The 71657-nt window shown below is 39.3% G+C and overlaps 4 protein-coding genes across 8 annotated transcripts; 2 read left to right on the top strand and 2 right to left on the bottom strand.

Moving 5' to 3' along the window:
* Positions 1-1866: 1866 nt before the first annotated feature.
* On the bottom strand, positions 1867-19971 carry wdr43 (WD repeat domain 43). Its single transcript, XM_084914895.1, has 18 exons — positions 19720-19971; positions 18680-18814; positions 18362-18483; positions 15914-16034; positions 15612-15730; positions 15399-15501; positions 15042-15106; positions 13205-13364; positions 11447-11533; positions 11170-11295; positions 9460-9606; positions 9108-9194; positions 8696-8727; positions 8006-8069; positions 7424-7537; positions 5563-5632; positions 3149-3207; positions 1867-2886 (listed from the first exon to the last, which is right to left on the bottom strand). Exons 1-18 carry the CDS (start codon positions 19924-19926, stop codon positions 2752-2754), a joined length of 1953 nt encoding a protein of 650 aa, XP_084771021.1. The 5' UTR covers positions 19927-19971; the 3' UTR covers positions 1867-2751.
* A 2491-nt stretch (positions 19972-22462) lies between these two features.
* trmt61b (tRNA methyltransferase 61B) lies at positions 22463-26184 on the top strand. Of its 4 annotated transcripts, none has more exons than XM_084915178.1 (8): positions 22463-22540; positions 22652-23475; positions 23571-23673; positions 24629-24819; positions 24946-25037; positions 25603-25805; positions 25881-25970; positions 26063-26184. In XM_084915178.1, the coding sequence occupies exons 2-8, from the start codon at positions 22723-22725 to the stop codon at positions 26095-26097; spliced, it is 1467 nt and encodes a 488-aa protein (XP_084771304.1). In that variant the 5' UTR covers positions 22463-22540; positions 22652-22722; the 3' UTR covers positions 26098-26184. The 4 variants fall into 4 exon arrangements, with proteins under 4 accessions (XP_084771304.1, XP_084771303.1, XP_084771306.1 ...); XM_084915177.1 differs by having other exon boundaries at positions 22469-22566; XM_084915180.1 differs by having other exon boundaries at positions 22469-22566; positions 25884-25970.
* spdya (speedy/RINGO cell cycle regulator family member A) lies at positions 26175-43112 on the bottom strand. Of its 2 annotated transcripts, XM_084915181.1 has the most exons (9): positions 40099-43112; positions 39278-39350; positions 39062-39194; positions 28496-28757; positions 28344-28402; positions 28181-28266; positions 27866-28037; positions 27431-27641; positions 26175-26822 (listed from the first exon to the last, which is right to left on the bottom strand). In XM_084915181.1, the coding sequence occupies exons 4-9, from the start codon at positions 28707-28709 to the stop codon at positions 26764-26766; spliced, it is 801 nt and encodes a 266-aa protein (XP_084771307.1). In that variant the 5' UTR covers positions 28710-28757; positions 39062-39194; positions 39278-39350; positions 40099-43112; the 3' UTR covers positions 26175-26763. The 2 variants fall into 2 exon arrangements, with proteins under 2 accessions (XP_084771307.1, XP_084771308.1); XM_084915182.1 differs by lacking the exons at positions 39062-39194; positions 39278-39350; positions 40099-43112 and adding an exon at positions 29366-29485.
* On the top strand, positions 30276-35799 carry pcare1 (photoreceptor cilium actin regulator 1). The gene is made up of 2 exons (XM_084915722.1): positions 30276-33954; positions 34914-35799. Exons 1-2 carry the CDS (start codon positions 30623-30625, stop codon positions 35035-35037), a joined length of 3456 nt encoding a protein of 1151 aa, XP_084771848.1. The 5' UTR covers positions 30276-30622; the 3' UTR covers positions 35038-35799.
* Positions 43113-71657: the final 28545 nt, after the last annotated feature.

Below are 71657 nucleotides of genomic sequence, written 5' to 3' on the forward strand. Positions count from 1 at the left end.
TAAACAGGATACGATGTTTCTTAACATCACTTACTCCGACTGCGAACCACCGAGCTAAGGACTGAACATAAAGAGGATGTAGCCAGTGTGATGTCATTGGTTTGTGAAGTCTTGTTTTGTGGCCTCAAGATCAGTATTATAGCCATCCTGTTGCTTTGAAAGCAGACCTCATAGGTCACAGTTAGATGTGACTGAGGTGCTAAGAACACTAAACACACAGTAGTGTCTGTTCACAAGGTAACCACAACATCTTACTATAATGATCATGGTGTATGTATATATGCATTCTATCTCCTCTGTAATGGGTGGAGGGAGCTCAACAAAAATTAGCATCGTCACACATACTACAACTATTAACTTTTTTTTAAAAAATAAATCCCAAATCTTTAGATTTTCAGATGTATAGTAAATTGCATCATGCCCCTGCAAATGTGATGTAGACATTTGTTTCAGGTGTCATATTCATTGTCAGTCATCCACATGTAGCTTTAGCACCACAAAAATTTCTATCCGCAAGAAGATCTTGAAAAAAAACACCACAGCCCTGCCAGTACAGACAAAACACACAAGAGCAGTAGTGGGGGCAGGAGGTAGGGTACACCCTGGACAGTCCACCAGCCTGTTGCACGGCCAAATCATTTATACTTTGTGACCATAAATAAAGGCATATCAACTTTCTCCAGTAAGTTTCTCATTATGTGGAAAAGCTTGAACTCCGCTGTCTATAATTGTGGTTTGCATTGTCAGACCTTGTTCTGCAGCATCTGTGAGCGACACATAAACAGTTCTCCACCTGCTGCAGATTCTGGAGTCACCCTCCAGTTCACAGTAGATCTCTCCACAACAGAAGAAACACCGTCACCAGCTGTAGGCCAGTGGTGTAGCTGAACTCTGTTGCACGGCAGGGTAAGAGCCTTTTGGGATTTCTACGATAGTGACATAATCAGGATACCAGTAGCGAAACAGAGAAGGGGGAGTGGTTACTAGGTAATTAGTTGTGGGTGAGATTTTAAAATAAGGGCACAGGAATTTTCCAGTGGGAATTAAAATCTATCATGTACCATAGCTTTTAATGATGTAGGTTTGTAGTGATGGTATCACGTGTGATAGTTACTCTCACTCAGGTAAACCGATCTCAGTTGATTCATGATCCGTTCATGATCCTTTTTTCTTTTTCTTTTGAAGCACTTTTTTGGCTATCAACATGAATTGCTTTGCCTTGTTTCTGCAGTCTGTGTCATGTTTCTATTTATTCAATGTGTAGCTCTTCATTTACTTTGTGGTCCTCTTAAAAAAAAAAAAAAAAAAAAAAAAAAAAAAAAAACTGTCTATAACCCTGGCCTAACACGTACTTGTGAATTCTTCTTTAAACTGGGAGAGTAAGCATGTACTGATGGTTTAAGTCTTTTCTGTAGCTGCTCTGGTTTGTGCGCCCCGGGCCATTTGCTGCTCGTCATTCCCTCACTTTCTTCCCACTTTCAAATAAATGTCAAACAAATGCCTTAAAAGGCAAAAATAAATTATGTTGTATTCAATAAGACTTGAAACTAGCGACTGAGACCGTAAACCCATCAGAAAATTTTTACTTGGGTCATAAATCAAGTGAGCTGTAGGACCGTTTTCTCTTAGACTTTTATAGAATCAGACAATTTTCTGCAACCAGAGCTGCTGCCCCCCCTGTAGGCTGGCCATTAGAAAAAAATAAATAAATAAATGCAAGTTTAAGGCACTTCCATATTTGCTTCATTTTACAGAAATAGAGGCTACATCAATCTTTTCTTAATGAGTGTCTATAAAAGATACCCATCTCAACTCTGAAGCTACCTACATTTCTAAAATATGTCCATGACCCTGGAAACCACAAGCCACTTTGAAAACCCATTTATTCACCCACTCGAGCAAAGTTCACAATTTCTTGTCCTCTGTTGCCCCTGTGACTATGGGTGGTAGGCAGTGGACATAAACACATGCCCTGATATTAAACACAAAAAGAACACATTTAAAAACGAGAAGGCTGCAAATCTGAAACAAATCTGAAGGCGGTAAAAAAAACAAAAAACGAAAAAGAAAAAATAAACAGCATTTAGGAGACTTTACAGGAGTTCATTTAATCCCAAGGTTTTCTGGGGGTGGCTGTAGAGGGAAGAGCTCATACAAACACTTCACTGTACATACAGATTTACATTGCGGGGGACATGATGTATGGTCCTGCCTGGCAATCCCACCTCTGGTATTCTGCACAAACACAGACCCCGGGATGGGGGGGGGGGCTACATCCAAACTCCACTCCTGCTCTGTGTTTGCATTTCTGCAGGTGTTTCAAATAGCCTACAGAGTTGAGTTAAAATAAACCAATCGCACAGTGCTGTAAATGAAAAGCTAAACATACATACTTATACCTTTTTAACATTATGACATCAAATTTGGAATGCAGATTCAAGAACGTAGGCCAACTAAACAACCAAATTAGCCTGGCAGTCAATGCAAACACATCGGGGTGTAAAGTCGGAGTGCAGATGGACGAAATCAGTCGAGGAACTTTCAGTTTTTAGAAACAAGCTCGACATTTCCAAACCCACGGCTGAACCGAGCTGCAGCGAGGCAGGGGGGCCATCTGGCCTCGTTTCAATGTGTCCCTTGATTCTGCAAAATTGCATTCTATTCCAATAATAAAATCAAATGCATGAAAATAAAATGAAAGTATATGTAACTCTTTCAGGTCCGTTTTATGTTTGATTGGTGTTTGTGTTCTCATTCTTCTTCACTCTCATTTTCATGCTCCATATCCTCCTCGCCGTTTGCTTTGGATTCTGTTCTGCTGTCGGGATCCTCGTCTTCGGATTCCTCCTGGTTGTCTTCCGTCATCGCCTCATCCTCCTCCCAGTGCTGAGAAGGACACAAATATAAGACTTCAGCTTAACTCAGAAATGGACAGCCTGACATCATGAGGGGTACTAATCTACTTGTTTTCCTTCCCAGCACCAGTGTTGCCTAATATCTGCAAAGCTTCTACAAAGTCATAGATGGCACTGGCTGATATTTGTTTGCTGTGTCTCATCAAATTTACACTGCCTTAATGTGCAAAAATAGCACGAGGAAGAGCTGGAAAAACAGTTCATTAAGAATGTAAATTTCTAGTCTAACTTACATCAGAGTCTTCATCGGGAAGACCTTCATCACCAGAGGCCTCGTCTTCATCAGATGACTCTGGAAAGCGCAGGCAAAGGAAAACAAATCAATCAGCTGACAAAGCCAAACAAGTTTTTATTCCACACAAACACAAACCTTCCACAAAGGTAATAAAGAAAGAAAGGAAGGAAAGAAGGAAGGAAGTGTTTCATGCTTCAGTTCTTTACATTTCCTACTGAGTGAAGGAAGGTATTTGCATTTCAACACTACAGCAGGGCCATTTAGTTGTGACAACAATATGAACTTTATGATGCAGGAGTGTTGGAGGTCATTATGATTTGATGGTTCTATCTGTCCCATTATATCAGCCAGCCACTGTCTGCTGCCTGCACACTGACCAGCCAGACATGGTTACAGACCTTGCTAAACACTCTGCTGCTATATGTCATAACTGTAAATATGCTTACATGCTGTCCAACAGTAAAACCAGGCAGGAGTAATCACCGTGAATATATGGGACACTGCGAGGGCGACATCATAAAGAGGGTTGCTGCCTCATTTTAAAAAACAAAAATCGATGCTTTTTAAAGCCTCGGTAAGTAAAAATTACAACAGCACAATGTCAACATGGTTACATCAAGTTATATTCAGGATTTTATAAAATAAGCCATTAAATGCTTTTAGAGTATGTAAGTGTTCAACAGCACAAGACACAGCATCTGACACTCTCCTGCAATTCACAACTCAGACCATAAACTGATCAGAAAAGATATCACTGAGGTCAGATTAAATAAGATAAAGTTCAAGAGCCATTGTCCCCAGCTGCCCAGAACAAAGGGTTAAGGCAATTCAGTACTGCAGCATTTTTCTTAGCTTCATCCATCTTTTATGTACAGTCTAAAAGGCCAAGTAGTGAGAGAAGCTGGTCAGTTCTTCAGCAATGACGCCGGCTGACATTAAAGAAAGCTCCATTTTACAAACCATGTAAAAAAAAGTGGACACAAATTGAAGTGCACGATCATCCTTGTAAGATGCTCTTAGCCAGCGGTCTCCAGCCCCCAGGCCATTTGGTACTGGGCCGCGAGAGTTGAGGCTCGGGTGTGAAATGTATGGTTTTCAGGGTTTTTATTGGTTTTTAGCGTTATTTTGTTATCGTTTTTTTCGTTAACTCTGTTTTCCTGGGTCTTTTCACGTGTGTTATGAATAAATCTTATTTTTTTCTGTACCGGTACTAGTTTTATTTTGTTGTATTTATCTGCGACACCTTAAAAGCCAGTTCATGAAAATATTGTCAGGCATAAGCCGGTCTGTGGCGCAAAAAAGGTTGGGAACCGCTGCTCTTAGCCATTCTGTGAGCGTGTGTTTGGAGCCAGGGATAAAAAGTTGTTGTTTTTTTTTAAAGAGTTTTGCCACTTGTGAAAATGCAGATTTTATGTAACAAAATGACAAATACAATTTTCTAACTGGCAGTGTTATCTGCATCGTGCCCGGGACTAATCAATGTATAATTAATGTTACTCATACAAACAACAATTAACACAATTAGGTAGCAGAGAGATGGCTTAATCATTCCTGTTTCTGACTAACTAGTCTGGCAGTTTAAAGCTTCCTGTCAGATTCCCAAGTTGGACCCATAATAAGCTCAGAGCACAGCATCATTCCTGACACTAAGAACAAAGTTCTGCTTCCTGTTCAGCAGCTTCTTTTATGAACTTTTTTTTTTTTTTTTTTTTTAATTTGTTCCTTTTGAACCTTTAATTTGAACCTTCACATCCTGGACCACTGACGAGGATATTGGAACTCAAGGCGCAGGTTAATTATTTCATGAAAGCCAATTTTCTATGTGGCTCAATAAAGCGTTTTATACAGTACGGTAATGAGAAATGAGAGTGAACAGAGTGGGGCCTTGTTGTTCGCTCAAAGGGGAGGATCTGAACGCTGCCGGTCAGGTTGCCAGGCAACAGGAGTCATGTTTCCGTGCAATGCATTGCCAAGAGTGGCTGCATGATGGCCAACACTGTTTTCATAAATCTTAACTGATTCAGCGCAGTCTTCAGCCAGAGTCCCAGATGAGTTGAGGTGAAATGACAAGATAATGAATGCCAGTCAAAATAATGAGAAGACAATAGTGTAGCAGTGCGGAGACTTAAGCAGGGCATCGATGTGACCTGTTGCACTCCATCACCTTCAAGACGTCAATCCAGTCAATCACCCATTGAAAATGTACAAGAGATAGAGTACAGGCTGAAAAAAACAATGATTATTTTAATACAGTCAGCTACCACACCCTCTGCTCGATGGACTGCATTATTCACAGGTAACAATGATCTGCATGAAATCTGAAGGAACTGATGCCACAAGAGAGGTAAGTCTGAGAGGAGAAAGGTGGGATTGGGGAGGTTAGAGAAACTAAACAGAAGAACAAACACTTACCGTCTTCATAGACCAGCTTAGCTGTGTGGTCAACATCTGAAACCACGTTGCTGCTGTCACTTGTCACCATCTAGTGGTGAAAGGGAAAACAGTTTTAGACACAGCACAGGACTCTCTTTTTTTTTCCAACTCAAAATTAAAAACATGACTATAAAAATACACGGTTGAAACATGTTTTCTTGTTCTACCTGCAAGCAAAATGTTTTTTCACTTAAACAGTTTTCAATATCACATACTTATAAAGCATTACTATGTGTGCACAGTTTGTAATTACAACTAGACAAAAAAAAAGGAGGGGGGGATTTTATTGGTTTCACTAAAGAAACAAAACTAAAAGAAACAAACACATCCAGCGCCCGAAACCTACAAACTAAACTCAAATCAGTGTGTGCACATGTTTTTGCCACACATTATGCTCTTCCATTTCAGCTCATAAAGAAACTGCCATAATGAGCAAACGTCATCTTATTACTAAAAGTGTACACTGCCAGAGTGCTCATTATATACTTTCAGGAGCTATTATGGATACAAATAGCATAAACTGTTCTGGTGTATCCAAGATCAGACTGCTTGATTGGCTGTGTCTGAGAGAAATGTCACACTGCTACAGATATATTTATCTCAACTATATGCAACCTATTCTTATACTACCTTACAGTTGGCTGATTATTTACTACACTGTGAAAAATAGCCTTAAAGGATGCAATTTTTTCATATCTGCATAAAATTGTACATGCATAGTGTGACATCTGTTTGTTACAGTGTAGTTACACCACTGTCTAATTTGTCTGCTTTCTTATCTTGTTTGGGTAATTTAAGTTCCGGGATTTGTGGTTTGCATTTAAGGCTGCTGTGGCAAAATAATTTCCCCTGAGGGATAAATAGAGCATCTTTCTGGATCAAACGCTGAACAATACAAAGCCGAGTTCAGTTTTACAAAACCGATCACCTGGAGCTCTCAAAGCAGTCACCAAATGTTTAGAAACAACATTCAAACTTTTCTGCCTGCGTCTTCACAGCTCCCAGGTGTGTACGAGCAGAAGCGGGGAGAAGACAATGATGTGCGTTCTTTGTGTGATAAAGAAAGCTCCTGTGAAGTCAGACTGTAGTCCTCAAACACTGATTTGAATGATGTGTCGCATTCCTAATGTATGTATAAGGAAAGACCCTTTGTTTTGGACAGGCTAGTCTCCATTTTATCATGTCATTTTTGTTACTACAGTTACATGTTTCCAATGTTTAAAGCTTCTTTACAAATCTACACACAGACTTCTGGAGGTGATTTTAAACAAATGTTGTGCAGCTACTCAATAACAGGTTGAAACATAACACAATCATTCTGCATACATCAGCACATTTGTTATTTATACACAGCCTATTTAAAGAAGTCTTTCCCTCAAGGAGTAAGCTGTAATATTTACTAGTAAAATGGATCTTCATTATGTACACATTACTGGAAGAACATAATGTAAAACTGACATTGCCTACAGAAGCATAACTGCAGGAAAGGGAAAAAACACACCATTCAAACTTTCCTCTCTAAATAAATCTAAACAGAAAAGCATTAGGCTTTTATTGTTTTGACACAATTCACTATATTCATCCTTTACTTGTCCTCAAATGCAAACCATGCCTCTATCTCACACCGGATCCTGGATTTGATGTATTTCACAGTTAAACGTCAAACAAGAGTGAGCAGGGAGGACATTTAAGGGTGCCGCTAAACACAGCAGCTTTGTGAGGGAAGCCATCTAAGTCGTCCCTGACACACGACTCACCCCTCGAACACTCAAAATCCAGTCATTTGAAAATACTTAAAGCTAATGATACTGTGCAAAACACTGCATATGTTGGCACTTACCTGTGTCATTAGGAGATAAAGCTTCCCATGCAGCTTTGTTAGCTTGTGGAACATCTTCACTCTGCTCTCAATCATGTGATAAAGGACTCCCAGCTGGGTAACAAGGTCTGGCAGCTGTTGGATACACAGATAGATCAGCTGAAGTTAAAAACATTTCAGCAGACAACAAGAAAGCACCCAAAGTGGCTTCTGCCAAAGCTTTGTCTCCTCTGCTAACCATTCCTTTCAGGCGATATTTACATGAAGCAAGCCAGGCTTCAGCTTACATTTAAAATTATAATGACATTCCAGCTGTTTTGTGGAAGCAGAAGGGTCAACAAAAAGCTAGTTTTCCTCTCGTTTAGAGTGGTATGAACAGCAGGTTAGAAAGCTGAATGTCAATCAAAGCACCTCCTGCTTGTGAGGATATTTTTAGTCAGAGCCAAACTGATGGTCAGACACCACGAATCTACATCCCAATATGCATTCATTAAATATGAATGGCTGCTTTCTGGCCTTATGCATCAATAAGCACTGTTGGCGTGTGTCACTACACAAATGACAGTGCAGGAATTAAAGCGAGTGCAGGCAGAGTGAACTCACCGATGCTAGGTATGATGTGTGGTGCATAAGTACAGCCTTGAGCCACCGTACCATTAAGACTGCCCTGTAAGAAAGAACAAATGTATATGCTGTCAAGCAAAGGGAGCAGAGCAGCTTCATACTCAGAGTGAGGCAGGGACAGTGATTTTTGTTCACCTTTCAGTTAGTTAGCAGTTCTTCCACAAGCTCTGTGGGATACTAAGGTTTCACTTGAATATTTTGTTCAGCACGATAATCTACAAACATTTTTGAAGTATAAATATAAAATGCCAATGTTATGCTATAATCAAAATACTTCAACCTCCATATAACTCTCCCAACAGCTTTCCATAGTTTCATATAGCTGTTTGATAGCAAACACCTTTAATGTATTACACCTTAACTTTAAAATTCACATGGGAGGAATTTACTTGTGCATTCTGTGTATTGTAGCATAAAACCAAAAATGTCTTAAGCTTGTGTTGATCATCTAATAAAACATTTAATGAGACCAACACAGTTCCAAGATGTTAGCTCACTTCTTAGTTTTGGCCTCATTCTTGCAGCACTCACTATGATGCCATATGCCAGAGGCACGCAGAATAAAAAGCAGCGGTACAAATAACTGCATCAGTGACTAATGTCTGATGTGGACAAACACTGAACTCAAGCTAATTAAATGCCGAGTTAATCCGTCAAGCTTTCACTTACGTAAACGGGTGCCCTTGGAGCCTCTTCGTGAGCTGCAGAGGAGATACAGGGTTTATTAAAAACTCCAGTTAACATGAGTTCACTTACAAATCCTGACAACAGGACAAAACATAGATGCAGGTTAATGTAGCTTTGTAGTAGGAATGGGAAGTTCAAGACTCTTAGCTCTTGGATGCTACAGCACAAAGATTAAAAAAAACAAAAAAAAAACAGAGAGCCAAAAACTTCTAATATGCCACACAGGTTGTGCAACATTTGTCTAGTTTTTGTATTTTGATTGTGGAGCCTAATATGTACTAACCAGGTGCTGATATAAATGTTAAAAAGTTGATGAAAGCTGAAAAATCCTGACCATCCCATCCCTTCACAGGAACACAAGTTGTTGCTTTTTGACCATAAAGGGGACACTTACTTCTTCCACTAATGGTAGAACTGCAGAGAGGGGTAACCGAGCCACCGTCTTCTTTATTACCATGTCTTTGCGAGTCTGGAAAACTTTCTTTAGGAGCAAAGGGGGGAAAAGAAGTTTGCACAGAACAAGTTAATGTAAAACCCAAGACATGCCAGAAGAACTGGCTCCATTTATTTTCACCTCGCATTACTGTGGGAAGTTGATCAAAGTCAACACTTTCACAGATGGTTTCAAAGATTTTTTTGAAAGATGTTTTGGGGATTGATATTGAATTTTATCACCGGAATCAACTGAGATTGTTTTCAACCTCAAAGTTTTAAGCCTTTGCTCAGACTCTGTAAGGAGAACTTACGTTCAGGATGCTAGCGTCATTACTCTCCAGGCCCTGCACCAGCAGTACTGCAAAATTGTCTGTCTGTAACGAAGCTGTCCCTTTAGATGCTCCTTTCTCAGAGACTGTAGACAGATCAATTTCACCAAGTCGCTCTGCTATTGACATCTGCAGAGGAGCAGAGTTATCTTTTAGCCAGGGGGGTTGCAAACTTCAAAACAGAGTTTAGTACCAAAACTACATCAAAAACAGAAACATCTATAACACTTAAAATACCACATATGCATAAATTTTAGTAAGTGTGATTAATCTTTGAGAGTGTTTCAGGTTTCTGAACAATGTCGAATGAGGGAGTAGCAGTTTAAGAAAAAAAAGAAACCCTCTACTGCAGAATGATAAATGATCAGATGCAAACAGGTTTTTGAGTGGGTTGGATGAGGATGTACGCGCTTTCACTGTAACAATGTCCTTCTCATAATAAATCACCTGTTAACATATGGGCTCAAATTGTGGTCATAAATATTTTGTACTTGTGAATCAGGATTTGTATGTGTAAAAAGAATTTGTGTGTGCGTAAAAAAGATTTGTGTGTGGACTTAGCCAAAAAATACGTGTGAAACGTTGTTTCAAGTACAAATTTTGACACTATTTTTCATCCTTTCATCTGATTGGCCAATGTCATGTCAATCACAAATTTAACAATCCAATCAGAGAACAGATGGGTTCGGCTATTGGAGGGGTGCTTTATGGAGCTTCAGGTCCTGAGGGAATAAATGCCCTTTTACATGCCAGCCCAGCGTTTTCCTTCATCACCACGAAGGAAAACAGTCTGTGGTGGTCCAAGTTTTTATTTTTATTGAATATTTGAAGGTAAAAAAAAAAAAAAAAAAACCCACAAACTCTTGTAGAGGACATAAAGTCAGAGATAGAAACGACAAGGAGCAGGTGCATGTAGTACAGGTAGAGCTGCCGCAAAAACCCACAGAGCTCAGCAGCCAGCGCAACAAATTCTGGCTCCTTGGCTTTTAGTTAACAGTTAGCATTAGCAGCACATCCTGCGTCCGATGTGAAAGGACTTTTATGCTGCGCACTGTGACTCACAGCAATGCTCCCGGGTCAGCCCTGACTTTGTGTTAAACTAATCCTAAAGTAATAATGGTATTTCTAACCACTGATATACCACAACTTTATCCTTTCAACAGCTACTGAAAGTTAGGGGACCTAGCTGCTATCGGATATTTACATAGAGATCCTCCAGCTTCAAACTGTATCACCCTTCAAGGACATGAAGTTCAAAAAAAGCACCCCTCCTACAGCCAAACCCATCTGTTCTCTGATTGGATAATTAAATTTCTGATTGACATGACATTGACCAATCACTGAAAGGAAGAAAAACAGGGTCAAAATTTGTACTTGTAACTTGAGAGCAGAGTTTCACACGTATTTTTTGGCTAAGTCCACACACAAATCTTTTTTACGCACACACAAATTCTTTTTACACATACAAATCCTGATTCACAAGTACAAAACTGATTTACAAGTACAAAATATTTATGACCACAATTTGAGCCCATATTAACAGCCTCTCTTGACTGATTGGTGTGTGACTAACCACTGAGCCAACAATGTAGTGGAGACATTTATGCTCATTTAGTCGTTTTGGGGCCGAAGCCAAAAAGCTGTCAGAATCAGAGAGACTGACAGATGCACTCATCCGGAGGCTGAGCCTACCTCTTTGGTGTCTGTGTCTTTTTTCCTCTTCTCTGATCCCTGTGAGGTTCCTTTAAGTGGGGCTTTGTGACCAGGAAGTCCTGGGACCAGCACTTTGCTCTTGGCATTCACAATTGGAGTTTTCACCTGGAAGAAGCAATTTCATAATTTTTTTTTCACCCTCCACTTCTGTGGCTCGAATTGTTGGGAGTTTATCTAGAGTGCACATGGACTGGCAAATAACCTGTCCAGACCAGTCTTCTTGACATAGTGAAGAAAATGAAGACTTGATTGTTACCTTGGAGACTGTGGTTTCCATGGAAAGGGACAAAGTGGTCTGAACATCCCGGGTCAAACACACATGTCTCTCTGCTGTGTTGATCTCCTGCACAGATGAGAGGAAAGAAGGTTGACAGGTAAGTGTGACCAATCCTGATGAATATTACGGACAAAAACAACGCTGTATTATTTATCAGCTGTACACTGTCAGGCGCTCATCACCTCCAAGTCCTTTTTTCAGACATGAGATATGCAGTAATCTGTTAACGCGACAGTGGTCTGTCATTTTTATGTTATCTCTTAATTAACAAAATGTGCCAGTGTATGAGGTACATGCTACCGGCAGCCGTATCAGCCTAAAGGACTTTTAAACAAAGATAAAAGGCAATTACTTGGATTGTATTAAATCATTTGAACATCACATTTTAGAATGAAATGATAACCAGAGACAAGTGTGCACCAGCCTATAATTACATCAACTGGTGATAGCAGCACATGAAATATTAATGAATAACTTATGGGCTTCATGTCATGAACAAAAATAAACAATTCTAATCAATAAATCATTTTTTATTTTAAATGAGAGAACACTGATCATCCAGCTTAATGTTCCCATAACTAATACTTCCATTGGACCCTAGAGCCGGACAAGATGTGCCTTGCTGCCTTTTTGCAAAGTTTATTCCAGCTGTTTGGCCAGCCTTTTTAATAGAACGCAGCCACACAGATGTTCTCTTTGAAGATGTAATTTGTAATTTGAGCTCACTACTTAATTAACATTCTCTATTTGTATAAAGACGCAATGAAATTCTGTTTGGAGAGAATCAACCAACGGCAAAGGATAAAAGTAGTTCTAAAAGACACAAAAAATGGTAATAAGAAAAGCAACTATAAAATTATGGCCAAAAAAAAAAAAAAAGCTCTACTGTGCTCCTAAAGAAATTCACCCGGTGAGTGCACAGCCTGATGCAGCTTCCTCAGAGAGAACAGTTGGATGTAAACACACAAATATTTGATAAATGATGAAGAGGTGAAAATCGTGTTATGTAAAGTGTGGATTTTGCGGCCTTTGCAGATCTTAAGGGCACAATGACATATTTAGTCTTAGGGCTATTCAGCATAAGTTTATCTTTCAGACACTACTCTGTGAGACATTTAACCTCCTCGTCGTTGGACAAATGTGTAGTAAATGTTAAAATGAACCAAATCAGCCCTAGCAGTCTCCTGTTGATAGACAGAGTCCAAATTGGTTTCCACAGGTGCTCCGTTCTTGTGCTGCCAAAGAATTATTGACCAACCCTGTAAGGCTAATGATGCCATTCTTCTGAACGTAAACCTTGTGATTGTCTGACCAATGAGAATTTGGCCAATCTTGAGACTAAAGCTTTAGTGGGTATAGACCTGCCCATGTCCCTCACATACACTTTGCATTTGCCTAATAAACGAGAGATCCCCAACTTGATCCTTAGAGGAGACACAAATCTCTTTGGGGCTGTGTCAGGAAGGGCATCCAGTGTAGAATTTAAAAAAAAAAAAGTATCTTTTATTAATTATACTGTACAAGATGATATACCAGGACATCAACTTACTTCATTAAATTTCCCAGATTAAATAAAGACTGTAAATTAGTTGAATTTTTTCCTGTATAAGAGGAAAGAACTGTCCTATTGGCTATTAAAACAAACAAACAAAAAACACACACAAAAAGAAAACACATGACTGTCCAGGTTACTTATTATATAACATTGTGTATTTCGGTTTCCTTCAGAAGACTCACCACTTTCTCCATTACTGGCTGTAGGTGGCTGCCGTACGCCAGCATCACAGTTCGAGTATCCGCTCCAAGCACCGCTGCGAGCAGTGGGATCGGCATCGGGGACTCCTTTGTGTCCGACATCTGCACCGTACATGATGGTGACAAGGGCTTCTTACAGGGGCTGAGGGGACAAACCAACCATTAGCATAGACAGCATACAAAATTGCTGAACATGTACTTGGTGATTTTTAATATATACAAACTGAAATCCATGCGACATACATTTTAAATTTTGTAGTACTGCGATATGATTTTTTTGTGAACTCTCCCGACTCATTGAGGGGTGCCAATGACCAACCAATCGGTGGCATGCTGTCTGACGATGTCACATTTTAGTAGCTGCTCAGGTCACTTGGAACCCTGGCCGAGCAGGTACTATTTTAGTACCTGGTACAGGTATTATGACCTAATGGAAAACCCTGAAAACCTTGGCGAGTAGGTACTAATGGAAAAGGGGCTCCTCAGCTACAAATGCAGCAATTTTCAGGGCTCTAGACTAATTTTTCAAAAGGATGGCCCTTGTGCCACAAAGTCTCAGATTGTAACGACATCACTTATCTTTTCTGATTTCAAAAGAAATAATGTGATTAAAACAAAGTATATTAAACTATAAAAATTAATGTCTTTACCATTTATTAGAAGAGTACACAGAGAGAGGCATGCACACTATTAAGCTAGATAAAGTGGAACAGCAGTCTGTTTTCTATTGAAAGGGCCATTTAGGCAGTCTGGCTTGCTTGTTGTAGGATCTCTTTTAGAAGTGGTCTTTTTGAGGGACCTTGAAAAACTGCAGGGTGGAGATTGACGCTCACGGGTGTAATTGAACAATTAGCAACAGAAGTTACACAAAGTCCTCTGTGAGCCAGTCTTCTCTCAAACATCACAACCAATGACTTGGACAACAACAAGCTGCAAGAAAGCAACTGGCTTTTGGAGGGTTACTTGGACACTTAATGTTGAGATTACAGTAAATCCATTCATTGTTGTGCTCGTTTTAGTGAACAATAAAAGCTCTTGTAAAACTGACACCTTGTGGGTCTGGTGGACCCTTGATAGATCCTTGAAAGTGAAAATCAAGTTCATCCACCACGGAGTGACTAACTGCTTTTTTGATGACTATTAGCAGAAAGGGGGCCGAGACAACGTGAGCTCTGAGATGGCCAGAAGGAAAAACTGAACAAATGTATGATCGGAAACATTTAAAACACATCTTTCTAAAGAGTAGAATTTAATGTTTTTATGCTTAAATTTTGCTTGGCAGCTCTCCATTTTGCACTATTTGTGCAGTGCAACTCATTCTTCTCTTTATTGCTCTCAGCCAGGGACACTCTGCTACCTGCTCATGTCAAAACACACATTTATTTATTTATTTTTCATGCTGCCCTTCTGTTTCACCCTGTTCTCTCTTGCTTTCTCTGCATCATTTTGGATCATTTTACGTTTGGCTGTCTCACTTTTACTAGCTTTTTAATCTCAGTGCTAGGGTTAATGCTCATTCAAATGTTGGTCTTATTACGCTGCAGTCAGTCCATACTTTCCTGCCGACCCATGGCTCTACTGCAGTCTATGGTTTGATAAATGCAGTCAGGATTTTTTTTTTTAACCTGTCCACTTTGCATTTGTATAAGATCAAAGATTGTAGGAAGCCACTTGGATGTAATAAACAATGTTATAAACAATGAAAAGTGCAGCACAGCCTCTCTTGAGCAGAAGACGAATGCTTATTGCTGAAATATTTCATCCCATTACCTTGCACTGCCGTACGTTGTCTTGTATAAAACTAGTTTTAGAAACCTACCCATTTAAAAAGTGCTCGAAGAGGTGCAACTGCCCATCCTTACACACCACTGCCAGCCTCACTGCCTGTAAAACACACAAAAAAGCCCAAAATGTTCACACACGAGAACTATCATGAAGAAATATTTAAGACCAAAAAGTTTTAACAGAATCTCGGTACAGAAAACACATTTTAGCAAATGCTTTGAATCATTAAATTCTAAGCGTTTGCCAAAATAAATGTATGAATATTTTCTCATTGAGAAGAACATTATCAACATATCATTATTAGTCTACGACTCTGTTTCAAGTTATTATCTTTTACCCTGTTAAAGACAGACTGCAAGTAATTTAACATACAGGAGAAGTAATGCATTACCTCTTCCTTGCTGTTGGATGTAATGAGGTCAATGTGCTGCGGCTCATCCGTCAGTGTGAAGGACACCACTGAGTTCTTGTCTTTTCCATCTTCTCGTACTTGCCTTCAGTAAGATAGCTTTGAATTAAGTCATGCAAATCTGACTGCAGTGCATTTCATACATGCACTCAATTACACAACATCAAACGTACTAAAAATCAACTCTGCACTTACCATACACTGAGCAGTCGATCATGGGCAGCACCTGACAGAAAGTAGAGGCCATTGCTGTCAGGGGGTCGTGTGGTGGCAAAGCGCAGGGTCGTCACAGCCGTGGAGTGGCCTGTGAATTTCTGCAAGGAAAAAACAAAAACAAAAAACAGCTGAGTTCAGGTCTAAGTAAAGCACTATTATAGTACAATACTGACTCTTCTGGAGTGTGACTAACATATCTGCATTAAAACCAAGTTTATTAGGTGACTTATGTCTAATAATAAAAATTTTATTTTTAAAAAAGAATCTGGAATTTAGCTCACCCTGTAAACTTCCTTGGTGTCCAAGTCCCACATCTTTATTATGTGTCCAGCTGACAGCAGCAGTTTACCATCAGGGCTCACACACAAACTGGTCACCGCTGCACGGTCAGCCTTCCACTTACTGTGAGAGAGATGATGACAATTTTAGGTTCACTACTAGCTTTTCCCATAAAACAACTTAACCGGGGCAGGCTGCCATGATATATTAACATCTACCCACACACATCTAGTGGCTCATTTTGGCACTCCCCCCTCCATTTCTTAGACTTTTTGTTTTGTAGCTGTCCTCATTCAGCTGCTTCTCCAGAGAGAATCTTGTCCTGCAGTCATACATATTTCAAGTCCCGTATTTAGGACTACATCTTCTAGTTCTCAATCCACTCTGGAGAGCCACTGTGAGCAAGGCCACTAACCAGAACCTGCATGAGGCAGAGTACTGTCATGTGAGAGTAAGTGAAGCTCGCTGAAGCTGAAGAGAAGAACAAGACCAATTGCAGTCCAAGGCAGTGAAGCTCGAGCTCATCTGCAGGGTGAAAGACTCATTGGAGAGGCAGCTGACTACATCTCCTAAGTTTAAGTTTTTTTCATGCTTTCTTTTTGATGTCATAGAAACCACATTAAAGCACTTTCCTCTCCTCTTTCCTCGTGATCAGCTTTAAATATCAGCAACCCATTCACCATTTTAAAAACAGCAAGAAAAAAAAAAACAACAACACCTTTTTCTTATCCCTTAAACCACAAACTGCTCTAGTGAGCACAGACTGAAAAACCATTTAAGTCTGAATCAAATTGAAGTCTTTTTAAGGTTAGCAAAGATCGATGTGGAAAGCTGGACCTGAATGGCACTTGCACCACTTTGACAACCTTCAGACAGCTGGCCACACAACGACCAAAGTAGAACTCGTTTGGTTGATGCAAGCAGTTAAACGAAATGCTCCACTAACTGCACCAACAAAAAGAAGATAAACTTGTGAAGTGTGATGTGTGAGAAACACCTTGGTGTTTTCTATCACTGCATTATTCTTTCTCCTACTGAAGTGATGAACCTAAAAATTTTATGGCCAACAGCATACTATTTACTGGTGCTCTCTCCTAATAACAGCAAGAAACAAACACTCTCCAACCCACTTTGGGCACCTCGAATGGGCTTTACTGAGCATCAAGTGAAGATTCATGGTGGCATTAGTGCTCATGATTGTTGCTGCTGACTGTGCAGCTAATATATCTGTCACCAGACACGAGGCTTTCATGATGAAATATAGTGATAGTAAATGTCTGATGGTATAACGTTCAATGATGCTGGTGTATTTTAGGCCTTGGTGGGTCTGTGAAAGACAGGCCTGCTTAAGCTGGAACCACATTCTTACTTTTCTCACCACCAGTGTTGTTTCTACAGGCAGAAAAACAAGAAAACAATGTCCTTTCGGAAACAGTGCAATTTTAAGAAGTAATATTACAATATACGCTCTATGTGAAGGATAGTTCAGTGTCAAAAATATAAACAGTTTAAGAAGGACATGATTTTTAGTTTAAGAAGGTGCGGGCAATCGTGGCTCAAGAGTTGGGCGTTCGCCTTGTAATCGGAAGGTTGCCGGTTCGAGCCCCGGCTTGGACAGTCTCGGTCGTTGTGTCCTTGGGCAAGACACTTCACCCGTTGCCTACTGGTGGTGGTCAGAGGGCCTGGTGGCGCCAGTGTCCGGCAGCCTCGCCTCTGTCAGTGCGCCCCAGGGTGGCTGTGGCTACAATGTAGCTTGCCATCACCAGTGTGTGAATGTGTGTGTGAATGGGTGGATGACTGGACATGTAAAGCGCTTTGGGGTCCTTAGGGACTAGTAAAGCGCTATATAAATACAGGCCATTTACCATTTATTTATGATTTATACCCAGAATGTGACATCCTTTTTGAAAAACAGATTTTCAGGTGTGAACTTTTCAAGTGTTTCTCACAAACAAACTTGCAATGACACAGATGTATTTAGAACTTCTCTTAACATTCAAGTGTTTACAGATTTCTTTTTATGCTTCTAAAGTACTGTCTTGTTTAAATGTAGGAAACACTTCAAGTCCAAATGTGTTAAAGAAGCCTGTGACAGTGAGCATGACACCGTCCACCACCATGTTGGACTGTTCTTTTCTAACAGTTCTGGCTGCACAAAGACAAATTCTGACAAATATATTACTAGATAACATTGTGTGACTTTAAAGGGATATCTATTAAACAACCTAAAACAGGTTTTTATAAAACAATGGCAACTAATTGTATTATAGCTGAAAAAACTGTGTTGCAGCATGAACAAATAAAGAGCCTAAATAGCAAACATCAGAAATAATTTTCAGGCTAACAAACCAGTTTTTAACCAGTTATCATTACAGGAAATGTATTGATCAGTGATTGGTCATTTGTTCTTGGTTTAAACAACCTATCCCAAAGAGAAAGTAGTTACTGACCTTCTTGTCTTGCCAGTCTGCAAGTCCCACTCTACAATGTTTGTGTCATCTGAACCACTGTATAATAAGCTTTCTTCAGGGTGCCACTGGACACAGTTCACTCCTCCACTGTGGGCTCCATCCTGGCACACAAATTGCACAGTTAGCAACTGTAAACAACTAGTCCTATTATATTTGGGAAAAAAGTGAGTGTAATGCTAAAAAAAAATATTAACTCTGACAAAAGACAAAAATACAAAGAAAAACATAACATTTTTCATCCTGCATAACGTTGCAAAGAAGCAATTCTTTGCAAACCATGTAAGGTCCCAAACTTACCAGGGTGCAATGCAATGCTCCCTTTGCTGTACTATAGATGAGCACAGTTCCAGCTGCTGTGCCCATGGCCAACAGGTCTGCCTTCTCCTCCACCTGCACCGCCTCCGATTTCCTCTTCTTCCTCTGAGGCCCCTCCTGACACAAAGCATATTTAAGGTGATGACATTATACATAATGTCAAGCAATTAGAATTAATAGCATTTTTTTCAGGTCCTGAGTATCAAGTCAACACTAACATATAATCAAAGCCAGGAATCTGTATGGGGACTGAAAACAGGACCAGTGCATCACTGAATACGGCGGCATTAGTGCCTAGTACTATGGTTCCACATATTAAACCAATTCTACGGCAGCACAGTGACTGCTAAAAGAATAACTGCAAACGATTTCTCGTCTTAATGACATTTAAAAGAATCATAAAACTGAATCCGAGAACAGAAAACTAGTTTTCTAGTCTCAGTTATCATCCGTGGATTTAAAACTGCAGTACTTCGATTTCAGCGCCCAATTTATGTTTACTTTGGCCTCGTAACAAACTTTTAACAAACTACCCCTCGATAAAGTGAGGTACAGCTAGCGGACCCTGCTTCTAGAAGTGTCATGGTGGCACACGCCGCTGAGCTGATGCTAACTTCAATAACTCGTTAATTCACAATAATAACCATTTAAAAACAAAGAAAAACATCTTTTTTTAGTTAAAGTCGCCACTTTCAGAGTTTTTCAGACTAACTTCGCCATAATATACGAAATTAAGACATGTTCGTCATTTGCTTGGACCACCATGTGGGACTAACATGTGCGTTCTTCGCAGCTGTGGAAAACTAGCGAGCTGCTAACGTGGCTTCGCCGCTAACCACGTCTGTCAGCTCCGTAAAGCATTTCAAACGGCAAACGTCAGGGCCTTCCGCGCTGAGTAAAAACGTCACTCTTTGAAAAGTAACATTTCTCTTGATTTAACAACTGCTCCTTTATACCACGTTGTCAAATGCAGCTTTATTCGGGCCTCGCTAGCTGCTGACGCTAACAACAGCCTCACGTACCTTGACTGTCCGGCATGGTCCCCAGGTTATGCACGTACAGGTGGCACTCAGATGAGCTGAAGGCACGTATTCCTGGTGAAGTGTTTTACTATCTGTGTTCCAAATTCGAAGTCTGCCATCCTGGGCACACAGCGCTAAGAACTGTCGTGATTTAGGTGAAAAAACGCAGGGTAGCTGCAGCGAAGAACTGCCACCGTCGGCCGCCATTTCTGAAGCGCTACTTGCGTCTGCGTGCGTGCGCCGTGGTGTACACAACCCACGTGTGGCCCTCTGAGCACATGCGCACTTGGTCCCAGCACCTCCCACTCGCTTCGTATTACGTTCTTCTTTGGGTTTTCCCGGCAGCAGGCAACATTTCAGGTTGCGTTACTGCCTCCTAGTCGTCAATAACTAACTGTTCACACTTTATGATTTCTTACAGTGCAGCAATTAGCCCGAAAAAACACTTCTCAACAGCCGAGTCTCCACAGTCAAGTAGACCTTTAACCCTGTTCTTATCCACCTAATCTTTGCAGCTAACCACTACTCTGTTCAACAGCCCTTTCTCTTGCCAAATATCAGTGCAAGAGCCAGCAATAGTCAGGATCTATCCGCTAGAATTCCTTGCTGTTTCGTGTCGGTTTCCTGTTTCCTCTTACTACTCTTTATTTTGTATTTCATGTGTCTGTACTAATCAAGTATTTTTTCGATTTCGTGCGTATAACCCTCATGTGAATACTAAAAAATGTTCTATATGCCACCCACCTCAAGAACAACATCGTTTTATATAAAATGATCAAAGATAAAACAGAAATGACCCAAACCTTGGTAAAAATAAATAATAATAATTAGTGTAGAGAACACTGAGAGATTCATACCTACAACCAATTTAGAATCGCCAATTAACCCGTGTTTGTCGAAAGAACGTTGTAGAAAGAAGCCTGGATTTGAACCCAGGACCTTGTTGCTGTGAGGCAAACCACGGTAGCATTGTGCTGTATTATTAATACAGCATGTTCAACATTCAAAAAAAAAGAAAAAAAAAGTGGCATATATACACTGGAATAAGTATTTTGTTTCAGTTTATAATTAAAAAAGAATATATCTCTTCCTTTTTTAAATCAATGGTAAATAGAATAAAAATTAATTAAATGTATGATTTTAAATAATAGCTCTTTCCTTTTTTTAGCCACCACATATCTGCAGGGCAGCGTAAATACAGAAATCTTGTTCCTTCCAGACAACAAGCAGGTTGATTTATGCTGTGTTCATGTTTCCCTCCAAAGCAAGCATATCCTTAGTTGTAAATATCAGCCTTTACAATCGGTCAATGCATTTACTTGTACTGACAAAATAGGTCGTAACTTGGGTGTTCCCATTTATTTTACAACTACCCATAAATAACACAATTTGTAGGGTACTTATCTCTGCATCATCCTATAGGATCCTCATATCCCCAAACTGTAAATTTCTCCCAAGGCTCTTGAATGCATCACCAACAAATGAACTCATCCAGTGTACATGTCCACATTCAGGTTTATATATGTAAGAAAGTTCATAAATAATAATAATGATACAGCTTTTTTTTTTGCTGTAAATAACACAAACTCAACACAAATTTTCAAAATATTAATGTCATATGAAATTAAATGTCAAGAAGACAGAAATTTTCCTTTTAGACGTGTTACTGTTTGAAGTTATTATCACCTTAAAAGTTGTTCCAAATTTGCAAATTCTACAACTGACAGCTCTCAAGCACTCAGTTTTATGTTCTCAGCTGTAGAACAAGCTGTCCAATGATGTTAATGTTTTAAGTTTTTACTTAAAACATTAAATTACTAACGTAAGTCTTTTAATTTTTTCTTATGAGTACTAAGAAAAAATTAAAAGAGTACTAAAAATACTAAAATCAAGTGTTCTATTTTCATTAAATAATTATTTTAAGTTTCATTGTTTGCCCATTTTTCCTCCTTGATGTTCAGCACAATGCTGAACATCAAGCCAAATATAAAGTGTGTATTCAAAAATTAACAACAAATGGCAGATTATTTCGCACCGACCAATAACACAGGTTGATATATAATAAGTAAATTCAAAGATAAAAACCCAAAACAGACTCAACTTGTACAAAGCAATAAACCAGTAAAAGGGGTCAGAGCTAAACTAAAAATCAATTTTTAATTAGTTTTTAAGAGAATAATTTGTGGGCTGCTTCATTTTAGACTAAACAGCTTTAAATAACTTGTCAGGTAGTGCTGATCACACGTCTGTGTGACTAAACTTGAAATTTTGAGATACCCAACTCCAAATATCAAGTTATGGATTGCATCCCCTCGTGGCAGAAACAAATTTCCATACTACACACTTCATTGACAAACCTACAATTGTGAATTTTTTTTTTCCAAATAAAACAAAATTGTTAACGTAAGTTCAACTTTTCTGTTCATTAAAAAGATTCTCGTTCTCCATTTAAATAAATCTCCTGTTGTTGAAAACATTTTTGTGAAATTTAGTGTGAAATTAATTATGCTTGTAAAGTAGAGCGAAAACTGTCGATGGAAACGGTTTGAAAGATAATCTAAAGAGTTCAAAGTCACACCGTAATAAAAAGTCTGTTCATCGAAAAGTTTGGAATATTAAATTAGGCGTGATGATACAAAATTACATTTTATTTTACATTTTTAAATCATAGTTGAATGAGGCATATAAGTTACAACATCGCCCTCTGCCGGTAGATTTTAAACATTACAGCAGTCGCCTAATTGTGACGTTGTGCACATGTCATTGTCCAGCATGGTGTCCTCCTTGAGTCTGTAAACAGCCGGGTTATCGAGAAACGGAGGTAAACCGATTGAAAGCTTTTACAGCGTAAGTTCCATTTAAGCAGCCTTTAATGTTTCTTTGCTCTGGCTTTTAATCCGCAGGTCTACACGCTGTGTTTGTGTCATTCTAGGTTTTTCTGCTTTCTTTACTGGATGGGATCGACACCACAGCTTCCACTTTGTGTCTTTTTTGAATGTCGCAATGGCTTTGAAAGTCGCGCTCCACAGACTTGTGTTTACGCACAGAACGCTGACAATTTGGGCATCCAGTCAGAGACACAGCCGGCACAGGGATTTACTTGTGAATCTCAGTGAAAGTGTCAGAGACACAAGAACTTTTTCAGGTGCTGCTGTGAAGCGTAACGATAATAAGGAGGGCAGCTCCGACTATTCACGCCTGAGTACCAAGGTGACATCCAGGAAGAGGAGACCTCTGTCCCCGCTGGAGAGGATCAGTGGCCTGCTGCCCCAGGACGCATTGAGCCCTGAGGTGATGCAGCTGAGAGAGCAGGAGTCAGATAAAGGGGCAGAGATCCAAGGATCAGTCCCAAATCGCACGCAGGTAGAAGTTGGGGATGAGGATATCGTTAAAAAGTCTGAACATGAGGCTCACAGTCCACCTGTTGGAGCAGAGGAGTTGGACACTGACTCAGTTCATCACCGGGAAAAGCAGGTGTGGGCGGCTCTGCCCGGGGAAAGGTTGCTTACCTGTGGAGAGCTGCTTGTTGCCGAGTATCGCAGAAAGAAGCGTGTGGAATTCAGGAAGATGTTCCAGCTGCAGACAGGGGCCCGTCTGGAGAGCAGCTGGGGGGTCATACTGCACAATGACATTGCAGGGCAGCCAGCAGGGCTGTTTCTGAAGACTCACCGGGGGGTCCCCATCTTTATAAGGCGAGCTAGTTTGGAGGATTATGTGCTGTGTATGAAGCGGGGACCTGCAATTGCCTACCCTAAGGTAGAGAGCAGTAAATGAATGATATATGTACACAGTTGCATTTCAGCTTCAGAGTGTTCTGACAGATAATCTATTGAGTGTTTTTCTTTCCTCAGGATGCAGCTTCTATGTTAATGATGATGGACGTCACAGAGGGAGACTGTGTCCTGGAGTCAGGCTCTGGATCAGGGGCCATGTCTCTATTCCTGTCAAAAGCAGGTTTGAACTCATATATGGAAGCACGATCTCCCAGTTTAGCTACACACAGAAGTTGATAGCAGATTGTTTTTCTCTTCCATTTGACATATCCGGATATGGAGACAGGTGATAAAATGAAAGAATTTCACTCAATTTCACTAGCCGGGACCACACCCTCAAATATGATTGGGCAAATTTTTTTGAAAGAGAATGGAAGTTGGAGTGAGCAAAGAACTCAGTGAGGGTCTGGTTCCGATAAGAGAAGGTGAGAACTAAGAAAGGCGTGGGGAGGGTGGGATTTGGAAATGAAAGCAAACTGTTATGTGAATTCATGATCTCCCAAAAGTGTCTGTTTTTATAAATTCAAAGTGGCTTTACTTAAAATAAATCAACAACGTAAGCTACAGTTATTATTAGAATTTTTTTTTATCCCCCCCACATAAACAGACTAAATGTTCAAATGGTTAAATAATTTAGCTACATCTCAAATTTAAGCAAAATAAGCCCATTCATTACACTAATCACAAGAGGATATAAACTGTACATTTCTGCTCAAAACCCCAAAATAATTAAAAAAAAAAAAAAAAAAAGTAGAAAATAGAAGTAAACACAATGGGATGTGAGTACAGGCCTTGTGCTTCCATAAGGTAAAAATTAATAGAAGATTTACAGCAGACTGACACATTAAATGAACACAAAGCACATATTAAATGAACAGTTTAATGTGAACTGATTTTATAATAAGGCAAAGATAAAGGGTAACAGCGTGGATCAAATTTCCATTTGAACTGCTGTCCAGGGAACGACTCAACTTCTCAAGTGCTGACTGTCCTCATTAATCTTCATGAAAACCAATAAAAGTCAAATCTGTGATGTGAAGGAAAGTGGTGGATGTCACATTTCCTCAGGGAAAAAGTCATTTAGACAAAGTGTAACTGCTTGCTGTGGAGCCTGATTATGTTTTTGTTTTCCCCAGTCGGCTCTAAGGGCAGCGTGCTGAGCGTAGAAGTCAGGGAGGATCATCACAGGAGAGCTGTGCTTAACTACAACCGCTGGAGGACATCATGGAGTCTGCGACGAGGGGAGGAGTGGACCGATAACGTCCAGTTTCACAAGGCTGACCTCTGCACAGCCTCTTCGCTCCTTGCTGGTCGGGGATTTCATGCGGTCAGTGTCGGGTTGAAATGTTCCTCATTTGTAACATTTTTTTGTCCTTCTATCAGTACAACACCACCTGAACACATCATTGGTTAGACGTAGATCTGATTATCAAGTGGATAATTTCTACTGCAGGTTGCTCTTGATCTGATCAACCCTCACCTGGTTTTACCCACTGTGATTCCACATCTCCACCCCGGAGCCGTGTGTGCTGTCTACCTCGCTAAGTATGAAGCTCGACCGTGTCATTTTCTACTTATAAACTAAATGTAGTTTATTCCTCTCACCCCAGTAGATTTACACATTTGTTTTTGTCACTATGCAATATTACCCGACAACTGCTTGGTTAAATTTTCTAGAGAAGTGGAAAACTTGCAAAAGAAGAAAAATTTGTTGTAGATCCAGATTTCTATAGTTTAGCTGTGAAACTGGCCTTAGCACAAGAAGGGCCCATTGGAAACAGCTATTTGCTTTCTGAAGCGAAACACTTTTCTCTTGGCTGAAATTAGATGAAGACAATACCACTATTGTTATATCAGTATGTTTCATATCAAGTCAGAACCAGGAGAATGTTAGCTTGGCACAAAGAATAGAGACACAGGAGAAAACAGCCAGCCTTGATCTGTCTGAAGGTACCAAAGCTAACCTGCTAGTATTTCCAGCACACATTAGCTAATTTATTGGAGACCAAACACACTACAGTTTCTGTACCATGAGGAAAAAAGAACCTTTCAGAAATTAAAAAAAATAATTGATCTTTTCTGCTCTGTTAACTGTGTCTATATACCACAGCATAACTCAAGTCACCGACCTGCTGGAAGGAGTTCGATGTTCAACACTCCCTTTACTGTGTGAACGCGTCATAGAGCTTCCACTCCGGGAATGGGTGGTGGCTCCAGCCCTTCAGAAGGATGGACGATACTGCAACAAGAAAGCCCAAATCCTGGATGAAAACCTAAGTCAGGACGGCGAGGCATCGGAGGAGAGTGACAAAGGTGATTAAAAGTAACACGGCAGAGTCTCACAGAGTCCCCTTGAGTATTTCTACTCAAGTTTGATTGTCATTTCAGAAGATCTGACCACAGAGGAAGACCCCGACCCACCTTTTGGGAGTATCCCTTACATTGCTCGACCTCACCCTGAACAAATGAGCCACACAGGTCAGATGTTACCACACATCTAGTCCCAGTATCAGTTACTGTATGATGATATATTTAAAAATATTAAATGTGTAATTTTTGCCTTTTTTCAGCTTTCCTGGTGAAACTGAGGAAGTGTGTGCAGTAACATTTCTACCTGTGGGGGAACCCTGAACACAGATTGTTACACATCAAATAAACGGACTTAAAGAAGATAATAAAAAGTCAAAACTGATTTGTCCTTTAATGCAAAATTTGCCTTCTTAGTGAAAATGGCTCTGGTCCATAGTGAATATACAGAATCTGTGTGTGAGTAAAGAGCAACAGAACAGTTTAGTGTACTGAAGCAGGTTGCAATGAAGACTATGAAAATTCAAAAGTCTTGGATCATCAAACAGCACGCTGGAAACACAACACCAATACAAACTACAAACAAACCCAGCCAGACCCTTCTGTGTAACTGACAGCATCCAATGCTTAACTCATTTACATCTGTGAAAAATAGTATGTGACAGAGTCCACAAATAAGTTAAATAAATAAATAAATAAATACCAACAACATTTTAAGCAAATCTAGGTTTCACACTAACAATCTTTCAGGGTTTTGTGCCCACAAACAGCCAACTTGCTTGTTTTAAATGACATAAGCTCATCGTTGTCACTTGTACTTAAAATATGTTGTGAGTACCTTGTTAACTTTAGAGGCGACTGACAAACTGGGGATTCAGACTCTTACTTCAGAGTAAAGTGCTATTAAATCCAGTAAAGGAAGCATTAACTGCTTGGTTGATTTAAACAGGAAGTCGCTGATGCTCTACTCATTAATCCAGTCCATGAAGATGTCCAATGTGGACTTGCAGGAAGAATCATTCCCTAAGAAAAAAGATGGAAACATGTAGTTAGGTATGAGTTTAAATCTTAACTGCAGAGCTTTATCTGTATACATACGAGCACTGTAAATACATGTCCTGTGTTCCTTATATTGTGGCAGAGTTGCTGTCGTTCCCAGTCGTTTCCACTTTGTTATAAAACCACTAACAGTTGACTATATAATATTTAATAGCAAGGAAACTTCACAGCTGGACTTGTTGCACAGGTGGCATCCTATCACAGTACTACTTCACCGAGCTCCTGAGAGTGACCCATTCTTTCACAAATGTTTATAGAAACAGTCTGCATGCCTGGGGCTATTGATCTTATACACCTGTAGCAATAGAAGTGATTGGAACATCTGAATTCAGTTATTTGGATGAGTGAGTGAATGCTCCCACTAATCCACTTAGTGGGACAATAGGTTCAAGTGCAAAAAATACTAACATTATGCGTTTTTGTTGAAGAGGAAATTATTTCTGCAGTTTGGATTGCAGGGCTTCTTGAACATTGGTTTTAAACTTAACTGGGCATCCTATACTGACCAGCTCTTTACGCTATAAACCACACAGTAAACAGAGACATCAGCATTAGTTATATGTACTTGGTACCTCCTTTGGGATTTGCACAGCTGAGCCTCTGGAGGGAGGAGGTATGGCCTATTCTGGTGTCACGCTTACAGAGGGAACAGGACACAGGTGAGGCATAGGGCCCACGGGGAAAACGGACACGGTCGCCATCATTATACTGCCGCTGGGCACCGCCATGGTGATCGGAACGCTGCCGCTGCCACACGAAATGAGAGGACACAATGGCCATCACCTGGAAGACAGAGGTCGAAGAAATAAATACAGCTCAAACAAAACAAAACAAACAAAATAAATAAATCATGTCACTGCAAAACACACCCACAGACACTAGAGATGGAATGTCTGGCATTAAACCCAAGCAATAAAAATGGCACTGCGCAGCAAAAACAAGACCCTTAAAAATTCCCAGAGAAGCACCATTTATCAGTCTCCTCAGGCAATTATACTTGTGTTTACCTCTTCACAGCAGCGCCTGCTGACAGCAGCTCTGTACTCTATGCGAGCCCACAGCTTGTCTCGCTGCTCAAGGAAGCGGGGAAACAGTTTTTTCCAGTTCTTGCCCAGTGCCCACGGAAAAATTTCATACTTGCTCTCCTCCTCATCCTCCTCCATGGTGTTGGCAAGATACCTACAGGAGGAGAGCGAGAGCTGAGTTCAGGGCTGTAGGTTTGCCAAGAAATATCACATATAAAAGCAGAAGCAAACAAAGTTTCCTTTTTATGACAGAATATAATACAGAAGCAGGATTTTCAGGCTTGTCTCTGAACTTACAGTGCAATGAAAAAATTCTTTCTGGTGTATTCAGTAATAGTGAAGCAGGCCCTTTTGAAGTACACAAATGTCATGGCTAGGAGGTACTGATGAAATAGAGGGAAAAGATGGTGTCACTTTAAAGCATAAAGTTTTGTAGCTTTCATCAAAGTAACAACTTTACCTTGTCTGTCAATTTATAGCAACCATCCACCCTTAGAAAGTCTTTTATCAGGTCATCCTCTGTAGACAAAGAGATGTTAATATATGAGAATTTAAACCAAATTTCACATTTTCTTGAGCACATCCTGCTTTCTTGTTAGAATATTTATCTACCAAAAAGACGGAAATATGCTGCCATTTCCTGCCGCTGGACAACAGCTGTCTGAGGCACTTTGGTAAAATACAGGTCACCCTGGTTTGACTGGATACTCCACACCACACCCTGGGTGTTTTGACCACTGTGTCTGCTGAGGCTGAGGTTTCTTCTGATTGGGCGAACATTTTTGCGTTTGACCCGAAGGGTAACAGAGGGAGGAGTTTTCATCATGCTTCAGCTTGAATCATCTGCAGAAAGGAGTCCTCTGGTATATTATCACTGCAAATGAGAGAAAAAGTATGAGCAGTGAGCATCATCACTATAGACTGTCATTTTATTGGGGGGGTGTCAAAGGGGTCCAAATTAGAGTTTCTTACCATCATTTGCCCTCAAGACACATTTAAAGAGCTAAATGTTTCTCTCTTTTCAGACATTTTTCGAGAGGCAATGTAAAAATTAAATTATCTCAAAAATTACTTTAACTTGGGCCTTGGGGAGGGGTCTGCTATGGTGTCTCTATCAATACGAACTTTCATGAGCGTGGCTAAAGCAAAATTAGAATGACACGTATGCTTAATTTCCCTAAATGATTTGGATTACCGCGTAGTATAATGGGGACATTATTTAATAATGAATTTTTCGGAATAAGTTTAAAGTGTTTAAAGTTAGGCAGGTTATCTGTACGTCATTAACAATAGGCAGTAAAAGAAAGAGAAAGCCCGCAGCTCTTCAGCAACATGAGCTATCAGCTAGCTAGAAAACTGACTATAAAAACAACAAGAAAAAAAGTCACCCAATTTAAGTGACGACTGTTTTTAGCGGCACAAAGAGACGCTAAAAGATTAAATAAGTATTGTTCTTATGAGAAGCTTAACTCTCATACTAACCAGCAACACGTTTTATAGGATGAAAGTGAGTATAAAGCAGTCGCTTCAGGACGCTGACCAGACGAGATAGTAGTTGGCAGCTCTGGCAGTTTCTGGAGCGCGCTTCGAGATCTGTGCCAATCACCCAGCGGTGCACCTGCGCGCGAGGACGAGCACGCACTGGCGCCACGTTTTCTTTGCTTATGGGGATCTCTGTATGGAGTTATTATTAACAAGCCAAACAATGTAAATATGAAGAACACTATATTAAAAACACACCAAGCACTTAGAGTGTAAAAGTCATATATCAGTTTCTAATGACTTTTTCTCTTAATGAGATATTTGTTTTGTTATATTTCATTTTATTTTGTTGAACTAGACAACAAAGGCTACCAATCTACTTATTTATGGTATTTTTCTGTGTATTGTGGTTGTTTATTGTGTTTGAGTTACATTCAAGGTGCTGTAACAAACGATTATTTTACGTTGGGGATAACTGATCTTATATAAGGGAAACTTTTGCAAGTTAATTTATAGGAGGCAAAATCACAAAGGAGTAAATCATGAACTTTATTTACTCCTACTTTATTTATTTAGTGTAGTAGTTAGTTTTGGTGGTTTGTTCTCACTTCATTTGATTATTTAAGAAAGGGGGTGAAGGAAAGATGTGTAATACGCAACTACATTTGATTTAATGTTGTCAAATGTAGATAAAATAGAATCAGTGTAGCACATTTTCTAATTCTGATGAAAACAAAATGCTGTGTTTTTCTTTCTGTTTTTTTCTATTGGCTAAATTAGGATGTATTGTTTTGCAGGCTATAAAAAACCCACCTGAAGCCAGCATTCATTACCCAAATGAGCTTAAGTTCTTAGAAGTAGGTGAGTTTTATATGACTTAACGTGACATATGTGCAGGCTGAGGAGTTCACTGAAAGACTCACTAATCCTTTCAGCTGCTTGTCCTTCATAAGGTGCAGAGGGATGTTTTTTTCGAACATGCTCCAAGGAAATTTTATTAAACATGGCCACCAAACTGTGGATTTATTCTGTCTGTCTGTGACAGTTGGAAGCAATTTGTAAAATGGATTTATCCACGTTTTGTTTTGGCAGTCTACTTGCGGAAAGGGATCTTACTCAACGAGTCAACGACATCAGCCATCTGAAAATGACAGCTGGTGGCTAAGAATCTTTGCTATTTTTTTACACAATTTACTGCACTGTCTGTGTTAGTGTTATCCAGGGAGAAGAGAGAAAAAAACACCCTGTACAGCAGAAATGGGTTGCTCACCATCTAAAGGTAACAATTTTGGCACTCTGGGTGCTATGAGGAAGGGGAGAATGCTACCCCATGCACCTCAAGACAACCCCAGAGATCCACAGTTTGAAGATGGGGAAAATCATGTTTCATCTGGAGCTACAAATGGAGATACAAAGGAAAAGAAGACAGGTGGACAAACCCAGGTACTTCAGAAAGAGTCACACATGACACCACAGAAAAAGAGGCTTGATACTGAGCAAGTGAATATGGAAGCAGTTAACATAGATAAGCTGGGGAATCAAGCAACAGAAAAAAGCGCAGTATCACAGAGGAAAGAGAAACACAATGACAAACAGGATGTGGCAGACAAAAGGCTTAACAGGAAACCAAAGAAAAATGCCAAAGGTGCAAAAGTTCTTAAAAAGAAGGACAAAGACAAACTATCTGAAGAGCACAAAGTGGACTTTCCAGAACCCTTGGTAAAAGCTCACCAAGCTGCGTATGCCTTTTTGAATCCTAGCATAAACAAATATGATGTTTTGCTTGGACTCTTAGAACAAGCAGCTGAAACTCAGGTTTCTGTTCAGCCTATGGTTGCCTTCATGGCTCTACGTTACGAGGAAATAATTCAGGGACTAGAAGACATGGTGGAGGAGGGAGAAAAAATTTTAAAAGAAAATGGCGAACATCTTGCTTGGCCAAGCCAAATGAAAAATCTCTCATCCTCTACCCCTCTGAAGTCTGGCTGTCCTAATATCGAACCCCCACCGGATTTGTTGCAGCAGCTGCTTCAGTACACCACACAGAGAATGAGAAATGTGAGCCAGACTGTTGGAAGAATTGGGGACTGTGCTTTAGAAGAGGCAGCGGAGTATTTTGCCTCCGTTTCAGAGCTTTTAGAGGAGAAACTTAAAGTCAAACGTGCAACAGAGAGTAGGTTAATGCAACTCTTATCCCGCATTGAAATGGCCTCTCTGCACAAGCCTGGGCCAGAGGATTCAGCTCTCTTTAGTGAGGACAGTGGAATTGGGGCTGAGAATGAGTCCCTTGCTGGATCTGAGAGACGCCAAAGACGAGAGAGTTGTGAGTCTACCGGGACAAATAGAGCTACTCCTGTCAGTCCTATGCGAAGAGTGTCAAGGAGAAGGCTTCGGGGTCAAATAAGTCCTAGTGTGTCCCTTACCTCACTCAACTCACTAGGTTCTACATGTACCATAATGGCTAATGACCAAAGAGACTCATTGCTAGGATCTGTCTCCACAGAGTACGGGGAAGAGGATGTCAATGATTATGATGAGGTGGACAGAGATATAGGAGATATCCAAGAAGCAGTTCAAAAGCAATTTAATTGTTCTCCTGTAGACTGTAAGCTACAAGAACCTCGACGTTTACCCCCAAAGAGGATAGAAAATCCTCAAAATGTAGAAATGACTATGAAAATGAAAAATGCAATAAGTGGTAGGATACAGTTTGTATCGTCACAAAATCCTAGTTCTAAAACAAAGGCATCAGTGAGCACAAAAACTAGCACACAGGATTGGACAGATGATGAGGTACGATCTCCAAGGAGGCCTCAAACAGCAGCAGCTGTACGAAAGGCACAAGTGAAAAAGACCCCGGTGAACAGGGGTCAGCGTTCCCGGTCAGCAGATTCCCTTCGGAGCAAAGGGGAAGATCCTACTCTTCTTGAACTAGAAAGGACCCAGAAAGATTTAAACCGGAGATTGCAGAGCATAAATAAAAGCAAAGAAGAAAGAAAAACAAGGACTGATCCTTTAAAACGAAACCAAGGAAACTCACCAGCACAATCTCCAGCAATAAATCAGAGACAGCCTTCATTAGAAAAGAAAAACAACCCCCAACCACCTAAAGACAAGGCAAGTCCTACAAAGTCCAATAGTAAAAAACAGGAGGCAACCAGTGAAGCTGATGATGATAAACAAAAAGACAAGAATATACCCAAGGGTCTTATAAAAGCCACTCCACCTCCTAGCCCCCCTTTATCACCCCAACCATCTTCTGGCCTTCACAGAGGTAGGAATTCAGTCAAAAAACTGATTGATACATTCAGTCAAGGAATAGAGGAACTAGAAGGTCCTAAAGTCCTGGGGCCTCTCAAAGGTGTGCGAAAATGTGGTGTTCCAGTGTTACCCGGTTTAGGAAATGTAGAAGCCGTGCTGACTGCTGGGATAACTAGCTGTAGGTCTGAATCTACAACATGTGAGAAAACAGATTTAGACTTGGATAGTCTTCCTCCACCAGCAATGGAAGTATTATTGGACAATTCCTTTGAAAGCGCTCAGAGTACATCAACTAGTGTAGCAGCAGATGGTGCAACAAAAGTAGGAAGATCACCTTTGTTGAAAAGGGGTTTAATATCACAACGATTGAAGGCCTCAGTTCAGTCAGTGACGGTACTGCCAAGCAAAGGAGGCTTGCCACAAACCTCCAAACACATTTCCCCTGTTAGAGTGGAACAACAAGAGACATTTCCTCTTTCTAAGGTCAATCAACCAGATTCGGAAATCAAAAAGGATTCCTTATATCAGCAACTCAGAAAGAACATACAACTAAAACCCTCTTCAGACTCTCAGTCAGAGAAATTGTCAACAAGTTACGTAGGACCGTGTGCCACTCAAACAGAATTGAGAGACATACAAGATGGTGGTAACATTTCAGTGCCTGGAACCAACACCACAGCATCTTCTGTGCCTGCTTCGGTAGAGACTAGCCAAACACCTGCCACCCCACCTGTGTCTAGAGGGCGAATGTTGCCTTCCACACCTTCTACTCCAAGCAGCTTACATCGAAGACTTCCCAGTCCCCACAATTTCAAAAATCAGCCTACTCCACCCTCTTCATCTAGCCCCTCTCTTAACAGAACACTTCCTACACCACCTGCTCTTCAGAGGAGACTCCCCAGCCCACCTGTTTCAAAGCAGAACATTTCGAGCTCAAACTCAGTCACTTCGTACCCTTTCAAAGCACCATCTCCCCCAGCTTCGCCAAAAGTACAAAGATGGTCAAGGGAAAATAGCAGTGAAGACTCATCAAGTGCCAGGACAATTAGTAATGCACGTTCAGTCTTCTGTCCCGTTTCTCCGTCCATGTTTGAAGCCCAAACTTGTTCAGTAAGCAAGCCCCCGCAAGCATGGACCTCAACCAAAGTTTCATTCCTCTTACATACTTTTGAGACACGTGGGAGGACTCCTGCATCTGTCCATGGGCCACGACCCTTTATCAGACGTAGCCATTCAGACCGGAGGCAGAGTCTAAGTCTGCCACAACAATCACAACGCATCTCAGTGGCTGAGACTTGTGGGAGTGAACCAGCGATATATTCACAGGGGTGAGATTTTACCACATTTGTACTTATCTTAAATGATTATTCATGACTTTGTTTTGTTTGTTTGTTTGTTTTTTACCTTAAATTTATATAACGTTCTGAGAGCAATTCTGGACAAATGCTCCTCTTTGGTAGGAGCTGCCCTATTTTATTTTAAAAACACCTACTTGGTTATGGTTTTGGAAAAAAAAACAGTATTAACAACATACATAACAATTAAGTGACATGGGGTCCACTTGGGAAGCAATTAAAAGATTTTTGAATATCACAATATAATAACAGCAGGGTGACAAGATTTCCTTTTTTAAAAGGACCAGCACAGGATTTCTTTTCTTTGTCCTCCTGTCCCACACCTTGAAACAATGTTCCCTATTTTGAATGTTTTTGGAGGACATGCAAAATCCTGGCTTTTACCTAATGCATGTAAAGGGACCGCTTTTTATTCAAGTTAAATGATGGTTAGTCTGTCTAATTCTGTAACCGTCAGGAAAAGTTAGACATGACCAAAGATTCACAAGCTTTGCAGATTTTGGTGATTCAGATAGAAACTGCTACAAAGAAAATTAAGCAGCAACATATATATAATGACAAAAAGAGTTTTTGTCTTTTTTGGTAGACTTATTTTTCAGTTCATAGAGATTTTCTGATATGAAGTGATGCCACTCTTAGGCCACATTATCACTTAAAGAGTAATTATATTAAATATAAAAAATGCTTACATTGTAGGTGTCTCTCAAACAGAAGCTCATTCTCACAATACATTATGCAACAAATAACTCTCTGTACTTAATGCTACTCTCCAACCTCCCACTGACTTTCCCCTGCTGTTATTACTGTATTACGTTAGATTTATATAAAACAATTAATCTCTCGTACTTCACGAGTCAGTATTGCACCAAGTGACTCGGACTCACCTGGCCCAGTTAATTGCTAATGACAACATTTTCTGTTCTTTCTTTTAGGCTAAACTATGAACCAACCAGAGATGATGACTCATGGGGTAGCCAATCAGATCTCAGAACGACAACACGCTCTGCATCACACCCAGACCTGTGTGTTGTTGGACGTGCCTTGCACAAGGACTAAAGGGGCCAATGCAGAGCCAGGAGGATTATGGATTAGCAGGCCTTACTGAGGATTTAAGTCGATGCTGTTTATTCCACTTGAAAGAGAGGAAGAGCTAATTCTATCCACTCTTCTGCTGTAACACACCTCCACAGTGTTTATAATTATATGTACTTCAGGTTTTATTAGTTGTAATTCTTTCATTGGTGTTTTTCACTGCATTCATGTCTGCACTGTATCTGAAAAAAAAAAAAACCATGCTCCTGAGCTTCATGTTTACATCACAATTTAGTCTTCCTCTTTTTTTATAGACTGTCTTCCCGCTAATGACTAAGTTTTTGGTATTTAATCACAAAGTATTCACAAATTTTCCTTAAGTTCATTTCGGCATCAAAATTCATAAATGTTCATGTTTTTTTAAACTGTAGTATTATTATTCTGTCTTTTATTTTTTATTGTTTTGTAATAAAAAATAATTTCATCCCAACTTTGCATGTACTATCAATAACAACTGTCATAATGCTGCATTCAGGTGTTTCATGATCCCTGAAAATGACTTAGGATACTGTATTTCTTGCTAACATCATTATGCTATTATGCTCACAGTGGTGATGCCAGCATTTTATCTTTAGGGGCCAAATTATGTTTATGTGTAATTTGAAATTAATGTCCTGTAATTAATGGAAAAGTAGAAGTTGCGACCTGGTGAACTTAACGGGAATGCAACTAAGAATAAGAGAAATGGTTGGACCTAATGTTACAGCGTCTTACACTCTCGGCATCTATTACATTAATCCTCACTGTATTCAGAAAAGATACATAAGTTACAAATCTTTTCTTATAGTTATGAATTACTGTCTAATTATCAGGAGATTTCAAGATTCCAGTTTCATATTTTTATTATTAAAGAATTTTAAATCAAGTTCTCAAAAATAATGAGAAAAAGATAAATTGAATGCTACATATTTCTTCCCCAGTAACTATATACTAAATATACATTGTAACTACAATGTATATTTAGTTTTTCTTCTATGTATGTTTACACTTTAGAAAACTAAAAATGCCAAATTAGCTATTAAAAATGTCCTATTTTCCCCTACAAGTTTTTCTCTTTTTCCATAATCCTGGCTAGAAATGGAACCTATACCTTTACTGAAAAAAATCCTCTGTTTTCTTAACTGATAATTAAGTAAAGCTTTGATGTAAGGATAAAAGAAAAGAGAATAGGGAAAGAATACTTTTTGTATACTTTTGTAATCATATCTCATCAGGAAACAAACAGCCTATTTTAATGTTGAGGGAAAAAACACAGATGGGAACCACAAGAAAAAAATGTAAAGACATTTATTTTTACAGTTATTTCTTTTTAATCTAATTGCTATCCATGAGTCAGAAGGTTTTTTTTGTTGTTGTTTTTTCTTTCATTGCAACACTTAATTTCATTTACATTTAGCATCTAAGCATCCTGTAGAAATGGTCTTTTAATGATCTTTTAAGAAAATATTGTCCTTGTCGTATTTGTGTGCTTCATCCAGCCTCCACAATCTAACTGGACTGAAACAAACATGAGCAAAGTGCAGCAAGGGAAAGTAATCCAGGAAATGACCTCATGAATCTGGTTAAAATAATGTCACGATTTTCTTAAAACCAACCTCAAGTGAAACTGTGACTTCTTTCAGAAATCTGTCTTTTTTTAATATGTTTTCTTATTTAGGTTTTGTTATCTTCAGTGTTGCTCTGCAATGCTATACACAGTAAACAGGCTTGACTTGTACAGCACAGCATAAAATTGCTAAAATGTAAGTAGAGATGCTATAAAAGTTACATACTGTATATGTATGTCAGTATATACTCAAGAAAACTGATTTTGCTTTAAGTTCAGCGAGCGGGAGAAATGCCTTGTAAATTAAAGTAGAGGAGGCAGTAGTTCAAATAACCACTCACTGCAATCAAGGTATATGGAAGAGCATCTCTGAATGCACAATACATCGAACCTTGAAGCAGATGAGCCACAGCAGCAGAGTGACTGACAGCTTAGAACAGAAAATTGAGGTTGAGATGTTTTCTTTATTATATTATATTATATTATATTATATTATATTATATTATATCCTTAGTACCAACTGAGCATTGTTTAAACACCATAGCTTTCCCAAGTATTGTTGTTGACAATGCACATCCGATCATCATTACCACAGTGATGGGTGTTTATAGCAGGATATTGCAGCATGTCACAAAGCTCAGATCATCTCAAGCTGTTTTCTTCAACATGACAATGAGCTCACTGTACTCAAATGGCCTCACCAGATCTCAATATAACAGAGCAACCTTAGAATGTGGTGGAAACTCATGGATGTGCAGCCAGCAAATCAGCAGGAACTGTATTATTCTAAAATCTCTGCAGAATGTCTCCGGTCCCTTGGTGATTTTATGCCACAAAGAACTGAGACCAAAAAAGGGTTTAATCAGGACTTAACTAATGAAATGGCTGTTGAGTGTAATTCCATGTATGTTTTTTTTTTCATGATTGAAACATTTTAAGATTTTTACAATTTTCTGATAAGACTTTGAAGGGGTGTAACGTAGGGTCATGTTAACAATCCATTAATATTCATCTTACATCCATGAAGGTCTTCAAGGTTAACGTAATGACTTGTTTGTTTGAAAATTGGCAAAAAGCGTAAACGAATGGTTACAGGTTGAGTGGGGAATATACATTAAAGACGTTTGATTTTACAGCACAGTATAAAATAGAATATCTATACAATTGAATTACTGTATTATAATATATTGCTATATAACTAAGATCAATTATTCCCAAACATTGTTATAGGATGTACATTTTTTTACTGTTTTATAACATTTTGGGCAGTAACACAAAATCTACAATACTGTTTTTGTTATTTTTTTAGTAGATATAGAAAATAACTGATGTAAAATATCCAAATTAAAGTTATGTTTAAACAGTACAAAGGGCCACTGCATATGTCTGTGTAATAATCATTTTCTTTACGCTTTACTAAAGGAAATGTTCTCTTTAACGAGTTGCAGTAATCTGTTGGTGGATTAGTAGCTCTCTGTCCTCTCACTTGCTATCAAGGACAGGCTACATGAAGTCACGCCTGCAATGACATCTGTTCTCCACCAGAGGAGCATCTCACCTCACAATCTGTCTCCCATCAGGCTGCACTTCCTGTGCAATCAAGTGGAAACTGGTTATGATTCAAAGACACAGATGGAAGCATAATCTCCCCTTTGTTTGTTTTGCTTAGATTATGAGTTATCAGTGAATGCTCTAATGTGTTAGACAATACAATGAATGACTTATACAGTCTCTGAAGCATAATTTCCCAGCAGAGAAAATATACAGAGAACACAGAGGACTGTGATAAATGTGCTACATCCAATTCATTCCCGCCTCTCTGAAGGGACTTGAATACAAACTTGCAGATTATACCAAAGGATATAGACTAAATAAAACAATCTTCATGTTGATAAGCAAACACTGACATAAGAATAGTTGATTTATTCATAATGGTGTTGTTTATATCCTCTTAGTCTTCATTGTCCTACTCCAATGAATCTTTCAGTAATCCCTCAGAAAGTGAGACACAGTGCTTTTAGATGTATGCTGTGTTACTCTTTTATGTAAGATTTATAAAATATAATAAACTATGGTATAGTTTAATACTGCTGTTGATTTGATGTATACTATTGTGTATTCTCTGGCTTTTACATTTCACATGGCTTTTACAGTGAAGCATTGTCATAAAACAACCTCATGTGGCCTTGACTTATTGCTTATTGCCAAAAAATAATGCTGAAGGAGGATGATATAAAACAAGTGGTGGGAGTCTAACTGTCCTAATGTCTGTGTGAATTATTAATAATAATCCCACTCTGATTTTTCTTTCTTTAAAGACAGCTTTTGAAATCAACATGCAAAATGAATAAATCTCCTCAGGCAACCAAGACACCCACTTTCCTTAAAACTACTATCAGGAACTCTGTGAACATACTCTGTATATAAAAAAATCTAAAATACCATTCAGTGGTTTGTAGATCCACTCTGAAAACCTTGTGTTGGATGTTTTTGCTGTCTTGGGCGAATCTGGCTGAGGAACACTGAACGCTCAGTCAGTAGTTACTTTTCGGCCAGAAGAATCCTTCTTTAGATTCTAAAAGAAATCAGAATTTAAATAATAAACACCATTTTGCATTCAATAAGATTTAAAACTAGTGACTAAAAATATAAACTAACCAGATGTTTCTGCTAAGGTCTTTAGGTCATTTTGTCATCCAGCGGCTTCTTTTTGCAGAGTCATTGCCTTCTGCTGGGTATAAAAATGAATGCAGATTTAAGGAAATGGCAACACAGTGGTGCAGTGGTTAGCACTTTTAGCTCACAGCAAGGTCCTGAGTTTGACTGCACTACTTGTCCAGAGCCTTTCTATGTGGAATTTGCATGTTCTTCCAGTGTCTGCCCAGGTTGACTTCACGTACTCTAGCTTCCTCCCACAGTCCACAGTGCACTTAGTGGGGATATGTTAATTGGTGATTCCAAAATGCCCATAGGTGTGAATGGTTGTCTGTCTCTCGCCCTATAATAGCTGGGATAAGCTTCAGGCTATACCTGATTAGCTGGTTCCAGACTCTCAGGATGGTGTTATATCAGTTGATATGATATATTTTAACAATTCCTAAATAGTATCTCAAAGTCAAGAGATGAAGAATACACTAGACCTTTAAGAAACCCTGGTAAATTTTCTTTAAACACAGTAAATTTACCATTTAAGTTCATGTCAGGGATATAAAATGAAGTTTATTAATTTCCTTACAGCTTTTGAACAGTATAAATGTAAATCATGACACTGTAGCTAAACAGCATCCATTATAAGCATAATTATTAGTTATGGAAAAATAACAAATGCTGCCATTGTGTAAGAACACAACTTAAGAAAACTCACAAGAGAACTAACAATATCTAGACCAGTACAATGTGAACATCAAGAATCCATAAGTTGATTGAAACATACATTGTGTTTCATGGCTTATGAATACAGAATGAAGGAAGTTACTTACTGGGACAGTGGGCCTATATGCAAGAACCTGAAATGACAGGTCAAAGTAAAAGTGCAACACTTTCTTTAAAATGTTTTTCCAGGCTTTCAGTAAGTAGTAGTAAGTAAGTAAGTTTATTTATTAAGCGCTTTTCATAGACAGGTAGTCACAAAGCGCTGCACACAGAGATTAAAATAAACAGTACGATAAATAGCAAAATGCACAATATACACAATATAGAGTTTAAATGTAAATTAAAAATATAAAAATGTAAAAAGCATTGGTCAACAGAAAGCTTGTTTAAACAGTAAAGTTTTTAACTGTTTTTTAAAGGATTCCACAGAGTCAACCAAACGTAGTTGTAGAGGTAGACTGTTCCACAGCCTTGGTGCCACAGACTGAAAGGCTCTGTCCCCTTTCGTCTTCAGACGTGTTCTGGGAGCAACCAACAAACTCTGAGTCTGTGAGCGGAGACAGCGAGCAGTAGTGTATTTTGTGAGAAGCTTGGATAAATAATCTGGGGCTTGGCCATTTAGTGCTCTGTACGTTAAAACAATAATTTTAAAACGAATTCTAAAATCTATTGGGAGCCAATGTAAAGAACATAAAATAAATAAATTCAGCAATCAAAATAAACCATTTTACAACTCCCAGCAAGACGAGTCACCTTTATTTAATACATATACCAGTGTAAGAGGTGGCATTTAGTGCTATTTGTTTCAATTACAAGTTTCTTGCCCAGGGAATGAAGGTGTGTCTGCTGCCCTGGCATAAGAAAGTACAAAGAGTGATTGTTATTCTGAGAGGAAGCGGCGATTGCCAAACCTGCTGTGAAAGGCATATAACTGGAGAACTGCAGCTTCTCTCCCCTCCTGGGCAGCACAATATCATTCATGCCCTCAGCTTTTAGCAAAATGGAAACAGATTTCATCCTAAACACAGCAATGAGAAGACATTTTTTTATCACAGCATGTCATCAATGGTCGCCCACTTGGACATTGTAATAGCAACTTATTAGAAAGGGGACTTATAACGCAGACCATCACAATATCTGCATAACACATTCATACATAATACAATTAGATTAATAAGGAATAATTGAAAGTTTGCTGAGTAGTGTCTGCCTTTGGCTTTTTTTTGGGTTATTATAAACGATAATGACACTCAAATAAACATTGAAACTACTAAAACAGTTGTTCCAAATCGTCTATTCCTGATAAAGTTATTTTTAGTTGACTCACCATAGTTACAGTCATGGAGCAGATTTTCAAGTGCATGTAGAAATACAGTTAACAATGGGAGAACTATTTTGTTTGTTTCCACTCAGCTGGCATATTAGTTACAGTTTAGCAGCATAATTCAAACTCATGTCTCTCTCAATCTCTATCTTAGATTCTGAGTTTTACAATACAACAACAGGCATTGCAAATTTTCTTAGAGCACAAATGATTTGGTGTGTGCCATGATTCATGTTTCAGGGATTTCCATATACAAATGAACATAAAGATAGAAGGGACTAGTGTAGCTTTGTTACAGAAAGTTCAATAAGCTTGCACACGTTCAGCAAAATTAAGTTTGCCACTTACCAAGTAATTGTTGTAAAATAACTAGCAAAATAAAATATAAATCAGATTTAGTTATGAAATAGTATTTGGTAATAGTAAAAAAATAAGTAAATATTATAAAATGTGTTAGCTCTTGTACACTGTGGTATAATGATAACAGTGTTTGTCACTGTGTTATAGATCTAGATATTGAGACAAGTTGAGAATTCATACCATAGAACTACTTTGATGCTGTAGTAAACATGTGTCTATGAAGTAAGCTGTCCTCAGTATAGTTACAGGAGTAGTAGGTCATGTGTGGTAGTTTGTGGACTGAGTAAGAGCAGTCACTGCACTGGGAAAAAACTATTGTCAGTCTGGAGGTGCATGCAAAGAAGGCTTTACACTTATGCCTTCCTTCTGCAGTGCAAGACATAGATGAACTAACTGAGCTGAACCCAACTGTTTTCCTTTTGCAGGACAAGACTGTAAAAAGCTTTCCTATCAGGTGCTGTGTGGCTCACTTGTTAGGATGCTCTCTACAGTGCTGAATTGTGCCAGACATGGTTTCTTCAGCTACCTCAAGAAAAGCTGCTCTTCTCTCTCGACTGAAACAGTGTTGGTAGACTGCGTGAGGCCCTGTGAGATGTGTTAGGCATTCTCTTTACACTGTCTCTTCTGACGAAAAGGCCTTCTCTGACATTCTACAGTTAATATAAGCCACTTGGCATTTGTTTTAATAAAGAACATGTTGTTCTCCAAGCACCAGCTCTTCATGTTCTGTACCTCCGCTCTGTAGGCTGACTCATTTATGTTGGACATAAGCCCAGTTACTGTTGCATCACCTGCAAAATTAACAATGATTAATGGCAAATGTAGGGACAAAAACAACTGTTCTGCGAAGAAGCCAGGCATAGAGTATGAATTTGTCAAAATCGAATACACTCACTGGCCACTTTGTTAGTTACACCTCGCTTGTAGTCCCTCTTTTGCCTTCACAAGTGCCTTAAATCTTCATGGCATAGATTCAACAAGACGCTGGAGATAGTGTTCAGAAGCCCCAATGCAGGTCTTCTGTTGGTTTCAAGGTTCAGCATGCTGTGTTTCAAGAGACTCTTTTCTTCATACCTTAGTTATAATGAGTGGTTATTTCAGTTGCCATTGGCTTCCTATCAGCTCAAAACAGTCTGGCTATTCTCCTCTAATCAACAAGACATTTTTAATCACTGGCTTTAATTTGTGCTATGAATTTTTTATTTTAACTGATTTTAACTTTTTGTTAGAGAAAATTACCTCCCCCCAACAATCGATGAAGGCATGGGTTGATGTATAATTTTCACCAGCATCAAATTGATTGCTTCATGCACATAGATTTACAGTAAGAGTACAGTAAGAACATTCCACCAGCATGCAGTGAAACTTGTTTTAAATAACATATTGTATACACACTGAACTCCAGTGTTGTAACTATAAATTAAAGTTATATAGAATATTAGAAATCATATATAAATAAATATACTGTAGACAAAGTGGATTTGCATTCTGTTCACGTGTTATCACACGTATTGAGAAAATCCATGAAAACAAAATTCACAGCAGTATATTTAGCAAATAGGCAACGCGCTGTTACAAAGCTGTTCTTTTTATAGCTAGCCTGGAAGACTCAAATGAGCACCTGAATGTTTAACAGTTTTCATCTCTTGTGGGCGATGACAGAGGGGGGATGTTAAACACACACTGCCAGTGCACCCGGTGTTTTCTAGATCTGAAAATAAATGTGTGGGCAGCTTTCCTCTGCTGAGAAAACCAGGTACAGACAGTACCTTTTGTTGCTGAAGCTGCTGTGCTGAAAGACCGACACGCCGGTTCTCCTTCCAGCGCAAAAACAATGTGGAATCTGGCAAGTTAAGCACTGGAGGTTAATGATGAGTTAAACAATCTATTAATGTTGTTCAACATTGTGGTTTATTCCTCTGTTAATGAGATGGAGCTAAAGTGATATTTACTGAATGAGTTCCCATCATAATTACCTACTCCATATTGTTATTGCATGTTTGCTCAGCCCGCCAGGAAGGGAAATCAACATTTGCCCTGCTCTCCAGCTCTTCAGTGGGTGTCACGGTTCCAGCAATGGCATTTGATGTCTTCATCTGACTGGCTCACATCACCTCACATAGGGCTGCACCCACGGTGGCTAAACAAGTAGAGGACAGACAGTAAGTAGACACACTCAGAAATATCCATTAATGATGTCATCTAGCTGAAAATTAATTCTGATAGTTGTAGAACTAAACAGTTATACGATTAATATGTAAAACAAGAAAGCTGTTGGGGGATTAAATGCCTTCTGGCAACCATTGTGTAAGATGGTTCATGAATGTAAATGGCTAATAAGGTGCAGTTCTACTGAATCCATCATGAGAATGAGCCCTCCAACCTAAACAATAAGTCTATTACTACTTTGCAAAATGACCTCTATGACCTCTTCCAGTGCCATTCTTCAACTGATTGAATTTCAAATGACTGCTTTTAGCAAAAGTTTAGAAAAATAAATTGTATCCTTAATGTTTGATGTATCTCTGAACAGCACATACACAGCTTTGATTAAGATAATCAATTATTAACACCATTAACATGCTGTCGTTGGTTCATTTTAAATTAGCATGCGATGTAGCTCAAAGCACCTTTCCAGGCCTATAAGTATTAGAACACATTATATGCAAGCACAGTTTTTTCTTATCATCTCTGTTATGCATACAGCACCCAGATAATAAATAATAAATCTGATACAATTATTTTCTGCCCTCTGCCCATATCCTCTCTGCAAAACAACTCGGGTCCTTGTCTATAAAATCCCAGCCCAGCAGCCAAAAGTCTAGGTGTGTTTGAGGACAGCGATGTCTCTTTTAGCTAGAGGTGAGCAGGCTTTTCAGTCAGTGCCCATCAGCTCTGAAACTTTCTGCTTCATCCTTTGCAACTTCGTAAAATATAACATAAAACTTATGTTTAAAATGAGGCACATTACTTTTCTTTGCTCTCCAATATGCTGCATCTTTTCTAATTGATTATTTAACCATCTGTCTGTGAACTTTACAGTCTATGCTGAGTTTTATTTCCCCTCCTTACGTTCAGGTACCTGAATTAAAAATCACCTCATATTAAAGATAATTGGTGGGTGCAGCTTCATAGTTCCCCTAAGATGGAAAAGTACAACCTTGCCTGAGGTTATTCTTGGTTAATTACTTTACATACAGGCACCACACAATTAAAGTAGTTTTATAAAACATATCCATCCATCCATCCCCTTAGCTGTTTATTCAATTCAGGGTCACTAGGTGATGGAGAAGCTTTATATCTTTATAAAATGTACATTTCGATAAATGAACTCAGTATAATTATGGACAAGTTTTTCAGAGAGGTTTTTGCACACGCAGATATCTGGAAGTCCTGCCCTCTTTATCAGTTGGCAATCCAAGTCTGTTCAAGGCGGCTGTGTTCTAGGAGGTAGAATGTGTTGTCTAATATTATTAACAACAACAACAACAACAACAATAATAATAATAATAATAATAATAATGAAAAAGTGACAAGTCAAAGCCCCAAAGCTTGAATAACTATTATTTCAACTACTTTTTGGAAAATGTCCACAAATCGAGTGCTATGGATCTCAGAGGAAAGCCTTTTCTAGAGAGTCAGGACAACAGCACTGACATCTTTGTCCCCCAAAATTTAGTGTGAGGGATGGAGAGTCAGTCTTTATCTGTGGAATAGAGAATCTGGGATGGGGCTTAGGGGAGGAGAACATCAAAAAAATACTGGAGAGCAAGAGAATGAAGGGACTGTGAGAAGATGAGACCGTCAGTATTTTGATCCCTGTTTCCTCCTCTGCCAGAGGTCTGGGAGTTTGCAGTGTCTTAGCTGTTCCTAGGACTGCACTCTTCTGGACAGAGATCTCGGATGTCGTTCCTGGAACCTGCTGGAGTCACTGTACCAGTTCAGCCCCGAGGGCTCCAATTATTACTGTTGGCTTCCCCTTTCGTATCCTTTCTAGCTCCTCCACCCACCTTTGGTATTTCTAATTTTACATCACTTAATGGCTTGATACCTAAAAATATTAGATTAAATATTAAATATCAAATATTATACATGATTAAAATTTTAGTCTTTAGTTTATATAATAGCTCTTTTTTTTAGTATTTTTTATATCAGTTAACAGTTTTTGCAATAGTGAAAATAGCCATGAGTGTTATAAGACAGGACTTGCAGTATCCGTCAAATGTCTGGTCACATGGGCGAGCAGGTCCATTTTCTGACTGTTACAGTAGTTGTAGTTTCAACCTGAATATTTACAGACTGCACATTTTTTTTAATATCATTTTCTTGCTGTCAGCAGCTTTGATCGAGCATAAAAGTTTCAAAAAAACCATCAGTGCCAGTTGCCAAACAAAGCAACAGACACACACAGCTATACAGCTGCTAGCTAGTGAACAACGAGGAATTTAGCACGGATAGAGCTGAACTTTCGGAGTCGGAGCTACATCAATTTAGTGGCTTGAAACATGGGTTGAAATGAATACTAATGGAAATGAATGCTTGCAATACGCAAGCAAAAAATTAGCAACTGCAATAAAATCATAGCTCAGATGTAGGCTAAAGAATGAGAACCTTCCAGATTGTGGGGCCAATACAATACAGCGTGGTACAAAAACAGTCAAAACAGGAATTTTTTAAACAATTATGACTGTAAAATATTTGAAACTACAAAATACTTCTGTAATCCCTCTGCTATAGGGGCTTTGTTGAATGAATAACAAACAAAAATGAATGGTATTTTTACTTTTAATTTGGTTTTAATGTCATATACAGTCCTGCCAGGCAATTCTACACTCATGACGCATTAGTCCTCCAAGATGGCACCAGCTGTTGTACCAGCAAACCCACTATCACGATTTAAAGCTCTTACTATCTTGCTGAACTGGCCTCAGAGTCTAATCATTACACAAAATTCAAGACCAAAGCAAATACATAGGTCAACAGAGTTTCTCTTTATCCAGTTTACACAGGCTGACTCCTCCTCCTGGCTTACAACTACAAAACACTCTGGTCTGGTGGGGCTCAAGAAAAAACACGACCCACCAACTGCCATGGACGCCTCTTATCAGGCCTTGTATATGCTCAGTGCTGGTCTGGACATGGCAGCTCCATGATAATACTATCTGATAACCGTCGGTGTCAAACGGCCTTAACCTGAAGGTTAGATCAAGCTGCGACGCACCGATGCAGATGCAGAGATGTAGAAAACATGGTCTAATGGGAGAGCATGAGCGTGACAAGCGTGCAGAGATTTGTGGCAAGACGGCTCACTGAGACATCTCATCTGCATGCCTGAATCACTGACTAATAGCAGGCACAGGCAATGTTGCTGCTGTTATTGGCATTTTAAACAAGATGAATGTGGTTTCTCACATTTTAGGCAAACGGATGCAAATATACGTTCTGCAAAAATGCAGCTACAGCTGAAAAATAACTCCTATATATACTTGAGTATCTGCACTTGCTGCACAATGCAACTAGTCAGACTATGATATATGGTTGTATATGATGTCATCTCCAGCCTATTTCACGGATATGTTATTGCATAAAAATGTTGCTGTATGATAAATAATAGCTGTTAACCTCCTAAAATAAAAATCACCTTACCTTTACACTTTGTTTTTTTGAACTGCTGTGAAATGCAAGTGAACTAATTAAGAAGTTTTGAATGGATTAAATCTTTTTCTAAATCTTTTGAGATTTCTTTACAAGCCCGTGTAGCACCACCTCACTGACATGGATGTAGCATTGTTATGTTAGGCATTGTAATTACTAAACCATTTATAATTTGATTAAGCAGACGAGACATGTTAGTTTAAATTTTCTTTCTTCTAAATTTCACTCTTGCTAAACATAACATAATCATATGATTATTAGGGCCTGTTACACTGCTAAAAGCCACTATAGTACTGCATTTATGCTTAGATTATTCCTCAAAGTTGGAGGAAACCATATGTACGCTCAAGATTAGTGGTATAAGCCATATATATATACATTATTAGAGTTACCTGAATGGCTATCTATTTGAACATGAGCAATACATTGCTGGGGCTGACATATTGGCTGCTGTTAGCTTCGCAACATAAAAAAGACACAAGAGAGAAGCTACTGTAGCTACTGTACATCAGCTGCTCCTTCCTATCTAATCTGTGTCGCCTCAGACTCTGATTCTTTTCCACTGATCAACAGTGGCACTTACAGCAAGTCTCACGATGTTCATTTTTTCATCATCAGTTTCCACACGTTGACATTTATGTAAATAGCTTCGTTATCAGATTTATTTCTTGCAAGGACCAGGTGTCAGAAAAAGGCAGAGCAAATGAGAGTTTTAATAGTGTTGGAAGGCAAACACAAGTTATTAGACTGACTGGAATATGCATAACTTTTCAGTGTTGACCATACATTTGGACATTTTTAATCTTACTAATGTACATATTGGTGCCCAGGGTTCAAACATTAACTTGATTAACTTATTACTGTTTATATTAGAGAATATTGTGGTAAACAGTAGCTAGATTTGGAGACATAAGGCATTTGCAATCAAAATTTGGAACTATGTTACTTGTTATATACCCTGTAATCTGGGTTTGGGATATTAGTTGATAGAATACAGAAAAAAATCTTAATGTCTTAATTAGCTTTCTCTTTCTGTACCAGATACAACATTAAAATGTCTTATACTTGACTCCACTCAAATGAGTTTGTACAGTCCCTTAACTGCCTGGGGCCACTTTAGAGTTTTCATTCTGAACAATTTATCCTCAAGTCCATTAAGAAAGCTCCATCACTGTAAGGCCAAAATGAACAAATCTGGGCTGTATGGATAAGGAAAAGTCAGAAAAACAAACAAACAAACAAAAGCAACAAAACAAAATAACCCCCCCCCCCCCCCCCCTTTCCTTTCCTTGTCCACATCATCAGAGCACCAGAATGAGGGTTGCTGTTTTACTTCTGAAGCTGTAATATACTACACTATACTGGCTACTACTACTTAATCTGATCCTCTAGAATAACTGAAGCTGGTATAATCACACCAGCGCTAGACAATCACTCTATTAAATCTTCTCAAAGTAGTCTTCTAAAAATAGCTTGGTTTGCATTTTAATAAAGATACATCCTGGTTCCAAATACACAAATCTCAAACATGATGATGACACTAAACCATTTTGAATTAAGTCTATGTGAGCATATGTTATCCTGTTATATGAATTTGATTCTCTTAAATCTTCTGCATTTGTATCCCACATCTAACATAATTGCTTTTATGAAGCCTCATGAAAGTTTGAAATCAGAACACTAAACTCCATTAAACGTTACTTACCTCATTCCTATTTGAGAGTTGATCATGTGGAAGATTTGCATGCTGTTCTGCTATGTGCTGTATAGGAACATCGATAGCCTTGGGAAACACGCAGCTGCTGGGAGAGAACGCGAGGCTGTGCACGTTCAGCATCTAGGCAACTGTAAACACACATACACACTATGTGTTGAATGGATTGGTGCTGAAAATTGTTATTACAGTTATCCAAGGCTGCTGCAAATAAATAACCACCCCCCCCACAAAGCTTCTTTATAACTTACCGAATATGTGACTTGGTTTTTTAATAGATGATATTGAGTTACACAGGTTCCCAACAAAAGCCTGCAACATACGAGCTGCGGTCGAATTTCACACATCATTTGCATATAGATAGCGCAATCAAAGATCTGCAACAATGTGAGAGTTAGAATTTTCAGATTGCTTAAGTGTCTGAGCGATGATTGGATGAAAACTGATGATTAACAGGAACAGGTTCAATCAGATGTCGTTGTGATAACAAGCAATAATGAAAATAAAATAATAAAAAAAAGACAGAGGAGAAAGAGAAGGGCAAACAGGTCACTGTTATAGGGATTGGGTGAGCAAAGAAGTAAATATAGATCTTTAAGCTTCAAGATGCCCAAGCATCCCTGAAGACAAATAGTGGGTTTATATGTTATAGAAAGAACTATGAGTTCAGCGCGTGTGTATACATGTCAGGGCTTTGCTCACTGCAAGAAGGCTGGAGTCCCTGCACAGTGCGGGCATGCACTGCATTCTAATAGTACCATTAGCATTCAAGGTCTGTAAACTCTGCTGGACTGAGAATATCAACAAACTAGGAGCAGACTTGATTAGATAAATGCAGTTAAAAGTCTTTTATTGTGTAATGTTTGCAGTAGCTCTCATATAAGGAATGAATAAAGTGACTTCAGTTTGGCACTATGAAGGAGCTGCATTAGCATTTAGACACCGATACTGAGAAAAATAGCAGTAAATAGCTGCAGCTGTTCTTCTGCACACTGGGTGGCAGTGTTACCAAAGGCATTCTTGTCGTGATACCTTACGCCTCATAAAGGTTTGCAATTATTTACAGGAAGCTCAAATTTACCATCGCTGTTGTTATGCTGCAATAAGAGGCACAATTTAATCTAATGCTAGAGATGTGAAGATGGATATTTTGCTTGTATATATATAATACCTTCACTCATCCATGTTTATAGTTGAAGATTAGAACGCACCTGTCTGCAAGTGGAGAATTAAAGAAGCACATGTCTTAGACCTGCAAAATCATTACACCCTTTAGCAAGAGCGCAAATTGAGTTCAGGATTGTGTCGGCCACAAATGCAGTCGAGGGCAACTCCTGTGACACAGTGTTGCTGAAGCCTTTGTGAAAGGTCAGCAAAAAGGTGGCGGCACTGTTCTTCTCGCCAAATGTCACAATGTCGCACAGGTTGACAGAGGACCTTATCTGGTGGAATAATGCCACTAGTGGTGGAGGACTGGGCAAGGGTCATTGGTCCTGGAGTGAGAGATAACAGGATCTAGAGAAGTATGGACTAAACATAGCCTCAAGTTGGTGTCATACTTCTTTAGTAAATTTGAACTGCAGTGTAAGAGATATTGATGGAAAACTCCTACTTTGTAGGAGATGTCTAAGAGTTAGACAGAAACACTAATACATTACCATTTTTCCAGCGAGCCCAATGTGGGGAACATTAAAGCTCATGCAGAGTATATGCTAACTAGCTTCTAGTCTTTGCAGAGTGACAAGTGATGTTAATATGGAAGTATGAAGGAGGAATACATGTTGTTAATGTCTGACTCGTTGTGTCTGTCTGACAGAAGCAGCACAAAGAGTCAGTGGGTTATTCAGCTATTTTTGGACATATATAAAGGATGGACATAACTCCATGGATCTGGGATTTAAAGCCATCTTCCAAACTATGCTTTAGGGCCTGGCTGTTAATGACAAATTGCAGTATCCTTAGTCTATCAGTCAAAACCACAACACATTTTCATTCTTGTCTGAGTGTTATAGAAACAAGATGATGATGTCTACAATACGTCTACAATTTCCATCCACCTATTTCCTTCTGCTTATCAAATTCAGTTTTGCGGGAGGGCTGGAGCTTATCTCTGTGGGTGCGAAACAACGTACAGCCTGGACGGGCTGGCATTCTGTCACAGGGCTAACACAGAGACAGACCACCATTCATACAGCCTTCTTACAGACCTGCTTGCTGTGAGGCAACAGTGCACCACTGTGCGTCCTGTAGTATTCAACGTATAGCTTGAAATTGGAACTTTACGATTATACGAACCCAATCAGGTTATTCAGGTTTACTTTCACTCACAGTTTTGGTACAGATCTTCATTTTGACCCGTGCTGTGCAGCTATCTTTAGAAGATCCCATTAAAACATCTATAAAGCTCAACAACTCACCCTCAAATACAAATTCATCATTTCAAAAATACCCTGACAGGAAACAGGAGTTTATAAAGTGACTTTTTCATTCATCCGCTAAACTCTTTTGTTGTTCCAGTCTTCTAGGCTCAGTTACTTTAATTCTGTACCTGTCAATGTTGAAGCATTTACATTCTTATTTCTTCACAGAAAGCTCAGAATAAGACCAGGAGTCTTTGTGATGATAACTGGAAATGGTTGTCTTGTATTATCCCAGGATTATAAGGTCTGGTATTAACTACTTTTCTCCTCCTCCTCTACTTTGGGTTTTGGCAGCAGAAACAGTCTGACATGACATTTTTTTCTTTTCAGCAAATCACATTTGTTCATTATTAGCCTTTTCTAATAACTCTTGCACTCTATTTATATCCTAAATATTCGGAAATTAGGTCTCCAGTTTCTGCATCTTCTTCTGTTCTCATTATGTAAAATTTGCAACAAACTTCCTCAAAGAAAGTGACAAAAGGAGCTGACCCAAAAGATTTATTTAAATAAAACAGACTTTATTAAACAAAATAACTAACAAGAAAGACTACTGTCTGAGCCAACAGCCGTCCTCCTGGAGTATCACTTTCGATATAACTAAAGTCAAGCTTAATTAACCTGTACTATCACTCATCTCAGACTACAATCTCAGACTTAAAGATGGAATGAGTGAATATCTGCTCATGTTAACAGCTTCTCCTAAAACACATTTTTGTGAATACATCAGGTTTGACAAAGTACATACTAAAATCAAAAGAGATATGTTAATTACATTAAAAACTAAACATTTAAGCAGAATTGCAAATGAAATTTAACATGTAGCAAAACACAAAAGCTTAAATCTGCATATCTGTAATCTTACATTTTTCCCATGTAATCCAGAGAGTTACCCACTGAAAGACCTGATGCTACAAAGAATTTCATTATTATAGATTTGAATAGAGTTTCAATGGCCTCTGGTGTACATTTGCAGATTACGTTAATGAAGTCAGCATATCCTATTTTTCCCTCCTCCTCCTCCTTCAGCTTTTCTTTTTTTAGCCTTGCTGTAGCTCTTGACCCTTTGTGCTTCTTTTGCTTCCTCTTGTCTGTAGTGGCTCTATTAAAACAATGTTCCACTACATAACTTCGCTTCTCTGTCCCCCCTGCATTCCCTCGGCAGATTCGATGGTATTAATTTAAATCAAGTCTACTTTAAGGACTGGATATCTCTAGGTAGGTGAAAGAGAGATAAAAATGTGTAAGTAGGAAAATAAAAAGGAATAACACTGTGGTGGTACCTACCCTCCGGGCATTTAATTAATACAAATCTGTTGGGAGGTATACAGCCTTCATTGTCAAGTGTGCACTCTGTGTGGTAATAATCGACGATAGCTGCAAGGCATACACTGTCAGTTGCTTTCACTACATACAGTTAATCTGGATGGAAAGCAACCTACTGTCATGGACAAGAGAGCCTAGTTACCACAGGCAGCATAAATGATGGACACAGTCATTGTGACATCACCCACTGGTTTCTGAAGCTGCTGAAGGCTCAAGATTTTTTTGCAATCGTTGCCATTTAGTTTAAAAAAAAAGATGTGATGAGAAGAGGCAGGTCTGACTGTGAAACCACATGCTTATTGGCTAAAGGCGCATGATTAACATGTCGTTATCCAATGAGCATGCAGTTTCATACCAAAAATAAATTAGTCAGTATGACCTATAATGTGTGAGTGAGCCCATGAACACAGCAGGAAGACAGAAAGCCATTTTCCTATAGACTTTGAAATGACTGGAAGGGTTTTTGCGACTTAGATTTTTTGTATTTATGCTTAAAAAAGAAAATGAAAATCCTATAGCTGGTTTTCAGTTATGTTACCATTATGCTCATGACTTTAAGAAAAGGATTAACTTCACATTCTCTTTCCACTCCCAAAGCTTTGTTTCTATCCAGAGGTCAGTGATCTGACCCCACCGCACCTTCGAACCTTTCTCTGACCGAACCAAAACTTTTTAATTAGAATTGGATTACTGTATAATACACTGCAGTGAAGTACTAAGTGCTGTGCCTTAAATACATTCCATGGTGTTGTTTTTCTTTATTTTTCATCAATCATTTTGGCAACATTGCAATTTCCCCAGAGACTGATATTTGCCTGGAAAACAGCCCTTTCTTTGTTCTACGTATGCAAGCGCAAGTCTGAAACAATACGTCCCTGTAGACCCCAAAATATAAAGGGAAAAAAAGTGTTTTAAGAAAACTTTAAAGAACATGTTTGCAGATGAACATTGACAGACATTGACAGAATAAACAATTCCCTGTAGGCAAGCCTATCATATTTCTAACCAGTGTCAAGAACTACTATTGGCATCAACATCAAATATTGTTGAGATTATTGGATGAATGGAAAAATGTAGAATTGTCAGATTTTAATAATCAAACTATTAAATGTTGGATGTCGAAGATCACATGAAAGAAAATGTAAAACATGATAAGGGAACAAGTTACAGTCCATTTCTTGATAGTTTTGGTAATTCTGCAGCCAAATAACTTCAGGAAACACAAAAAGTCAGCCATAAATCAATATGAAAATGAATTTAAATAGCTCCCTGTTTTACACAGTCTGGTGAGGTATGTTTGGTGAGATTCCCTCTTAGGCATATGGGTGTAAACACCATGATATGAGTATAAAGCACCATTTAAGTTGCAGTGAGAATTGCATTGTGACGTCCAGGGTGAGAAACTGGTAGCACTCCACCCTGTAGGTTGCCTCCCCAACTGGCCTGTCTTTAACTGTATTAATTAATTATTGTGTTGAACTGCTATTTTAGCTAGAGCAACATGGTGGCAGTGAATCATGCTGTTTGTAAACCAGTGTCTGGTAATAAAGTGTTTTAATTACATGTATTGTGGTATTGTAAATCCTGCCATCATCTTCATCTTTGTTCCCAGATCCTTAAGAATTACAATCTCCTTTCAAATATCTCTTCAATTATAACGTCTTGGAAGGTCTTTATATAAAACATGATCTGTCAAGCATACAAATGTTTTCAAAACAAACAGAAGTGGAGCTACTAAAATAAAAAATGGCAAAATAAACAAACACATGACTAAGTAAAAAATGGTCTTAACTGCATATCATGCATTATCTTAGAATATTTTGTAAATGAATGAATTCATTAAATAGAAAACTTAAATGTAAAGTAAGATTAACAGCAGCAAATTAAATCAGAATATTGATTATATGATAATTATGCAGATTGTGCTTATGGAATTTAAAAAGTATGTCATGCATTTAATCAGTGTTTAAATGTGATTTTCTTTTTGGTTTGTTTTTGGCAGTAAACTGCTCAAATGACCCAACTCCTGGTGTGTATTCACAAGAGATTATTGTTTGGATATTTGCATCACAGTACAAGCAGATTTGTTTTCAGTTCAGTTGATGTGCAGTTTATCAGCGTCAAGCAAACGATTCTGTTTTAATTTTAGGTCATAGTTGTTTTGGGGTTTTTTTTTTCCACGAGTTGCAAAAATTTTTAAAGCATAATACTGTGAAAGTAGACCATCTTTAGTGCGTTCTTCTCAGCTTGTCTTCATAGAGCCACCATATAAGCAGGAATGACAGAGGGCGGTGTAGCCTTCCCCAGGGCACAGCGTTGTGGAACACACACGTCAACACACTGGAAGTTTTGAAGCTCTATTTGACTCGAAGCCTAACTTAGATATGTTTGGTAAATGAATTGACACCTACTGTTCTGCAGTTTTGTCAACTACATGCCTGGAAGATATAAGCATTTGCTGTTTGTTTGCTGTCCATAGGGATATTACTTGTGTTGGTGCAGCCGCCTGTGAGTAAGTGGTAGTTTGCAGATGAAAGAAGGCTTGAAATCTTAGATGAAAATTGGAATCAAAGAGTAAGTGAGAACAAACACTGGGATTAATATTTGTATTCATTTACATTTTAAATATGACGTTTAGAACGCACTTTGACAGAAGCAAAAATGCCTGGGATCTCTCCTCGAGCTGCTGTCATCAAAAAGCATTGTCTTGCATGTACTAGCTTTGGCGTTATTCCTCTTGCGGTGCTGTTTCTGTTATGTGACGGCTGTGTGCAGACAGGAATAGGACCCAAGGTGCAGACTCCGGAGACAAACGTGAACTCAAAACAGCTTTAATGTTAAACTCAAATATAACATAACTGGAAAAAATCAAAATAAACTTAAACCGGAGGACTGACAGAACACACAGCTAGGTAAACGGTAGATCGCGACACAGACACAAAGAAACACAGGGCTTAAATACACAGAGGGAGCAATCAGGGAATGGGTAACAGGAGGGAAACACAGCTGGGGCAAATCAGAACTGACGAGACAAGGAAGCGTAAACTGAACACACTGAGATGAGACAGAGACCTTCAAAGTAAAACAGGAAACACAAAACACAGACTGAACAAAAGACAAAGACTCACATGCAGGCACTACAGAGGGAACAGAGACGTGGGACCAGGGCAAACACAGACACTGACTGGACACGGGGATATAGCAACTAAGGATACACAGAGACGCGAACTAGACAAGGGGATATAACTGACAGGGGAGACAGAGTGACTAGAGAAGACAGAGACATAAACCAAAAGACAGAACTCTAACAAAGAAACCAAAGACTAGAATTTATAAATAATAATAAACTCAAAAACCCTGGGTCAACGACCCAGGCATCCTAACAGTTTCAGGTCCAAATGTTTTAACATCCACACTTAAGTTAGTTACAACACTATAACAAACGCAGCCTGTAACAACTTGCGACCCCCTGCACAGTCTTTTTGTAACTCTATAAATTCAAATATTTTGTAAGAACACTTTGAAATGTGCCTCATTTTTACTCAGGCAGGATTTTGTCATACCTCTCACTGTACGCTACAAGCAGGGGCGTTTTACGTTACATGACCTCAAATTATGTACAAATGTAACTGCTGAGCACAGTGCTGTCAGTGTAGGTTAATTTCCTCAGTCATATGCTGCTGTTGCTTCACTCCCAGCTAACACTGGGATGCTTTGTGGTTCAGTAATGCAGATTACTGACAGCCATGGCACAAAAGGATTTGCACTATACTGTGCGTAAATGTGCGTGTAGTTGTGTGTGTTTGAAACAGAGGGGAGGACAAGGTGAAGGTGGACTAGTAGTCACAGCCTAGAGTATTCCAATGTTTTCTGTTTTTTATAACCCATAACCCTTGAGACCTGCAAGTTATGGGCTGACCCACGCATCACTAATGAGCAGAGTTTCACCCTGCCTGTGGATGCAATACAGCAGAGAGCCCAGTCATAGATGTCAGATAATCCCATAGCTGAGATGGACTCTATTAGTTACAGATAACATGCTTCATTTCTCAGTTTGGCACCATGTACCGATGGCTGAGAGAAAAGGACTGGCACGCGCTGATGGCAGGAGCTGCCAAAATGACTTCCCATGTGACCTCGCTATGTGAGACAAACAACTGCTGCCAAACCCAAGGCTCAAGAAGGGTAGTGGAGGCAGCAATAGCAATAGAAGCATCAGCAGATACAGGCTAATAACACAGTTACATAGCTCTAAATGTTCGCTTTAAATGTTATTTATTCAAGATTCAGCAGTTTGCTTTGGCCTCATTTAAATATCAAAAACATATATGCATACAAAAGATGGTTGCAGCCACTGTGATGTCACCCAAAGGTTTCCATGGAGTTCATAATGAAACCTCGATTTTTGCATTATGCCAATGCCAGCTAGCAAGCACGCTAGAGTTGTTATGAATTAGCTATTGTCAGATTATAATATTATTTTATGCCATGTTAGACCCTTAATTAAAGATGGTGAATTATTATGTAGTTTTAGTTTGCATTATTCTCCTGAATTAGAAGAAGGTGATAACTATTGCATTTGTTAAGCTGAGTTGCATTACATTAGACTGCTGGTTTATTGTGAATGAATGATATTGTTTTATGATGCATTATACTGCTGAGTTATGAGAAATACTGTTTGCAGAAAGTCATTGCCTTATTTGTCTGATTAGAAGAGAACAGAACATACTGGAGTTTTCTGCCCCATCTCAGCAGGAGCAGATAAACAGGGAGCCAAGGTTGTAGCTTAGGCACTGTGTGAGAGAAAGAATGTGAATGTTTAGGCTTTTATGATTAGGTGGGGGCCACTAGAGGCTATAAGAGTTTGATCAATGCTCCACCATTTTGAGTTCTGATGCTGTCTGCGTACGGTGTCCATCTCCCACGCGTGTGATCATTAAAATCATCGTTTGACTCAACCCGGCCGGACCAGTGTTGTTATTGTGGTTTTTCCTCTTGTATCCATCCCCAATATTTGAATCCGTAACAGTTTGGGGGCTCGTCCTGTGGTATTGGGGTGGAATTTTGGAGGTTTGGACGGTCCGAGGTTGTCGAACGGACAGACACAAGCCAGTGGTCTGACGTGAGTGGGCATAAGCCGACTTATACAAAGGTAAGGCACTACCTGTTGAATTATTTCCAAAGTGTGCCAAATTGGACATGACAAAATTAAAGTCTACTCACTGAAAGTACTGGTAAATGTCTGTTTTGATTTTGATGGAAAAATCTCATGAGTTGAAGCAGTTCGAGGCTGCTGAGAGAAATTAATGCAGTTCGAGGCTGCTAAGTTTGGTAGGGAATTGGTCATTTTTGTGAGTTCGAGGCTCCACTGGTTATGGTTGGACCTGAGTGGGTCATGTTGTGAGTTCGAGGCTCCATTGACCACTAGGTTGCACCTGCTTCAGTCATACTCTTGTTTTGGGGGGTTGACTGTTGTTTCAAAGTGTTATAAATTATTACAGGACGGCAGTTCGAGGCTGCTAAGAAGCGCAGTGCTCAGAGGTAACGCTTGCCAAGGTCGGGGACGCCTAGGCCTTGTCCTCTTTGAGGGATAGTCAGTTGGTCACTGTGGAGCTTGGGGCACTCCAGAATAACTAGTGGTTGCACCACTCACCGTTTGGAACGGTGTCTGCGCTTTTTTGGACACTGTTAAATTGAGTTAGGGACTTTAGAGATTAGGCCAGATACAGTTCGAGGCTGATACTGGTTAATTGATCACAAAAAAGTTGGACTTTCTTCGGTTAGACCCGTTAACTTAAATTTGTCAAAATTGTGTAGGCTAAATTTTGCCAGGCCTGACAGTGGTTGTAAATATAAGACGTCTTTGTAATATAAAATAATAGAGCTGTGTGTGAGACGAGGCTGTTTGTGACGAGAGCGCGCTGCAGCGCTGCGAGCTATTTTTAGATGGTGTGTGAACATGCAAATGAGGTGGCTGCTGTGAAGCGCACAGAGGACTTTTGCTTCCGGTTTAGCGTGTTTTTTGAGTTTTATAATTATGATTTGCAAATACTGTTAAAGACCTGTAAATAAGACGCTGATTTTTCTGATTATAATATTACAAATAAGGTTTTGAATGACTAGGGTGAATGTTTGATGTTTGGCTGGGTTTTGAAATAGAACAGACAAATCGTGCATGATTTAGACCGGCACTTCAGTCGGCAGAGTAAGATTGTGTGAGAAATACAGCTGTGATTTGTTTCAGTTTTATGGTGTGAAGCAGGATTTATAAGATTTTTAAAGCGACTCTTGGTTCAGCCCAATAATATAAGCGGTTACATTTGATTTACTGTTGGTTTTATCATAATATAGGGTGTGATCAAGCACGAATTTCAGCTGTGTGTGTGACAGGAACTCTGCATGCCCATAAAAGGCAACGGCCAGACTGTGAGAAGTATGCACCGAGAGAGAGAGAGAGAGAGAGAGTAAAATCTAGTCAGATGAAGTGAATCAGGATGTTTTTAGAAAAGAAATAGTAAGTGAAGGTTTTCAGAAAAGAAATACTAAGTAAATGTTTTAGTGTGTTAATACAGGTGGATTTCTCCCAACCTGGAAACCTGAGTACAGCGGCAAAAGCATAAACAGAATTGGGACGACAGACAGGCCAAGCTTTGGCTCAAAAGTTTACAGCTTGACCTCACTCCCCCCCACTTTCTCCCCACCCTGAAAAGAAACTTAAAGGACATCTTCTCCTCCAGTTATCGGTTACCATCACTGGAAATTTGCAGGCAAGTTTTTGACTGAATTGTTATTGGCACCATGTGTCCCTGAATCTCACAAGCAAGCTCTAACTCCTGGCTGAAGACATGGAATGCTGTTATTTAAGGTGGGAAATCAAAATTTGGGAAACAAAATAAAAACACACACACAACCAGAGAAATGTATGAGAAAGGCACGTGTTAGAGAAATGCCTCGTTTGAGAAAAAGTTAAAATAACCCACCTACAAACGCACACACACGCAATGAAGAAACAGCTTACATTCATGAACACGTGAAGATTTTCCAGCAAGGTTAAAGCAGCGAAACTTAACATACACCTGTTGCTGAATGATAAAGTTTATCCACTACTAACAAATAAACTCTCTGGGTTGCAGGACAACAACTTAACTTCAAAAAAGAGACACTGGTCTGACCAACCAGTGACGACACGACAAATTTAGTGGTTAGAAGATTCAAATTGTGACATGTTTCCCACTGATTGATTAATACAAGTGATTACTGAATGAAAGAAAATTCCTTTTTGGGCTTTTAAACATGATTTTAAGAATTTTAACATGTACCTGTGTTGTCCTGTCAGCTTGGTGGGTTATGAGTTGATTATATAGTGAGAAAAAAAACAAAAAAAAGGGGGAGAGAAGGCTGACACAGGGCCTGGCCCCGTTGTTTCTCCCCTCTCTGAATAACACAGCCAACACAACATCATTTTCCTGTTCGTTTGTTTTTGTTTTGTTTTTGTTTTGTTTTTGTTTTTTCTCTTTATGCTTGATTACAGGCTGCTTTGCCGAGGCTGACCTGGACTCCTGCTCTCCCCTCTACCATCTTTGCTCACTCCTCTACCATCTTTGATGTGACCCTGACCAAATGCTACAGCAGCTGGACCCACAACAACAACCTGAAAATGTCAACAGTGCTGCAGGAAAACGATCTCATGCAGCGGAGACGGAGAGCGTTAAATCCAAGGCCCGTTTCACTACACGGGGGAGATTTCCAGACAGCTTCAGCTAACAGAGCTCTGACGAGACGCCCATTAAGCCCAGAGGAAAAGTGAGGCCGAGCAAAAGAATGCTGACCTTAACAACTCTGCATTAAAACTGTGCAGGACAGTGACTGACCAACACGGATGATCGGGCAGCAAAAAGGGCGTGCCAGAGACAGGAGGAGTAACTGAGGTCAGGAGGCACCTCAGAATGGACAAAAGCACAAGAAGAAAATAAGCTGAAGGCACAGGTGTCGGGGCTCAGCCAGGAGCTGACCTCTGAGAAGAGCCGAACAGCAGAGCTGCAGAAGGCCGTGGAGCAAAGCAAGGAAAACATCAATGGACTTTAATCTGACATGTACGGAAAAGACTCTGAGGTTTCTGCCCTCAGTAAGAGCTCAAGGCATCAGAGCAGAAACTGAGCATGGCTCAGGAGGAGCTGGCTGATAATCGAACCCATCAGTCAGGCTTGGAGTCCCAGACACAGGACTTGAAATCAGGCTGGAGCTTGCTGGAGCAGGAGGTCGTCAAACCTGACAAGAAGCTCCTACAGCAGGAGCAAGCCCTGAAGGAGCTACAGAAGCAAAAGGGTCAAGTTAAGGAGGAGCTGGACAAGGAGAAGATGCAAGACACTGGAGAAAAGGACTGCCTCAATTGGGGCCAGAACCAGTATGGACAGAACTTTGAGCAGCAGCATCAATGGATGCAAACAGACTGAAATGGAGGAGGGCAGGACCCCAGGGCACGCCTCAGGCTGTGGTTTACCCAGAACACCAGAACAGGAAAGTGATGAACACAAACACGCACAAACATATACAAACACACACATCTACATACACTGACTCAGAATGAAGAGAAACACACATATGAACACATATGCACTCGTTGATTCACTGAGAACTGACACACACACACGCGCTGAGTCAATTGAGTGAGAAATGACACACACACACGCACACAAATCGAAATGCTGATTCAATTCACTGAGAAGTGATCCACACACACACACACACATGCACACGCTTGTGCAATGAAGAGTGATACACACACGCTGCTGCAATGAAGAATGCTTTACTAACAAATGCTTATGCTGACACGCAAAATGCTGCACACAAACGTCCAAATACAGAATCTGTTACAACAACAAGAAGCCATTGATTGTTTATTGGTTAAATGCATTTCATGTCACCCAGAGGGCGTTTGTGTAGATTTGGGGGACAGGGTCTAAAGCAGTTTGGTTATGAAAACAATGTCTGTGCGTGATGTCTGTTTATGGCTCAAGGCCTCGACTGAATTGTTTACTGTGCTTCACACAGCCTGATACAGAGCAGTGGTACAGAGTGAAAATGATGAATTAACGGTGTGAGTTTTATTTCGGAGCGCCACATTTTTGATTGAGATTTAATTGAAGGAGGAACACACTGAAAAAAAATAAAAAAATAAAAAATAAATAAATAAAAAAAAGGGCCAGCCCTTGGATTTACGTAAGCATCTCGCGTGTATTTAACACAATTGCCTCAGGCTTTAAAGATCTGTACGAAATCCAACAACTGAATTTGTTCTCATTGAGATGACACGATACGATCTAATAAGAGTGGTTAGCGGCTGAACTCACAGAATCCAAAACACCGCATAAGATTTCAAACTACAGGAAAATCACTGGAGTTATAAGAGGCAGACAACGACACACACACCCCATGCATGCTATTGCTATTTATTGTGAATTAACCTGTCAAGGGCAAGAACAAAATAATTCTGCATCAAATACCGGAAATCAGAGCTTTCCTGTATTTCCTACATTGTTGGCATGCTGGTTAGTGCTGCTGCTCCACATTAAGAAGGTCTTGGGTGCAGGTCCACAGTCTGGCTAGTTTGCAGTGGTTTCTCTCTGGGTATTCTGGTTTCCTGCCACAGTGAAAAGTCATGCAGCTATTAGAGCTAGGTTAATTGATGATTCTAAATTATCCATGAATGTGAGTGTGAATGGCTGTTTGTTTCTATCTGATAGACTGGTCAGCTGTCTGGGGTGTACCCTGCCTGATAACCTATCACTTTAGGGTTATTTCCCAGCCCTGGTGCAACCAGGAGAAAGATAGGAGGATGGTAGTTGTTGTAGATCCATTCAATTTTTATGGTAACCAGGATCTAGACTTTGTTGAACCGCATGCAATATGAAGACAACATGTAGTATTTAAGTGACCAAGTAGAATTTGAATAAAAGTTATTGAATAGTGTTGAAATAAACTGACAGAATTGAAGGATCAAAATATTCCAGGAGCTCAACTTACTCCATCTGAACATGTTCCAATCGTGTTTTATGAACACAAAATGCACAGGTTTACTGAATATGAAAAGGTTGTGTTGATTTAACTCAGTTGTTTAAGTTTCTGTCGGAGCAAAACATTTGTGTGCAACCAGTGTCCACTATTGAATCAAGTAAATCCAACACGTTTTTTGTCAGGGCAAAAAGGAGTTACGGTCCCTGTATTCCTACACAATATTGTCCCAGGAGGGAGAAAAACCTTCTGGCGAAGTTTTGGTTGATTTTTGGGTTTTGCTTAACACTAGGTTGATTTCATCAGTGAGGTTTGGATTGTTTTCTTTCTCTAAGAGAGAGAGAAAGATGGTTTTATGCTTCGACATGTTTGCAATGGGCCCCAGTATTTGTTATTATATGAGTATTTTATTGGTTACGTTTGTTTTTGCTTTTGTTACAGTGCACTGAAATAAGAACATCTGAGAGGTGTGATCCACCGGTGGTGATATTTTGGTATTTTGTGAGTTCCTGATTTAACAAATCAGCTCTTTAATCCAGGCCTGAGAGATTGAACTTTAAAGCGCTATAAAATATTCTTACTGAAAACAGTCGCAAAGTATTTTTCTCCATGATTATAATGGGCTTGGGAGAAATTCACTTATATGGGACATTGATCACATGAGAAGTCCTGAGCCTAAAAGGATTGCAGCGAGTCAGTCCAGTCAAAAAAACAAGGAACTGTTTTCCTTTAAAATGATGACGTCATCTTGCTGGTGATGGAGGCTCGAATAGCTTGCGCGTGAGACTCCATTATCAGCAACTTCTGGTATGAATGTGTGTGGATGTATGCATGTGACTGGACTGTGATGGACTGACGACTAAAAGTTTTAACTGACGTGATACTGAGACAAAAATGGTGCAGAGTTTAGGATTAGTAAATGTCCACAAACAATTCACCCAGCCTATAAAAAAAGGTGGATGTTTTGTCTTGCTTTGTTTTGTTTTTACAAGAACAGAAGGATGACAGAGACAAAAGGGGGAGGCTGTAGCTTCACATGAGCGTGAACTGCAGACTTAACCCTTTGGTGGCTAATTTTGAGTTACTGATGTTTGCATTAAGAAAATTGTGTTTTAGTAGCTGTGTTTCGATTAATGTATCACATTATATTGTTGGGAAGGTTAAATGCTAAAGTGAAGAAAAGGTTTGATTTCACTTATGACTGAACATGTTATTATTAACCATAGCAGCCCACTGTAAAAAGTCAATTAACTTTTATAGAGGAAAAAAGAAAAGAAAAAAGCCAAAAAAACCACTCTATTGAGGTCTGTGAATAACAGGGGAATGATAGGCTTGTCACATTCAAAATGGAGATATGTAAGGATAAACACTGGTCCCCATCTTTTAGGTCCTTTCATTGAAATAGTCAATAATTCAGAAAAGTAGAGATATAACTGACAGGGGCATGTGCTGAGAGGTGGTGCTGCACAGGAACAAGAGCAAAATAAAGAAAATTTTTGTGTTTAGCTTTGAGAAATTCAAATTAAAATGTACCATTACACTCAGAGGATCAATATGAAATCAAATATATGCTAATTTTGTATGTGAGTACATGACTGGTGACTGTTCTGTCCTGAGCTTTTGTTTTTACAGCACCCACTTGACCACACCAACAGTTTCTCGCCACCAAAAGGGGGCACTTGCAAAGAATAGGGAGGAATATCATCAAAACTGGGAAAGGTAAGCCCCAAAAAGGGGGGTGATAACACCATAACTTTCACTTATGGTCAAATTCTCAAAATTTGACCCCCGGCTTGAAAAATTCTTCAAAACATTTAGAGACGGAGTGGAGTTTTAGATAAATATAATGTGCCAAACCACATGCGGATGGAGAGTTGAAATCGATAACATGGTGAAATAACACGCAGGAAAATATTGACCATGTTGATTATGTTTATTCTAGTGTGCAGAAATTGGCTAATCTGACCAGGAAATGTTATAAAATGAATTGTCGGAACAGTCAGCGTTAAAGTCACCTTTGACAGTCCAGAGCAAGGTTATTATCGTTAATAATTCGGTCTAAACTGCTGCAAGTGAATTGGAAACAAAATTTGAATGAATTTAGAACACTTCATACTTATAACACAAGTGATGGTAAGCCATAACTTGATTAGGTAAAGCTATTAAGATAATTATGAGCTGCCTTGACACAAAGAAAGTGGAGTCCTTCACCCTGAAAGGATGGAGTGATGCTCTGCCTCTGTAGTCAAGTTCAGACATAGGCCTTAAGCAGTCATGAGCCACTAATAAGCGTGACATAATTCACAAATTTAAATAAACCACATTGGGTGAGCGACCCTGACAAAAGAAAATCTATGAGCACGCAATAAAGTGGATTTGTTAGAGCCCGTTTAACACTTGCCTTTCAGAAAAATAAATAAATAAATAAATTGATTTGCATTTACAGACACACACTAAAAAAATCCCATTTGACACTGATAAATCCCTGTTCAAATAGAGTACATGTGAACGAAATAACGAAAACTAGAAGTGAAAGAAAAAATATTTTCATTAACAGAAATAAAAATAAGAACAAAAAAGGAAAACTAACTAAAACTGTAATGAGTGTTCACAAAACTAACTAAAATTAACTGAATTTATAGCAAAAATAGGTTTAGTTTTCATTGAGGTGTGCGTGTCCTACAATAGTCAAGGGTGAAAATGAAGTTTAGTTTCCAGATTTTTTTTTTTCTTGCTGTGTCTCAATATGCCAGCAGGTGGCAGTACGTTAGTCGAGTCGTCTGTGTTGCTGCTCCGTCCACGTGCAGAATCATGTCAGGAAAAGTCGGGAGAAAGCGCCAGAGTCCAATTTGGAATTACTTTAAATATGACTGTGTTTTGGATAAAGCAAGTGTCTTGTAGTGGAAAGAGACAAATTATGAGGGACACTTCTAAAGGGAAAAAAAATCCCACAAACCTTAAAGTGCACTTGAGAAGCCCACACAAGAAGGCTAACCTAGCTTACCTTGAAAAGGTAGAAGAGCTCCCCCCACTCAACCCTCATCCCCAGAAAACAGAAGCTAACCCCATGCAAGGCAGCGTGATGCATCCCAAGACAACAGGACTGGGACATCTACATAACTGTGTGAGTCAGTTGCCTACAAACAGATTATCAATTCACTTGAACCAAAATTGCGAACACCCGGTGCTGCAAGAGTTAATAGTCTCAATACCCAAGGATAAGCAGAAGAGCATGACTGATATGATGAAACTGGGATTTTGTTACACTTAATTATTACAAACACAACTAAAACTATAACTGAAACTGATCAAAACTAAACTGAAACTAAGGATTTTCAAAAAAAAAACTAAGCTAAACTAGCAAACAATTGGTAAAAACTAATTACAACTGACATAAAATTGAAAATCTGAAGTCGAAGCTAAATAAAAATAAAAACTAACGAAAATTGCAAATCTATTAGAACCCTGATCCAGACTAAGATGGCGTTGGACATCTTCAGGGCGGAAAAGGGTTGGTGTGACCAAGGTGTGGTTTGGCTTGTTGTATGTATATTTCAAGATGATACAGCTCTGGGTGGACCAGTTACCAGGGCATGGAAGGAGGACAGACTCATTAAATGAGGAGAAGGAATTTTCTGGGATTGAAGATCCTCTGGGTGAGTGGTTGACTAAAACATGCATAAAATAAAAGCTATTTTTCGTTGTTGCTTGGTTATAGATTGATAATTGGCCATATTTACAGCTGTATTGACTTGTTGTGGACGTAGTCTACTTCAGGTTTAAGCACTCTAATTAACAGATTGAAAATAGAGACATTAAAGGAAGAATATGCAGCACCACCCTGTCAGGCGCCAGTGGCGATGGGGCTCAGTGATGAATCAGGTGGGCTGGATTCATGGCTGAATCAAAACATAGATTCCCCTGCTGTGGTCAGTGAGGGAAAAACAGGGGGAAATAAAATTCAAAAGAGGCATTTATAAACGTTTATTTGTGAAGTTTGTAAACGGGATAAAAGGGGGTGTTTTACTGTTATTTTAGCATCAGCATTATTATTGCATCAGAATCATATAACAAGCATTGCATTAATGATTTATTGAAGCTATTGACATTATATTAACATTTGTGTTCCGGTGATTGTCATAACCTCAGGTTAATCTTCTATTTACAGGTGTCAGGATAATCGTATGATCTTTCATTGCAGGTGTAACCATGATCATTTTATACATATTGCAGTTTGTTGCTCATTATAGAGTTGTGCTCAAGTTAATAAGGGTTAAGAGCTACAGTCAGCGCGATGTCTGGCTGATCTATGGACTGGAGTGACTTTGAGCATAGAAGGCCGCACGCGCTTACACAACACAAATATCATGCTTTTCTTGGCTCTGGGCGGAGCCGAATGGAGCAACGACACTGGATAGGAGAAAGTCTGATACTTTCTGAGAGATGAGGTCACTAACCTTTTCTTTTAATTTTCTAGCTCCGTTGATTTGACACATTGGAATGTGTCAAAAAAGGGGGGGAAGTTGGGTTTTAACATCAAACAAGGGTTATATGAACATTTTTATGACTACATTTGTGTTTTAATAACTTAGGTATGGTAAAGCTTGGGCTATTAGTGACCCAAGAGGTCTCCGGACCTTTTTTAGAGAACCAGTGAGAAACATAAATCATTTTTCCATGCTTAAGCATTAATCATTGAAATGAATTGAATAGCGTTTAGAAGATAAAATGCCTGTGTTCACGAGAAGCTGAGTACCACACTGGAGAGGAAACCGTGGGACAGTAGGCGGAAGGAAACACAGGAGTGGTTTTAATAATTTCTTACACACCTTGCAAATGTGCTTATAAGGAGTTGGCACTTGGTCTTTTGAAGGTCATAAGCTTCGTCCGGCGTGATGGTCCGGACTGATATATTGCAGGTATTGACTTTGAGTGCAGAGGGCTAAATGCAAACACGCTTACACACACACATAGGATATGATTAGAATAAGTCCCTGGGACATTCTGAATGTCCTAAACCAATTCTGAATCACCAGAAGGTCAGTAGATAACAACAGTAGATTATTAGGGCTAGGCAGAGAGGTGTTTTGGTTTTCTGTCTCTTACAGAGAAAGGAACAGACCCCAGACGAGGTCACAGATATACGAGGATCCTTCGCAGCAGAGGCAGACACAGTGACTGCCGAGACACCAACTGGGTCCAAGTGTCATGGCATTTTGGGCTCTGATAAGTCACCTCAAAAGGATGGATCCCATAAACACAGCAATAACCATGAATGGGTTGGCGGAGCTCCAGGAACACCAGACCAACGAGGTTCGAGAGGCTCTTGGGCAAAAGGGGGACACGTTCCTGTTCCTTTTTCTGGAGAATACACGGGATACACAGGACCCGAGGATACACAGATCGTTGTTTGACATCGGGGCAGAATAATCCCCTGATCTGTGCAACGAGTGAAGGGTTGTCTAACCCCTGAGGTTAAAGAAAGAAGAGCAGTGGATCACCCAAATGGAAGACACTGGTGGCTGCAGCAATAAAATAAAGGCTAAAAGCTCCTCGGACAGAGGTTCTAGTCTGAGTACGTCTGAAGGGTATAAGGTAGCACCAAAATAAAGTTGTGGGAGAACTGGGGAGTGTCATCTGTACCTGCTACTGTTGGAATAATAGTTCTTCTTGCATCTGGACTGCGCAAACACAGAGGTCATCTCACATATGGTTCGCCCAACAGGGGGACAAAGGGCCTCAGGCGTAAGAAGAAATGAACCCGGCCGCATTGGACTACAGGGTGTAGGTGTGCTCTTTATTCTAAAGAGCACAAAAGGGGGAGTGTCAGATTATAATATTATTTTATGCCATGTTAGACCCTTAATTAAAGATGGTGAATTATTATGTAGTTTTAGTTTGCATTATTCTCCTGAATTAGAAGACGGTGATAACTATTGCATTTGTTAAGCTGAGTTGCATTACATTAGACTGCTGGGTGATTGTGAATGAATGATATTGTTTTATGATGCATTATACTGCTGAGTCATGAGAAATACTGTTTGCAGAAAGTCATCGCCTTATTTGTCTGATTAGAAGAGAACAGAACATACTGGAGTTTTCTGCCCCATCTCAGCAGGAGCAGATAAACAGGGAGCCAAGGTTGTAGCTTAGGCACTGTGTGAGAGAAAGAATGTGAATGTTTAGGCTTTTATGATTAGGTGGGGGCCACTAGAGGCTATAAGAGTTTGATCAATGCTCCACCATTTTGAGATCTGATGCTGTCTGCGTACGGTGTCCATCTCCCACGCGTGTGATCATTAAAATCATCGTTTGACTCAACCCGGCCAGACCAGTGTTGTTATTGTGGTTTTTCCTCTTGTATCCATCCCCAATATTTGAATCCGTAACACTATATACAGCAAACTATTTTCTGTACCAGGCTGTTTATTCTTTAATAAGCTGGGCACTGTAAGATGTGAGTCCAAGAGGAATGACTTTTTGGCCCCAACCTTAAGGTGCTAGTATTTGACACTAGCTCTAAGTGGAAACCTAGATGTTGCCAATGAATTGAGGGCAAAATAAACTTAAACATCACATATTACGTTAATAAATAGTAATGAATCACAAATGAGTAAGTTATTTATAATGAGGGCTTGACCCTTGATGCTCTTTATATGTGTAAAATTACTGACACATGTTGACTTTATTAAAACCTCTAAAAACCTGTTTGAACTCTACTTTTTCTCTACTTTTTTTTTTCTTACCAGAATAACAATAATAATAATAACAGATACATGCACAGCAAACAGTAAATGTTCTCAAACTGAAGCCCTGGTTGAATGATCGATTAAGCATGAAGCAGATTAACACAGAATTTTAAACGACACGCTGCCCCTTAATGTTTTGTCTTTCCTCAGTGGGATCCCAGTTAAGATGAACTCTGTATTCTTCCAATCAACTGTGGAGAGATTCGACTCAGAGGGTGGCATACAGCATTGAAATGCATTTGAAATGCATAAAAGCTGACTGAGACAAACACCAAAATGGCACAACAGTGCTATATGTAGTATCAGTTTAAAAAACAAAACAAAAACTAAATCTACGTGCAATTTCAAAACTATAGGGGCAAATTACATTTAAAAAGAAAAATGTATATAATGAGGACGTAGACATTATAGCAGAGCTCCAGTCAGCTTTTTCTCTGTGCTGCCAAAGCTGTCAAGCTGTCAAGCTAGTGTGCCCCTCCCTTTTCTGCACCCACAGCCCATGGCCATCAGTGGACTAATGAACAGAACGCAGGAGCACAAAAAATCTTCTTAGAGGCTTGATAAGTTATGGCAACTCTGCAGCAGCATCGCAAATGTCCAAGTACCCATGGCTGTCTTTATCATTGAGGTCCAGGGGAAAAGCAGATGTGTTTGAATAAAGGGTAAATATGTCAGTGTAGCCAGTTCTACATAAGATACCGACTGTACTGACCTGCAGCTAGGAATTCCATCCATATTGGGCATTTTCACACCTCACAGTCCAAAATCAATTTTCAGTGCCAGTGGAGGAAGTAGAGCACTCTTTATGTAGCCAGAAGGAAAGTGAGAGTGTTCACTTTGGAGATGTTTTGCCAGTTGATGATGATGCTAAGGTTGCAGTGTCGTAGTTTTTTGATTTTACTGGATGGACAGATTCATATATACTCACGGATGGATAGCTTAAGAAAATAAACCTCAAGTAAATTAGAACAATACAGACACACACTGCATTAACAAAAGAAAAATATCTAAAGTATTGTGTCGAAAAAAACAAACACCTAATTTTAAATTTAAGCTCATATTCGTTGCAGTAAATCGTGCAGCAACACCACCCGCCCATTGGCAACTACCTCAACCTTTTCTTATAATTACAAGCCCTTCCACTTGTGAAATATTTTCTAGTAATTAAAGTCATAATGATGATGAGATAAGCTCTCCTGATTTCTTTGTCAACGCAAAGCACTTTAATGCGAAAAATCCTCAGTTAAAAGGTTTTTTGAGAAGAGTCTTAAAAGAAGACTGATTCAGAAACTTTATCTTCTTGACCACTTTAGGCATCAGGGCCCAGGCAACATAACCTCCAACTTTTTTAGTTTTCAGCCAGGACTTTTAGAAGAAACACAGATTTCTACCAGAGCAGCAAATATCATCCAATATCAATCACGCTTCAGTACATGACCCTGCTGCCTGACAAGAACATTAGAGCAGACATCTCTATGAGAACGCAGATCTCTTCCAAGAAACTCAGAACACCCATCCACAAGCCTGACCTCCACAGACAGCCTTACTTTCTGACTGAACACAAAAAAGGCATATTACTGCTTCAACAATGCATCCCGGATGCCACCGGCTAGTTTGTAAAGCCTCAATTTGAGCAATTTGGCAGTTGCCATCTCAGTTTCTGCAACCCAGACAAGCTCGGGGTGTTTCTGACTGAGAAACCACTGAAGCTGCAGGCTTATACAATCACAAAAAAGCCACACCCTTTATCACTGCTTTATTGTTTATTATACTGTAAATAAGTTCATAATTTACAAAATGAGAGAGTTTCCATTTGAAAGAATGCATGTTCCAGGCATTAGCATCAATTTTCAGATTAAATGGCAAAATCTTTTCTAATTGTCTATTGCTATTAGCAAAGCATATGAGCAAAACGATTACAAATTAATTACTAAGGATGTTCAGGATCTTGTTCACAAGTGAGTGTATAATGAAGTGATCTTAACACCCACACCTGCTCTCATGAGCTCAGAGACAGAGACTCCCTATTATAAAAAAGACACATTTTCTTCCCCGAGTTAGGAACATTTGAGAGGAAGTTGCTTTACAGCCACCTTGAAAGATGTAA

Source organism: Perissodus microlepis, chromosome 19 (assembly GCF_051167445.1).
Source record: "Perissodus microlepis isolate ML-2025 ecotype Zambia chromosome 19, ASM5116744v1, whole genome shotgun sequence".
Taxonomy (NCBI): domain Eukaryota; kingdom Metazoa; phylum Chordata; class Actinopteri; order Cichliformes; family Cichlidae; genus Perissodus; species Perissodus microlepis.

Bases quoted from the DNA above. Each gene is read 5' to 3' on its own strand.
- spdya (XM_084915181.1), bottom strand. From the start codon at position 28,709: ATGATGAAAACTCCTCCCTCTGTTACCCTTCGGGTCAAACGCAAAAAT. The intron at 28,403-28,495 runs GTAGATAAATAT...CTTTGTCTACAG, and splicing joins AGCATATTTCCGTCTTTTTG to AGGATGACCTGATAAAAGAC. The intron at 28,267-28,343 runs GTAAAGTTGTTA...CTATTTCATCAG, and splicing joins GCTATAAATTGACAGACAAG to TACCTCCTAGCCATGACATT.
- trmt61b (XM_084915178.1), top strand. From the start codon at position 22,723: ATGGCTTTGAAAGTCGCGCTCCACAGACTTGTGTTTACGCACAGAACG. The intron at 23,476-23,570 runs GTAGAGAGCAGT...TTCTTTCCTCAG, and splicing joins CTGCAATTGCCTACCCTAAG to GATGCAGCTTCTATGTTAAT. The intron at 25,806-25,880 runs GTGATTAAAAGT...TTGTCATTTCAG, and splicing joins ATCGGAGGAGAGTGACAAAG to AAGATCTGACCACAGAGGAA.
- wdr43 (XM_084914895.1), bottom strand. From the start codon at position 19,926: ATGGCGGCCGACGGTGGCAGTTCTTCGCTGCAGCTACCCTGCGTTTTT. The intron at 18,815-19,719 runs GTACGTGAGGCT...GCTTTGTGTCAG, and splicing joins GACCATGCCGGACAGTCAAG to GAGGGGCCTCAGAGGAAGAA. The intron at 7,538-8,005 runs GTGAGTTCACTC...TGTATCCAACAG, and splicing joins ACACATCATACCTAGCATCG to CTGCCAGACCTTGTTACCCA.
- pcare1 (XM_084915722.1), top strand. From the start codon at position 30,623: ATGGGTTGCTCACCATCTAAAGGTAACAATTTTGGCACTCTGGGTGCT. The intron at 33,955-34,913 runs GTGAGATTTTAC...TCTTTCTTTTAG, and splicing joins CCAGCGATATATTCACAGGG to GCTAAACTATGAACCAACCA.